This window comes from Xiphias gladius, chromosome 16 (assembly GCF_016859285.1).
Source record: "Xiphias gladius isolate SHS-SW01 ecotype Sanya breed wild chromosome 16, ASM1685928v1, whole genome shotgun sequence".
Taxonomy (NCBI): domain Eukaryota; kingdom Metazoa; phylum Chordata; class Actinopteri; order Istiophoriformes; family Xiphiidae; genus Xiphias; species Xiphias gladius.
Genome location: NC_053415.1, coordinates 485162 through 557250, shown reverse-complemented (window position 1 = coordinate 557250; position 72089 = coordinate 485162). Strand labels below are relative to the sequence as shown.

At 39.7% G+C, this 72089-nt stretch overlaps 2 protein-coding genes and 1 long non-coding RNA gene across 6 annotated transcripts; 2 read left to right on the top strand and 1 right to left on the bottom strand.

Moving 5' to 3' along the window:
* The first annotated feature begins 16301 nt into the window (after window positions 1-16301).
* Window positions 16302-29017, top strand: c16h2orf76 (chromosome 16 C2orf76 homolog). Of its 2 annotated transcripts, none has more exons than XM_040149065.1 (5): window positions 16302-16669; window positions 16777-16827; window positions 17388-17470; window positions 25905-25986; window positions 28661-29017. In XM_040149065.1, the coding sequence occupies exons 1-5, from the start codon at window positions 16540-16542 to the stop codon at window positions 28735-28737; spliced, it is 423 nt and encodes a 140-aa protein (XP_040004999.1). In that variant the 5' UTR covers window positions 16302-16539; the 3' UTR covers window positions 28738-29017. The 2 variants fall into 2 exon arrangements, with proteins under 2 accessions (XP_040004999.1, XP_040005000.1); XM_040149066.1 differs by having other exon boundaries at window positions 16306-16669; window positions 17388-17425.
* Window positions 29018-38167: 9150 nt separating this feature from the next.
* Window positions 38168-40271, bottom strand: LOC120801872. 2 transcript variants are annotated; one of them, XR_005709149.1, is made up of 3 exons: window positions 40135-40271; window positions 38947-39031; window positions 38168-38259 (listed from the first exon to the last, which is right to left on the bottom strand). It is a non-coding gene; the product is annotated as an uncharacterized LOC120801872 (long non-coding RNA). The 2 variants fall into 2 exon arrangements; XR_005709148.1 differs by having other exon boundaries at window positions 38947-39013; window positions 40135-40267.
* Window positions 40272-40717: 446 nt separating this feature from the next.
* Window positions 40718-47366, top strand: LOC120801871 (acyl-CoA-binding protein-like). 2 transcript variants are annotated; one of them, XM_040149186.1, is made up of 4 exons: window positions 40718-40839; window positions 43092-43209; window positions 43842-43904; window positions 47030-47366. In XM_040149186.1, exons 1-4 carry the CDS (start codon window positions 40795-40797, stop codon window positions 47101-47103), a joined length of 300 nt encoding a protein of 99 aa, XP_040005120.1. In that variant the 5' UTR covers window positions 40718-40794; the 3' UTR covers window positions 47104-47366. The 2 variants fall into 2 exon arrangements, with proteins under 2 accessions (XP_040005120.1, XP_040005121.1); XM_040149187.1 differs by having other exon boundaries at window positions 40744-40904.
* The last annotated feature ends 24723 nt before the right edge of the window (window positions 47367-72089 follow it).

Here is a 72089-nt window from a genome sequence, read left to right as displayed (position 1 = left end):
TGTTACAGATACTGGCGGAAAAAGGGCATAAGGCTTCTCTGACAAAGGTGCAGTATTGTCAGGAGAAGGTAGTTTATTTGGGTCAAACAATAACGCAAGGACACAGAAGTATTTCTGACAGTCATTTGGGAGCCATTCGAAAGGCTCCAAAGCCCAGAACAGTTAGAGAAATGATGATATTTCTTGGTATTGCTGGTTATTCTTCAGCATGGGTAGAGGATTATGCTGGCCTAACAGGGCCTTTGAGGGCTATGATTAAAGACACCGGGAATGCCCAACTTCATTGTAACCTTTCCTGGACACAGGATGGCCTTTTGGCATTTGAGACTATTAAGCAGAGGTTACAGGAGGCTCCAGCGCTGGTGCTTCCAGACTACTGTAAGAACTTTTTGTTGTATGTGTCTACTTCCACTAGGGATAAATATGCATGTGCAGTTCTTTGTCAGCCGACAGGTATGGGGACAAGTCCTCAACCCATTTCATACTATTCCACTGCCTATTCAGAAGTAGAGCTGGGGTTGCCATTGTGTTACAGAGCAATGGTGGGAGTTTCTTTAATGTATGAAAAAGCATCATCTGTTACGATGATCCGGTGACAATTATTACTCATCATAGTCTCAGGAATCTTTTGAACTATGGCAAATACACATTGACTATGCCTAGACTCAGAGACTATCATAGGCTCTGAGAGCAGGAAAATGTTACCCTAGCGAGGTGTGCCACAGTAAATCCAGCTGAGAATTTGCCAACTTCAGAGGATGGTGAACCACATGATTGTGTTCAAGAAGCAGAGAAATACTCGAGGCTCAGGTCAGATTTGCAAGCCCTCCCATTGCGTGAGCCAGACCCTGAGTTTTGGACTGATGGATCTTGCTATCGTGTCGGAAATAAATTGAGTGCTGGCTATGCAGTAGTAAGAGCCCAGGGAACTGGAATTGTTGTTGAAAGGCCGAAGTAATACCACAGCCTGCGTCTGCATAGCTTGCTGAACTTGTGGGGCTGACTGAAGTTTGTCTGTTGGCAGAGGGTAAACGAGTGGCGATATATACAGATTCTGCATGTGCACATAATGTGTTTCATTTGTTCGGATCGGTATGGAAGAACCGGGGCTTTAAAAAGACAGATGGTTCCCCAATACAACATCATGCTTTTGCATGCTATGATGAAGCCTAGAGAAATTACGATAGCTAAGTGCGCAGCACATAGAGCGCATTTGTCAAGAGTTACACAGGGTAATAAAGCAGCTGATGAAGCTGCAAAGGCAGTCACAGGAGCGGACAAATTGGGCAAAGTTCTTCTGGTTACTTGTGAGGTGGACTTGGAATAGAATCACGCTCAGATATGTGATCTTAATGCAAGAAGCAGCTTCTGAAATGGATAAACAGTTGTGGCTGGACCGAGGTGCTATCCAAGATTCCACTGAGCTGTGGCGAAATCATGAGGGGCTGATGGTTGCACCTCCAGATCTGCTAGGTCTTCTGATTCAGGAATCACATGGATTAGCTCATGTTGCAAGGGGCGAAGTTAGGAGAAAAATTACATAAGAGTATGGGTTTTGGGCTCCATACCTACTTGAGCAGATTGATTATGTCATAGGCAGGTGCATCTTCTGCCTGAAGAACAATGTTCGAAGGGGGTGTGACGGTTCCTCCTGGTCACATTCCAACTCCGAGAGGTCCCATTAGTGAATTAGTTGTGGACTTTGTTGACATGATAAAACCAGTGGGAGGTAAGAGATATATGCTAGTCGTTGTGGACAGATTTTCACGTGGGCCTGAGGCTTGTTCAACCAAACGGAAGGATGCTCAGTCTGTTGCTAAGTTTTTGTGTAGAGAGGTCATAAGTACATGGGGACTTCCAGATCGGATATCTTCAGACAATGGGAAAGCTATTGTCTGGATAAAACGGTGAGATTATTTTACAAAAACTGGGAATAAAACAGCGTCTAGGAGCAGTTTATCACCTGCAAAGCCAAGGAATTTGCGAAAAAATGAATGGCGTTTTGAAAAACCGAATTGTTAAAATTTGCCAACAAAAGGGTCTAAATTGGGTAGCGGCACTTCCGCTGGCGTTAATGGTGTGTTGCTCGAGTGAGCTGCGTGATCTGCATATGACACCCCATGAGTTGGTCATGGGCAGGCGGATGCCGACGCCTTGTTTGCGAAACAAGCGGAAAGGTTCCGAGTCTGGCCCTTTTGGAAGATGAAATGCGAGCATATGTAACATATACGGCTACTCTGAATAAAAAAATATCCGCGTATGTCTCTGACAGGCAAAGACAGGAAGAAGTGAAAGAGAGGCTTGATGAGCAAAAGAGGAACACAGTGCAACCTGGAGACAAGGTGTTCATGAAGATTTTTAGAAGGAAGTGGTTTAACGAACGCTGTGAAGGACCATTTGAAGTTGTTCGCAGTACTGGAACTGCGGTCCAGGTTAAAAGATGTTGAAGTCGCTATGACTTCCCCGAGTTTGTTGATGCGAGAGAAAACAAACCGTGGAGAAGAGTGAGGTTTAATACTATTATCCTTTATTTAGCGAAGATATCTTCGGAGAACACACACACTCACAGAAATTCCGCTCTTGTGCTAAGCCCCCTGTGTTGTGAGAGAGTTCCTCTAGTGAAGTCCTTCTTGTACTTTCTAATAAACAAGAACTAGTCTGAGTGGCTGACTTCGGTTGTGCAATCAGTGGAGTGCGGTTTTTGTGTCTGCTTATCTCACTGTCTGCACATGTTGTTTTGCCACCTACAGCGCATCCCGTACTTGCAACTTACTTCTCTATACGTTGCCCTGAAGTTGAACTTCTGCTTTTTTGTGTGTTGTCTCAGAACACAGTGCACTCTTCTGAGGGTTACATATTGATCTGGTTACTTTTCATTAGCATTTGTGCAAGCAAAGTATTTAATATACGATATTACACCGTAAGCACAGTATCCCACACACAGTATCCCACAATTTCCCCCTTTTGATCTCTTTAAAAGAGATCACCCATTACACCCAGTCATTCCTAACATTTACGTCGTCCTCCTCCCAATGCTGTTTCTTCAGGACTCTTCTGGTGTCACGGGTGGACTACCCTGACACCTTCTCCACCACCCGAGGATTATTCTGCGTCTTTCTGAGTGGCGGATTTCTCCGGATCAGCCGACCCAGGCTGATTCGTTGCTGTCAGATCCTCCTGGATCTGTTTCAGGGACCTCTGAGGCTCCTCTGCCGCTGCACACTGGTTCCAATGGTACCACGTCTCGCCTTTCCCCTCGATACTCACCGCATGTGAGGTTCGTTCCAACACCCTGTAGGGCCCGGTCCACCTTGAGTCCGACCAATTCCTCTTGATCACCTTCAGAAGGACCCACTCGACTTCTGGCGAGCTCTGTTTCTCTGGTGCGGCCGTCCGATCTGCTGACTGTCTGGAGAATACTGAAACGAGACCTTGCAGTTCATTAAAGTAGGCTTTGTTTGTTAGTGGTTGGATATCCTGTCGTGTGCATGGGAGTTTGGTATATGGCCCTGGGAACGCTCTTTCCGTTTGGAGTGAACCCTGTCTTGGTTTATTGAACATTGAATAGACATCAATGCTAGAGGAAGAGCGTCTACCCAGCTCATTTTATTCTGTGCACAGATCTTAGCCGATTTGCTCTTGACCGTTTGGTTCATCCTTTCCACTTTACCCTGGGACTGTGGATGATAGACTGTGCCAAATGAGTGTTTTAACCCCAACATAGACTCTAACTGTTGTAGGTCTGCCCCCTCCAAAGTTTATGTTGTTCAATACACAGAGAAAGTGCTGGCCCATACAGAATTCCTTCATGGGCTTCGTTGTCAGGGGATCTCCCCTGGGGAATCTCCCACACAGGAGATTAGTAATGAGAACAGATTTATCCCTGATGGGCTGGGGAGTTGGCTAGGAGGGCAGGACAGTGAGAAGCACCTTGGCATCATGAGACTGTTGCCATTCGTACATCACAAGCATCTGCTGGTGGGAACGGACAGCACCTCTGCTGTGCACATATAAATCATCATGGAGGAACAAGGTTGCTGTCTCCAGGTAGGAAAAGGATGTGCTGACATGGGCATGGCCTTGGCTGCCTTCTTTAAGGGCAATTCACATCCCAAGTGCAGCAAACAGAGTGGCCGACATCTTGTCCTGGACAGGGCCTCTCCTGATTGATTGATTCCTTTGATTGATTCCGCAAGTTCTCCACAGGGTCATGCAGTTCTGCTATTTGCACCACATTAGCCAGGGAGGCCATGGTTCCCAGAACAGAACCAGCTGGTGTGGGGTTACTGTTGGTAATTGTCATCCTAGGTGGACCTCCTGTCACAGGTAGAGGGGTATCCAAACGCAATGGCTCTTTGCCTGTGGGTGTGGCCTCTCCTGAGCCTGTGCGAGGGCATGAATGTCAACCCAGCTCTTGCTCTGTGCCACTTGTCCTTCGCTTTCTACCATCTCTGTTAGAACAAGGCAAGTCAGCCAGTACAATTAAAGCTGCCACAACAACGGAATCGCTGGAGATAGAGTAAGGGGGTGGTATCGACTAGATTACTGTGACTCAACGCCACCCAATTAAAAGAAAGCTCATCTACCACAAAAACACCCCCATCCCCACAGCAGAGAAGAGATACTATGGGTGAGGCCCCTCTCAAAAGGATTAAACTTGACAACATTTTCTGATCGGCCAGAGTTTTGTCAGACACACCCCTAACTCTGTGTGACCTCTGACCGCTTAGCTTGTTTTCTCTTTATTCTTTGAGGCAGCTGACACAGAATGAAGTGTCATATGTGATTTTTATATGGGTCCATTTTGCTGAGACAGACGTGAGCCAGGTGTGTAACATTTTTATCTTTAAGAACTCTATGCACCACTGTATATATAAATCAGTCTTAAACTAGATGTTGGTGTTACTGAAGTGTGGGCATTAATAGCTGACAGTCTATTGACTGGCCTGCCAAGTCTTGTTAGACCAACTGGCAGCTTTTCCAAGACCAAAGCCTACATCACATCCTTTTATACCAAAAACAGACTTCCTTCCTCCCGTGCAGCTATTTATTTACCTCTCAATTCACATCACCTTTCATTTCTCACTATTGTTTTCAGCTGTCTTCTTGCCTGACCCCTGGTCTGCCATTTACTCATTTCATGTGGGGCGTGATGACCTTCCATTGGGTTGGCACTTAGGTCACCCATCACTTGTATCTCAGTTGCACCTTGCAATCACCAAGCTAGGATTTTCCCTTTGTGCCTAAGTCTCTTACAAAAGCCCACATGAGCCTATGGCACATGCTAACTTGAAAGCTCTGTACCTTAAGACTGCTTTTCTTTTGGCTCTCTACTCTGCTAAAAGAGTTGGAGAACTGTGTGCTCTCCCTGTTTGTAGTAACTGTCTGCGATGAAGGACAGATGAAATGGGGGTGTCTCTCTGGCCCAACCCAGCATTTTTACCAAAGGTGCTTAGTCCGCAGTCAATAAACCAGGTTCTAGAGTTGGAACAACTCCGCCCTCCTTTTTCCTCACATAAAAAGCAGGAAGAGTTGCTCACCTTGTGCCCAGTCAGGGCATTGCGTGCCTATGTGGCTCATATTCAAACAACTGAGAAGGAGCCATTCTACGATGTTTATTTGCTCCACAAAGGCCAAACTGGGACTATACCTTACAAAGTAGCATTTGTCCTGCTGGTTGACACCATCTCCCAAGCTTATGTGGGATGGGGTTTCCAGTCCCTACAGGGATGTGGGCACACTCAACCAGTGTGGCTATTTCAAGGGCTGCTCTGAAAGAAATTATTTTGGGAGGCATACAGTATGTAATGTGACATCTTGGTCTATATCATGTATCTTTTCAAAGTTTCATAGGATTGATATGACCTGTTCAGCATCTGTCAGCACTGCTGACCTGATGTCTTCTGCCTAGCAAGGTGCTGGTGGTGTGGATTCTGATGTTTCTTGTGACTCTTTTAGTATGAGTGATCATATTAAGATCATAGTGACAGTTAGAGTGAGGTCAAAATAGATCGCAAGTTATGATTGTGACTACTGAGTGAGACCAAAGGATGACTGTCACTACCTTTGTCACTTGGAAATCCCTGAGGCATTCAAGATAAGAAGACAAGCTGGAAGCTGACCCTGTTTTGTAGTGCGGGAAGTTACGCTTCCTGGGGTCATGGACATGGCTTTGTTTACATATGGTCTCGAGAATTGGTGGAATGGAGGCTATCATTCATTTAGACTGTAGTGACAATAATTCTTTGGTCTCACAGATCCATAGTTACATTCATTAACTTAAGTTGTGTTCCAGCAACAAACCCACATGCAGCCATTAGGAAGTGAGGTCTATGCTCAGCAAGGAATCATTTTATGTGGAAGCACAAATAGGGAGTTTTGGACATAACTTATTATGTCCTGTAAATATGTATTAATTACAGCAAGTAATAAGTCTCTCAATGTATTTTACATATGAAGTGTAAGTATTGTATTAAAATGGGAATTTTACAGAAATATGTTTATGTTATTTCACCTACCCTCATTGAATAAATAGGGAACACAAAATATTAGAAACACCTGTCTGTATAATACAATTCAGCAGCACCACAAACTGCAGACCCCAAAATGACCATACAGCTGAATCTGGTAAAACAGTTCCAGCAAAAACTGAACTTTATCACCTTCTTGAAGGTAGAATTTATTGCATTAGTCTGCATTAGTTTTAGCTAGGTGTACCTAATAAACAGGCAACAAGGCAACTGAGTGTATAGTGCACTACATTTATTGTTCACCACTTTGTGTTCAAATTCTGAGTGTCAAATCTGATTATCCAATCTTTAGTGCCTGTTTAAGAAGGAACAACTCCCTCACTAACTACATGCATTTTTTGTTTGTATACTTTATTTAATTTATAGTCATACTATCAGTTGCTGAAGACACAGAATTGTACTTAGCATTAGCATTAGAATTAAGTTTATTTTCTAAAATATACTAAAAGACTAAAAAGTCATTCTGTTCTTAAAGTAATAACCTGTCAGAGTTATTACTCTGAGTCCTGTGTGGAGGCCATCTTGTGCTAGTGCTTAAAAGGGAAGCTCGCCTCAACAGCAGCACTCTTACAGTATGGTGTGTATGAGTAGGCGTGTTCTCAGATTTAATTAGATAGTGCATGTATGATGAAATTAAAGATAATTAAGATAAATACTGAGGCTTGTACAAATAATTTCTTGATTTTTAATGTACAGTAGCTATGCTAAAGTGCCGAACCTTGAATTAAGGCTTTGTTGTTATGAGCAGTAAATGGTGTATATTTGTTGTTAACCTTGTCAGCTCTCCATTCTGGAGTTCTGATGTGATAGGCCAGTTTGAATTGTTAAGGCAGGTTTCCATGCTATATATATCTATATATATATATGAGAATAATATGAGAGAGGGGGAGAGAATAGACTGGTTTGAAGAGCAGCATAAGCACTGTAATAAGCTGTTTAACCTTTCTCTATGGATTGTTTGAAAACATTAAGTTTTTCCTCCTTGTTTTTTCTTTCTTTCTTTCTTTTTTCTGGAAATTGAAAATACAAATAGCTGCCTACAGTACACCTCCCTGCCAGCTTTGTGTTTTTTCCTTTTCATGCTTTGCCATGCTACTTTGCACTTTACCTTACAACAGCCTACAACAGCCTACAGCAACCTCAAAAATATAATAATAGAATTGGTGTTCATGGCATACACACTACTTTCTGCTAACAGCCCCATAGTTCAATGCTTTGCAATTTATAGATGAAAAAATTACCGTTGTGCAACTCTAAAGGTGAAAACACATGGAGGCTGCAGCGCGTCATATGACACGCATCAAGTGTCGCCCCTAACACCAATAGGAAGCGTCGCGCTGCAGTGTGGCAACAGGACCAGGACCACACATAGAGCGGGATCATAGATCACTGGTCATAATGTACTAATAGTATGTCTACCATAAAAACGTTTCAACAATGTGCAAACATTGACTTAAAATCATATGTGGAATGCCACTACTTAAATTTGATTTCTCACCTGAAAAGCAAACTTCCAGAGCTATGGCTCGCAAGACAGTATATTTTTTGTTATTGTCTTTGTAATAACGTGATTGTGGGTCATATAGCTCTTTATATTTCTCAACCTATAACAAGTAGTATCTCCTCAACCATTGTACGCGCACGAGAGAGAGTGTAGTTTATTAGATGGTGTTGATGATGTGAAGAGGATGAAGGAGACTCCGCTGAGACTGTCTTGATTGCATATAAAGGTTTATTACAAAGTAGAGCATCAAGTCAAGCATCTGCAGATCTGCTTGTGAGAGGTATGAAGCCAATGAACCTCTCTGAAAATCAGTCTTGACCACGGATTCTTAAATAAGGCAATTGTTTTCCTAAAAACTGTCACAAACATATGGTTTCAGTCACAAAGCATTAACTTCCTTTTCCAAACTGTGAGGCACTCTCTGAGGACCTTTGACCTAGGGCCTCTATGTAAACACAGCTCTACATATGGAAACATACACCTCAAGAGCAACAGAGACAGCAAGAGGTACAACACAACCTTTTCTGTTAGGGAAAAAAAAATCATTTTTTCGGGGGCAACGAGGCTGGAAATATGACAGACTGTGTCAGTAAGAACAGTCCGTCGTGGGATATTATAGTACGGTTGCAGTGCATAAACCCCCCATTACAAAGATGAATGCACATTTCAGTGGTGCATAAACCATAGGCACTGGTCTACAGAGATGTGGAAAAAAGTGATATGGTCAGATGAGTCATCCTTCACCATGTTCTCGATAAGTGCATGTGTGGTGTACATCAAGGGAACAGTACAGGCCTGAATGCTTGACCCCTACAGTGAGGGGATCCAGTGGTTCTGATATGCTGTGGGGGTTATTTTGCTGGCATGTTTTGGGTCCAGTTATCCCCTTAGAGGGAAGGATCATTGCAAATGAATACAAAGTTGTTCTGAGTGATCACCTTTATCCTATGATAAAACATTTCTATCCTAATGGGAAAGGTCTCTTCCAGGATGACAATGCCCCCATACATCGGCCAAGAGGAGTCACTGAATGTTTCACGAGTATGAAAATGTTATGAATTCAATGCTATGGCCCATTAGGCACCTCTCCAACTACCGAAATTCTTTTTTTGAGTCAAAGGAAAAAAGTTTTATCAATTAATTGGTGCATCCACTGCAATGTGTGAAAAGTTATTGTCATTGAAGGAAAGTGTTCACTGACCTCTGCTGATCAATGTGACATTCACATAAGGCGCAGCTGGTCCACAAAGAGACACATGACGTACAGTATGTCAGTACCCCCCACTGAGTGAGGTTTACAACCTTTTTAGTATAAGCAAAATAATGTTCAAGTGCAGCTTTCAACCAACAACAGCACTTAAAAAGCTTGGGTCATGGGTGACGAATATCTGTTGCCAGTGCAGTTATCTCGCTGACTAAAGTATATCTTAACATTTTAGTACTGTCATATTGTTTGGATGATAAAGCATCATATGATGCTATCAATATGCGATTTTACTATGTTGCAAAGGAATTATGAAAGCCTTCTGCAAAAAAATGCAACTAAGTAATGCTGTGGGGATATCAGATGACCATCCAAGAAGTTTCTTCTGGCTACAGGACTTTGAGAGGATGAGAAATGAAGGTAGTACAAAAACATAGTTAGTGGCTAGGGAAGGGTTAAAACACAGTATACTGTAGGTAATCGCAGAGAACAGGAGGGGGAGGAATGGAGGTTTAACCTACTCAGACTCAGTAGAGTAACCAGACTGTCCCACAGTTGCGATCAACAATTTGTTTTTTGCAAACTGAAAGATGATGAGGAAGTGATTTAGTCACTTTTAAAACATTTAACTGCCATTATTTTGGTTGCTATTTATATAACACATAGCCAACACAAAAGGTGTCAGGTACTTTACATGTATCTAATGTTAGCTTTGTCACCAACCAAAATATGTCAAGCTATTCATTCCTTCACACTGTAGTAAAGGCAAGAGGTAAAACAGAACAGCAGACCTGAGGGATGCCTGACTGAATTTATAATAAATGAAACTACAGCTGATCATTAAACATTTCACCTAATCAGTCATTTGGCAGCAGTACATGAACTTCACTCAGCTGTGTCTAACTATATGTTTTCAAGATGACATCAGTATATATATATATTTAAAATAGTAACGCCTATTATCTGTGAGCAATTCTGTTCTTTTTTACAAACAAGATAAAAGAAATCAGTCTCCAGATCGATCATATCACTCATGCTGCCTCTGTAACCTACGACCCCTGTGCCACTCAATAATTTTAGGCCTGTTCATTGTGCACTTTAAAGGACACAGTTCCCAATCTCAAACCTTCATCAAGTCCTCTAGATGTTATATCTGCTTGATTTTTGAAGGAGGTTTTGAACAGTGTCGGCCCCGCAATTTTATCTATTGTAAATAGCTCTCTGTCTGCCGGCTGTGTTTTTCCTACTGTTTTAAGCATACAGTAGTACCCCCAATTCTCAAAAAGCCTAGTGTCAACCCTCTTGATTTTGATAAAACACAAATGTTGTACAGTTAGGTACATAAGTATTTGGACAATATGTAAACTGTATATTCAAAATAATATTACATTAACTGTTTAAGAATTAGCACCATTTTTATGGTCCCTCATTTTCAGAGACTCAAAAGTAATTGGATAAACCAACATAAATATAAATATAAGGATTATTTTAAATACTTTGATGAAAATCCTTTGTAGTCAATGATTGCGTGAAGTCTTGAACCCAAGGACATCATCAAATGCTGAGTTTCCTCCCTTGAGATGCTTTGCCAGGTCTTTACCGCAGCCGCCTTCAGGTGCTGCTTATTTATGGGTCTTTCTGCCTTCAGTTTTGACTTTAGTAATTGAAAAGCAGGCTCAGTTGGGTTGAGGTGAGGTGACTGACTTGGCCAGTGAAGAATATTTAATTTCTTTGCCTTGAGAAGCTCTTGGGTTGCTTTCCCAGTATGTCTTGGGTCATTATCCATCTGGACTGTGAAGCAGTTTTGCAGCATTTGGCTGAATCTGAGCAGAAAGTATAGACCTATACACTTCAGAATTCATCCTGCTACTTCTATCAGCAGTCACATCATCAATAAACACCAGTGACCCAGTTCCATTGGCAGCCATACATGCCCATGCCATAACACTGCCTCAACCATGTTTGACATATGATGTGGTGGCTTTGGATCATGGGCTGTTCCTTTCCCTCTCATAATCTTCTCTTCCAATCATTCTGGTACAAGTTAATCTTGGTTTGATCTGACCAAATAATCTTGTACCAGAACTGGGCGGGTTTTTTCGAAAAGTCTAATCTAGCCTTTCTGTTCTTCAGTGTTAACAGTGATTTGCACCTTGTGGTCCTAATGATGGCCTCCTTTATTTGCACCTACATCTCTCTGGATTCTTAGTCAAATTTCCAATTATTTTTGAACCTCTCATACACCTTGTTTTCAGCCGCAGGAGGTAGCTGTTTTGTTGAAAAAGCTCTAAAAATCACTTTCCACTACCCTCTCAGCACCAGAGAGGGGATAAAGACAAAGTTAACGACTAGTTGGAGGCAAAAAACATTAAATCAGGTTTCAAGCCTACCCAGTTATTTACTATGTGTACGTTTGTTTGCTTTTTTTATTTTTTTATTTATTGTATACACCACCTAGTACTTGGTAAAATGTAATGACTTCTCAAAACCACCTTGAAAATGAGATGATGTATCTCAAGATGCTCATCCAGTAAATAGTGAATTTGTTCCAATTATCTAAATTCTCCTTGTTACATTTTGTTATCCCAAATTATATGAATTCTCTGCCTGGTAAAGAGTTTTGGTGACTTTTTTGATTCTGCAGTAGGATCTTGGTTAGGTTGCCTTAACTTTCTCCATAATGCACACTCTTTTCTTCGGCTGGGACTTTTCCTTCCTCCCTGTGGCCTACCCTTATTACCTGCCACCAGTGTACCTGCTGGCCCTCACTGTGCCTTACATAGTCCTGCCTGACGTTAAGACTGGCAAAGATCCGCATATAACCAGAAGCCAGGGTCAAATGAAACGGATCCTTTGGTGATGTCTAGTTTTCAAGATAGTAAGGGGAAGAAATCTGGACATCGCAGATGTATCTTTTCTCTTTGTGAGAGTCTAAATCTATCACTGCTTCTGCACTTTGGTAGGCTATAGCTGGACATTCCTTCATGACTGCCACTTTTCTCCTCCACACTACCAAGAATAAGGGAGACACATAGAAAGAGGGTAAGAGAGAGAATATAGTAGTGATCAAACCTGTCCATGCTCCATGTGTAGCCTTAATTTTACTGTAATGTCTTTTAAAAGCAAGATTAAAGTCTTTTTAGAAAGTCTTTTCACAGCTAATAACAGTCTAGTAAGTCTAGAATTTCAGACAAAGAAATCACTGTCAAACTCATCAGATGTCAGGAGATGTCATGTCCTGCTGAATGCTGAAGTGAGACCGTAGAGTGACAGGATCTGGAATGCATCAGAAAAATAAAGTATGTTTGTTACAAAGAGAGCTCTAGACATGCAGTCTGGTCATTTAACTTTAACCTGTCTGTGCCTGGCATCACCAGCGGCATAAGGCATATATTTCATGAGTCTGGCTGCAAATGCACTTTTCATTATCAGTTAACTTGCCAATTATTCTCTGCATTATTGTTTAGTCTTTAAAATGACAGAAAATACAGAAAAATCTCCATAACAGTCTAAGGCAACATCTTCTTTTGTTTGATCAACAGTCTAAAAGAAATGTAGTTTATTAAGAAAACCAGCAAAGAAGCTGAAACCAGAGAATATTTGTCATTTTATGCTTAAAAATGTAATAAATGAGTAATCGATTATCAGAATTGTTGCTGATCCTTTATTTATTGATAAATCGATTAACCAACTATCCATTTCATCTCTATAATTCACACATAGAAAGGAGTATAACATTTTATTTTACAGGTTTTCTATTTCCTGATCATTGGTACTAATTACAAAGATAGGTTTTGAGACAGATACTTTAGTAAGTTTAATTAGTTGTTTTGAGTTGATTATTGATTTCCAGTTGGAATTTACCCAAGAAGACTCCTCCATTTAAGCCCAAGTAAAATATTATCAGTTATCATTTCAATTATTATAGAACACATTTATTCTTCATATACGTTGAAATAAATGCTTCTTTGTAGACAAAGAAAACATTTTTAAATAGCTGACCTGCTGTGCTCTGACAAAAAGTCTCAGCTTATAGCAGTTGAAATATATTATAACTGCACCATATGATCATTCTTTAATTTACCTATAATTTACCTATATAATATAACGTGGCACCCTGTTGCAGTTCATTGACAATGAACTGCAACCCTTGTTTGAGTCTGTCTAGGCACCTTTGGTACTTGTCATTGACCAATTCTGTTTCTCCCCCCTCATTTTCTGTTTTGTTGCTATCTAATAAAAGCATAAAAAGCATAAAAACTGCTCAATTTGCTGCAGATATTAAATGATATAAAGCATTTTTTAACCAAAAACGTAAGGTTTTGTCTTTATATTGCATAAAACAGTGCACAGTCATTGAGCTGAAATTTCCTCAGGAACCGAAATGACATTTGAAGTACAATTTCGATTCTAGGGTATTTACAGTACCTTTCATTTAACAATAACAAAACAGTTTAAGTATAAATTTAAAAATGCTGTGCAGTTTGAATGCTCACCGCAATCACTTCTGCCAGGATGCTCAATCCTTGGAATTAGAGTTTTTGTTTATGCAAAAGTTAAGAGGATCAACTTTAATAAAAATTTAATCCTGAACCTCATTTTTAAAAATTGTATTTGTAATTTTCTGTTCAGATGTTTCTGCAGTGAAGAAATTATCTTTGCTGATTTAAACTACACTTCAAAGTTCTAATCAGTAATATCATAAACTTCACTTTTTTCTAACTGGTATTAGCATTGTTTTTCTTTGTTCCTGAAATTGTTTCCCCCCGAGAATGGCCAACACTTCCGGACTTGCTTTGAATATTTTAAAACATGATAATATAAACAGAAATGCTAAATGATGTGTTATATGGGATATGCTGTATGACCATTGACCATTGATTAACTTTAACTATATATCTTATTTTTGCTGTGACAGTCTGACATATTTGTTTAATTCATTTGCCACTCCCTGGAGCCAACAGATATGACATAACTTCAGCCTGTACACATGCATGAAAATTGTAAGCAACATGAGGAATAGACAAGCAGTTAGCAAGAGTAATAACAGAGTAGCTTCCATGGTTTGATTGAAAAAGAAAAGAACATCACCTACACAAACCAAAACTTCATCAGTAAAAAATCCAATTCTAATTGATTTAAATGTCCAATGACTAAAAAAACTGGGAAACAAATGTCAGAAAAATCGACTTCCTTACTTATTAAACAGCTGTGGGATACAAAAACATAGACACATGTAAAACATGTTGCAATACTGTAGCCCTGCAATAAATCCTGTCTTTGTGAAGTTATAATGTTTTTTGTTGTGTCACTGAGACACTGAGAGTCATTCAACTTTGGTCATTTTGGAGGCTGGTTGTGGTGCTGCTCCTGCAAACAACTGAAGGAAAGCTGTGGTGCAGCCTGTATACATTTCCAATGCACAGCTATTTACAGTCAAGACTACGTATTTGGATAGTTCCACATTTTTGTTTTTCACGCTCTGAACTTCAGTATATTTAATTTGAAAAAAAATAATGGAGACTACATTAAAGTGCCTTTTTGACACATAGTCTTCAAAGCTTAGAAGTAGAAAAAAGTAATTGGAGAGATATACATGAAGTCAAATTGAAAGCTCTGAAAAACAGATCCTGAAGAACAAAAAATGTGTAATTGTCCATATACTTGTGGAATGATATTGTTTCGTAACTCATTCCTTTTTGTACCGAATTTGGTTGTGTTTCTGTATTTCGTGATGTTTTCTGTCAACACAGCAGGAGACCACGTCAGCTTCCAGTCCTGTCAGCCAAGAACAGAATCTGAGGCTGCAGTGGGTACAGGCTCACCAAAACTGGACAGTTGTAGACAGGAAAAACGTAGCTTGGTCTGATGAATCTGGATTTCTGCTGAGGCACGCAGATGTTAGGGTCAGAATTTGGAATCAACACTATGAATCAATGGATCCAACCTGCTCTGTGTCAACAGTCCAGACTGGTGGTAGTTGTGTAATGGTGTGGGAAATATGTTCCTGGCACACATTGGGCTCCTTAATTCCAATCTATCCTGCTTTGAATGTCACAGCCTATCTGAGTATTGTTACTGACCATCTGTATCCCTTTATGGCCACAATTTACAATTTTCTAATGGCTAATTCCAGCATGATAATACATATTTTCACAAAGAAAAAGTCGTCTCATACTGGTTTCATTAACATGACGATGACTTCAGCGTACTTCAATGGCCTCCCCACTCACCAGATCTGAATCCAATAGAAACACCTCTGGGATGTGGTAGAACGATAGCTTGGCAGCATGAATGTGAAGCTGACAAATCTGCAGTTATAATGTGATGCAATCATGTCAACATGGACTAGAATCTCAGAGGAATGTTTCCAACATCTTGTGGATATATATATATATATATATATATATATATATATATATATATATATATAGCATATTTATTTTTTATATTATTTTATAAACATATATATGTATATATATATATATATATACATATATATGCATATCTATATATATATATATATATATATATGTATGTATAGTAGTATGTACTGTACATATATTGTCCACCCCTGGGTAATAAATGAATACAACCGCTGCAGCAAACATTAATAATTAGCCTTTCTTCAAATGTTAGTGCACTTTTACATGTTTCAATTTTCTATATTTTTTTTTAAAGTTTTTTCATTAACTTAAAAAAAAAACGAAGAAAATTTAAATAATTGTAGTGTGTGCAAAAGTCTGGGTACCCTTAAACTTGGAAACCACTCCGAATTAGATTAACTCGTTAGGCCTGAATTAACTCGTTAAATTAACGTCCTCGTGACTCATCGAATGTTTACTGCGGGGGTTGTATTTACTTCTTTTAACTTAAAAACTCGCACTTGCTGTATTTTTTTTATACATGTTTATGCACATGAAGCTTTTCACAAGCAAATGTCATTTGATTTATTGGTGTTATTTGATTGATGAAACTGACTGGAAATACAGATGGGTGATATTAAATAGCGCCACAGTAGGTGGCGCTATTTATCTATTTACCTTCGGCGGTGGTTTGCGATCTGCCAATAAAACAACCCGAGCAATAACTACGACAGAAGAGAGGAGAAGTAGTGCTCGGTTATCGACTCATTGCGTCTTAATTTCTGAATATTCTCGACTAATCTGGCCTCATCAGATATCCGATGGTGTTGCCTCTGAACACATGCTAAGCACATCCATGTCAAAAGACCTAGCTGTTTGACAACGTTTCGCAGAGCTAATCAATCGGACTGGCAGAGTGGTGTCCAGCAACAGGACATGGACCGTGAAGCAGTAGTCACTGTTCGTCTGGTGAGGTCCTTCGAGCACAGAAACTTCAAACCAGTTGTGTTTCACGGAGTCAGTTTAGACCAAACGGTGCAGGACTTCATGCAGCTTGTGAGAGACGGTGAGCAAATAGAACAGGCTGCATAATATCATAACGTGTCACATGTTATTATCATTAAAAATTAGATAGAGGCCAAAAGTCATGACACACCATACACTTTCTTCCAGATATTGCAACGAGACCAGAGCTTCCTCCTCCTTTTAAGAAATACACTTACGGTACGTATGCCTTGATTTGCATTAGTGTTAGCTAGTGTGACGAATCCGTTTTTCCTAATAATATGCCATGTTTTCTTCGAACTTATGTTTTGTTGTCTTTGCAATTGATTGTCGAAACAACATATTGTGAGGTCTGCTTGTAGTGAAAAAAGATGAACCAGAGGACCGTCTGCAGAAGGCTGTCAAAGATGGTCTGAGAGTGAGATCATATGGGACCTTGTTGTGGCTGCAAACAAAGCTTTTCATTATCACCTCATATAGTAATCGTAAATGCTTTACAGTCATAGATATCAAAATATATATGACTGTAAAGCAGTCAGCAAACAGTTGCCCTTCATAAGCCACCTTAGCTCACAAATAATACCTAAATGAATTAAATTGTTTATTTGATTTACTTAAAATTCTCAATCAGCTTATAATGAAAAGCAGCTAAATGAGAGGACATGTAGTGTATCAGAAGTAATTATGAGTAATCCTCCAAATCTGAGAAGGTTGCAGTTTTATTTGTTCACCTGCCAAATGCATGCTCTGCATCTGATTCTGTTCTCTTGTATTTTCAGACACAATGAAAATTATCCACCAAGCACATGGAGCAAAGGTATTTATCATACTTTTGGGCCAGAAACGAGGTGTATGTCTGAAGGTAAAGTGTCCTCGAGCAATCCAATTTTGGAAACGCCAGGATTAAAAATTGTCTTTTGTGTCTAAAGCGTTTTTTAAACGTGTTTTAGTGGCATGCGACACAAAGTGGTGTGTCAGTGGTGTCCTGACAGATATCACACTTCTCAAGTTGTAAAAAATCAGCAGGCCTTTCTCAATACAGAGTATGCCAATTTTAGGCGCACATACCTAGTAATTTAAATTTGGATCAACTCAAGAGTCCAAACGCCACAGTACATGTGGTGATATATGTACATACAGTAAGAAAGTAGTAATACAGAAAGTATTCAGACCCTTTTCCTTTTATCACATTTTTCTAGGGTGCAGCCTAATGCTGAAATCAAAAAAAAGGATCTTTTTCCCTCATCAATCTACACTCAGTACCCCATAATGACAAAGAGAAAACAGGATTTTAGAATTCTTTGCAAATTTATTTAAAAGGAAAAATTGAAATATCACATTGGCATAAGTATTCAAACCCTTTGCTATGACACTTGAAATTTAGCTCAGGTGCCTCCCATTTCTTTTGATCATCTCTGAGACCTTGATTGGAGTCCACCTGCGGTTAATTCAATTGATTGTACATGATTTGGAAAGGCAAACACCTGTCTATATAAGGTCTCACAGCTGACAATGCATATCAGTGCAGAAACCAAGCCGTGAGGTTGAAGGAACTGCCTTCAGAGCGGGACAGGATCTGGAGAAGGCTACAAAAAATTTCTGCTGCATTGAAGGTTCCCAAGAGCACAGTGGCCTCCATAATTCTTCAGTGGAAGAAGTGTGGAACAACCTGGACAATTCCAAGCACTGGCCACCCAGTCAAACTGAGCAATCGGGGGGGGTGCCGAGTAAGAGAGGTGACCAAGGGACGGAAAGCTGAGCGGACTACAGGAATATCCTTAATGAAAACCTGGTCAATAGTGACCGGACCTTAGCCTGGGCCCAAGGTTGACCTCGCAACAGACAATGAGCCTAAGCACAGAGCCGAGACATTGCTGATGTGGCTTACGGACAACTATGTGAATGTCTTGAGTGGTCCAGCCAGAACCCTGACTTGAACTCAATTGAAAATCCCTGGAGAGACCTGAAAATGACTGTCCACTGAAAGTCTCCATCCAATCTGACAGAGTTTGAGAGGATCCACAGAGAAGAATGGCAGAAAATCCCCAACTCCAGGTGTGCAAAGCTTGCCGTATCATACCCAAGAAGACTCGAGGCTGTAAACTGCCAAAGGTGGTTGAACTAAGTCTGAGTAAAGGATCTGAGTACTTATGTCAATGTGATTTCAGTTTTTCCTTTTTTAATAATTTTGTTAAGAAAATCAAAAATTCTGTTTTTGGTTTGGCATTATGGAGTATTGAGTGTAGTTTAATGAGGCAATAAATGAATTTAAAGAATTTTAGCGTAAGGATACAACACAACAAAATGTGAAAAAAATTAAGGGGTCTGAAAACTTTATGAATGCACTGTACTGCCCCAAAGTCAACAGTTGCAGTGCTGTTTACTGTCAAATAAAAACATAAGTCTTAACTTTGAAAAACTAATGTGGTAGCAACAAATATTAAATTTCATCTGAGATGAAATTTCATTTTACAAAATGAATTATATCATCAAATGCTATGGAGACATCAGAGCCGGCGTAAATTACCATAAAGCTCCCTAAACTTAATAAAGTGACATAATAGCAGTCCTTGGAGGAATAATATTACAGCTTTGAGCCTGGCTGGTTTCGATATTCAGTGTTCAGCAGGTTATGCTCACTATGCTAGCTGTACAGGGAATAAATACTATGACTAGGACTGCTAGCTTGCTAGTAACAGCTGCCTACAAAGAGTGGTTATCTTCTCCTGTGATGTTATGACAAAAGCTAACAGTATTTTTTACAAAGGAACTGCAGGTGAATTGTGGCATCTGTCAGTGGAACACAACTGACATGCCTTTATAAGTTCCATTTGTTTTAGAGCATCTGAATACAATTAAGAATCTGCATGTGCCACTAAAACAAGTGTCATACCATTGCCATAGTTTTATCTCGGGGTCTAAAATGGCCATCTTAACACATACAAATGAAAGTGTGCTTACATAAAAGCACAAATTAGTGAACCAGTGGAGATGCACTTCAAAACACTTTCTTTATACTATATTTCTTTATACTAGAGATGCACCAATAAGGAAATTCAGGGTTGATAACAATAACGGATAATTATCTCTTTGTTAGGACTAATATCGATAAAATAAGCAACAATATTAATCTTACGATTGCTAAAATGGTGAGTAAAATGTATATTTTTATACTGACAGGTTTATTTTTGTAATACAACACCAATGTTTAGAGAACCTTCACCATCCTTAGAATAAAGAATGCATTAATGAATTGTAAACTTTTTTGTAATAACCTTAATTTATGTTTTTTAAAATTTGTAGACTAATTAATTCCACCTTATCTAATTTTTTAACAAGCATCTATAGGCGTCAACAACCATTAGACTTATTTATCATACGGTTTGATAAATTAACGGTTACCTAAAACTATTGAACGCCATTGTTTTAGAAAGGGTACGACTTGAGCCTTTTACATTAAACTGGCTAGCAGCTCTGTCGTATCATTCATCCTCTCCTCTGTCCTTTTCCCTCTGCTGCTGATGTGAAGAGAGACACCACTGGACAGAAGTTGGTAGAAAGGAAGGGCTGGTTGGTCTCAGCCTCAAAGTCAGCCTGAAAGGACTACAGCCTCAACGAGTTTCACTAATCTAAGGATATATGGCTAATTTAAATTAAAGGCGGTGCTCACTTCTCCCATATAATAGGGGTTGGTGTAGCGTCACCCATCATTCAAATTCCTGTTCTTGCTTTACAAAGAAAGCTAACAGCTTGTTCACCAGATTCTAGCAAAACTCGTATTTGTCACTTGTTAACAGACTACTCTTACAAACTAAGTTTACAGTGTTAGCTACTGTGAACAGCCACCAAGCCAGGTAGGACAAGCATTAGCCAGTATAGACATCAAGGAAATAACCAACACCACTATCTCTCTATCTGATCAGTTTAATAAATTCTATTCCCGCTTTTAGACCTCAGGCAGTGAAACATAGAGGAGGCTTTGACACACTGAGAACATAAATGAAGCCCCACTGACTGTCTCATCAGTTGATGTACACAAAGCCTGTGCTACAGAACTGGCTGATGTTTTCACCTCCATCTTTAACCTTTTATGTGCACAGGCCACAGTGTAAATCTGCTTTAAAACCACCACCACTATCCCAGTCCCCAAAAGAAGCCCAGTCACTTGACCAATCACGTTACAATCATAATGAAGTGCTTTCAGAGAGTGGTTCTGGGACACATCCATGGTAATACACTTGAGTCACTGGACCCCTGCAGAATGCGTATCACCCAAACAGATCCACTGAGGAAACTATCTCTGCAGCTCTGCACATAGCCCTCTTCTACCTGGAAAATAAAGATGCCTACATCAAGATGCTCTTCAATGAAAGTTTAGACTTTCAGTTTTAATTCAAGGGATTTAACATAAATAAAAAACGTTTAGAAATTATAGCCATTTTTAAACATAATCCTTCATTTTCAGAGGCCCAAAGTAATTGGACAAACCAACATAATTATAATTGTAAGGATTATTTTTAATATATGGGTGAAAATCCCTGAAGTCTGGAACCTATGGACATCACCAAATGCGGAGTTTCCTCCCTTGAGATGCTTTGCCAGGCCTTTATTGCAACTGCCTTTGGTTGCTGCTTGTTTGTAGGTCTTTCTGCCCTCAGTTTTGTCTTCAGTAAGTGAAAAGCAGGCTCAATTGGGTTGAAGTCAAGTAACTGACTTGGCCATTGAAGAATGTTCCATTTCTTTGCCTTGAGAAGCTCTTGGGTTGCTTTCGCATTTTGCATTATTATCCATCTGAAGCACTGTCCTATCAGTTCTGCAGCATTTGGCTAAATCTGAGCAAATATTAAGCCGTATACACTCCAGAATTCATCCTGCTACTTCTATAAGTAGTCATTGGCAGCCATACATGCCCATATCATAACCCTGCCTCCACTGTGTTTGTTAATCTTGGTTTCATCTGTCCAAAGAATCTTGTTCCAGAACTGGGCAGGCTTTTTTAAATTGTTTTCTGGTGAAGTCTAATCTGGCCTTTCTCTTCTTGAGTGTTGCCAGTGGTTTGCACCTTGTCGTAAACCCTCTGTTCTTGACCTGGCTAGATGTTGCGAAGGGTTTTTCTTCACCAACGAATGAAGTCTACGATCATCCGCATTAGTTGTCTTCTGTGGTCGTCCAGGCCTTTTGGTGTTTTCCTTCTTTTTTAAGAATTTACCAAATTGTTGATTTGGCCACTCTTAAAATTTCTGCCATCTGTCTGATAGGTTCGTATTGTTTTTTCAGCCTTTGTTTTTATCCTCAGGCCATCAGACTGATCTACAGATCCAATCCACTGCCCTTGCCCCCACTCTAACCCACCTCCACATACAGGAACTTCACTCTGCCCCCCCCCTTCACACACACATACACATGCACATACCAACACACTGCACACTCCTTATCAACTGTCTGTATATAGAATTCTTGCTCAGATATTTCATCCCTAATAGTACTCTGTATATTATATATTGTACAAAGTGTTTTTCTGATATTTTATTTTATTTTTATTTTTTATACCTCGTGCTTTCTTATTGATAAACAGTCAGTGAGAGTGGATGGCAAAGGAATAATTTCATTGTGCAGAGAAACTTGTTTTTAACTGTGCATGACAAACACTTTGACTGTGACTTAAGACGTGAAGGACATCTATAGAAAAAATTTAGTCCACTTCAAAATTATAAGTTTCTCTTATTTTAATATTTATTTATGTGTTTGAGTAAAATGAACATTTTTGTTTTAGTCTATAAACTACTGACATTTCTCCCAAATTACAAATAAAAATATTGTCCTTTTAGAGCATTTATTTGCAGAAAATGACAAATGGTAAAAATAACAAAAAAGATGCAGTGTTTTCAGATCTCAAATAATGCAAAGAAAACAAGTTCATTTTCATTTTTAAACAACACAATACTAATGTTTTAACTAAGGAAGTGTTCAGAAATCAATATTTGGTGGAATAACCCTGATTTTCAATCACAGCTTTCATGTGTCTTGGCATGCTCTCCTCCAGTCTTTCACATTGCTGTTGGGTGACTTTATGCCACTCCTGGCGCAAAAATTCAAGCAGCCCAGCTTTGTTTGATGGCTTGTGACCATCCATCTTCCTCTTGATCACATTCCAGAGTTTTTCAATGGGGTTCAGGTCTGGAGATTGGGCTGGCCAGGACAGGGACTTAATCTGGTGGTCCTTCATCCACACCTTGATTGACCTTGCTGTGTGTGGCATGGAGCATTGTCCTGCTAGAAAAACCTATCCTCAGAGTTGGGGAACATTGTCAGAGCAGAAGGAAGCAAGTTTTCTTCCAGGATAACCTTGTACGTGGCTTGATTTATGCGTCCTTCACAAAGACACATCTGCCCGATTCCAGCCTTGCTGAAGCGCCCCCATTTCATCACCGATCCTCCACCAAATTTGACAGAGGGTGCCAGACACTGTGGCTTGCAGGCCTCTCCAGTTGTCCGTCTCACCATTAGACGACCAGGTGTTGGGCAAAGCTGAAAATTGGACTCATCAGAGAAGATGACCTTACTCCAGTCCTCTATGGTCCAATCCTTATGGTCTTTTACAAACCTCAGCCTGGCTCTTCTTTGCTTCTCATTGATGAAGGGCTTTTTTCTAGCTTTACACGACTTGAGCCCTGCCCCTAGGAGCCTGTTTCACCCGTTCTCGCCGTGCACTTCACCCCAGCTGCCATTTGCCATTCTTTTTATAGGTAACTTTGTGTCATCCTATGGTTGCTGAGTGACATTCGTAGCTTTGTTGTCCGCAATGTCTGCTGCTTGACCTTGTTCCTATGAACTGCCATCTTAGAAATTTTAAGGATGGAAGCAACCTGACTCTCACTGTATCCCTCTGCAAGTAAAGCCAGAATTTAACCCTTCTTTTCCTCACTCAAAACTTCTTAGAGCCAACCCAGGTCATTTCTTATATAGGAATATCTTTTAAATTCCACCACTTTCAGAACACATCTGTCAACTGAGAAAGTAAAAAAAAAAAAAAACCTTTGACATGTGGGTTTGTTCCAGGTGGGGAAATACATCTCATTCAGATGATGTCTGCAACAGCTGGGGCTAAAGGCATCTTCCTTAGTTGTGATTCAGACTGCACATGAGAAAATTTCAGTGATGGGTGGCATCACTGGGGTAGAGTTGAGCAAGTCATGTCCACTGCCATGTCAGGGTGACCACTGATTGCACAACAGCAGTACACCACTGAAGAAATTTCCTTTCACAAGCAGTGTCAATGGGACCGGTTACATCTAGGAAAGTGGTAACCAATGTTGCAAGTAACAGGGGAGTTCTGGGCGGTGTATGGGACCTGCACCAGAGAGGTACCCAAATAAACTGGCTGGAACTGCTAGCCGCATCTCTGGCTTTACAGCACTTTTTGCCTTTAATAAAAAAACTGTCGTGTATTGGTCAGAACAAATAACACCACCTGGCTTTTATGGCTTATATGAACAGATAAGACGGCCTGCAGTCCCACCAACTGCACATGTTGGCTTGCAAACTGATCATGTGGAGCCACATTCCTCTGCAGTCACTGAGAGCCACTCATGTCACAGGAGTACAAAACTTAAGGCAATACCACTTGTCCCATGGGACAAGTAGTATATGCACTGAAAAGAGGTGGTGTGCTCCTTTCATGGGGCAAGTGGTATATGCACATGTGATAGACAGTTTGAACAACTGCATCAGGTGAACATGAAGACAGGATCGTTGAAGACAGTTTGTTGCTGGCTCTTGCATCAGCAAAAGGTGTCAGTGATATTCATGCACTGTTGGTACATGTGCAACTCGCCCAGTTCAAACAAGGTGATTCTAAGGTCACACTTAGGCCTAATCCTGCCTTTGTGTCCAAAACGTCTTCAATGGGATGTGTTCCCTTGGAGTTAGGGGCATTTTACCCTCCTCCGTTTACTTTTCTTGAGCATGAATGCCTGCTTACTCTGTCCAGTGAGAGCTTTACATGCCAATACTGAAAGGAGAAGAGCCTTTAGGAAGTCTGCTCAGTTGTTTTTTTTCATGGGCTAAGCTCCATATGTGCAAGCTCATTAGTAATCATTGCCGCTCCCATTGCATTGTGGGAGCAATTGATAGGGCCTTCACCAGCAAAGGATTACAACCCCCAGGGGAATGGCAGCTTCCTAAACAGCTTCCTGTTTAGGGGGTGTGACTATGGAAGAGAGATATGCATCAACAAGCTGGGCTTCACCTTTTAACCTTAACTAGGTTTTATGAGTTGGATGGCACTTTGTCACTCATGGTGCACAGCATCCTCAGCGTGGGCGCACATTGACATCAGACCTCCTACGTTGGCAGTCAAAGATATTAATGTAAAGATAAGCTCGTCTGGCAATACAGGAGTCTGCATATCCCCATAGTGAGACACCAAAACAAATGTTTGAAAGAGAACTTGAGGTTACTTATTCTGTAACCCCTATTCTCTGGTAAAATTAGTCAGGTGTCTAACCTTAACATCATCCTTGCATAAAGCCAGGAAGAGGTGGGCTTATCTTGTAAGACAAGTGACACTGCGTCAACCACTTTAATAAGGGAATAGTGAGCTCTGTCTTGACGTGCTGCTAGCTGGAATAATGATACAGCGCTGAGAGAGCGATCCCCAAAGTAAGACACTTAACTCATGTTATTGGAGCACAGGAGAAGTTTTCCACTTGTTCAAGCGCCATTAGCTCCTTTATGTCTGTGTAAAACATACCAGTGCTGTGGATGAAGAATGGGAAGTAAGTTACTGCAGGCATAGCAGCTGAACGCATCACATTTTTGCAAGCTTGTGTTCCGCTTGCAGAAATGTGATGAAATTCTGTCATCATCGCTGTTATCAATTCTGTTATCATCGCCTTAAATTCTGTTATCGGAACAGTAACAATAATTTTCTTACTCATCTGCCAATAATAATAATAATCGGCAATAGATATATCGTGCATCTCTAGTTTATACTGTTAAAGTTGGAGAAGCTACTGGCACAAGTCTTGTGAGTGGTCCGGCCAAGCCAAGATACAGGACTAGGGGTCTCCATGGAATGCCATGATGGAATGAGCTGGTAATCCTGGGTAAATTAACAACTGAACCAGTTGGTTTTTCAGTCTCAGAAAACATTAGATTTGCATTTGAGTTGGAAACAAAAAGTTTTTCAGTCAGGCTGTATGTTTCAAAAATGCATATAGTTTGGGAATTCTGTGATCCTTTGAAATCCAAAGTTGCCATTTAAGTGGAAACAACTTTTTTTTTCTTTTCGGCAGACTAATGAGTTGGTGATGAGTTTAGATGACGACGAAAAGCTCATTCTGCAAGATGGCCAAACCCTTACAACTGCTGGCGTTGGTAAGAGTTTGTCATTGCAGCCCATTAAACACTCACTGAAAATGGTGTATTTTATTCAGGGAACACTTGATTCTAAAATGAAACTTCAATCATGAAGGTTATAATGTTTAATTTTTTTTTATATTTAGTCAACTCTTTTTTTGACATAAATGGGATGGACAAATGTAAGGAACACCTCTCATCATAACACAGTATAGCTCAACAGCACCACAAACTATAGCTTCAAAAATGACCATTAAGTGGAATTAACATCTCTCTAAAATTGTTTCAACAGAAACTGAACATTAGAACAGTCATGAAGGAAGGATCTATTACAGGGCTGTTGTATTAGACCAGACACTTTCAAACTGTGAGGTGTGTCCAGCTCCCCAGGGGGGCTGGAGAGCAAGAAACATGAGGCAAAGATACACCGTGAGGTGAAAGGAACAGGTGCATGCCAGTGTTCTGGAAACAAGGGGAAGTTAGTTATTGTAGTTTGGCCCACTGATTTGACCCAGTTATCAATACAAGAAACACCAGGAGCAGCAGAGGCTATGACACACAGCCTATAGGGGCAGGAATTTCGCCAAAATTCGCATTCTTTCTCAGAGTCATAACTCAGTCAAATCTGAACTCATAGGCATGATAAACATGTTAGACTTTTGGAGGACATGATTCTCACTTATGTCCATCGTGAATAAACATCAAAGAAAAAACATGTTCTTTATATTATATAAATTCCCTGTGAAACATTACACTTTTATATTTTGTTCAGTATCAAAGTAATCCAGTGATAGTTGTCTGTACATCCAAGGGGACATTGCAAATAGGAACTGCTAATAGCTGATTTAACATTTAAACGTGAAAATTTGCCAAAATGTAAACAGTGTACTGTAGTTCCTATTTACATCCCCCGCAGAAAAACTCAAATTATGGGAACTACAGGAACTTAACTTTATGCATACAGAAAGTATTCAGACCCCTTCACTTTTTACACATTTTGTAATGTTGCAACCAAGGTTACCAAAGGCCCAGTGGCTTCCATAATACTTAAATGGAAGAGGTTTTGGAACAACTCCAGCCAGGACTCTTCCTAGAGTCCTGGCTGCTTGGCCAAACTGAACAAATAGAAAAGAAGGGCCTTAGAAGTGACCAAGAACCCATTTGTCACGCTAGCAGAGTTCCAGCGATCCTGTGTGGATATGGGAGAAACTTCGAGGAGGACAACCATCACTGAGCACACCACCAATCTGGGCTTTATGGCAGAGTGGCCAGACACAAGCCTCTTCTCAGTGAAAGACACATGAAAGCCTGCCTGGAGTTTGCAAAAAAAAAAAAAAAAAAAAGGACCTAAAGGATTATAGGACTGTGAGAAACGAGATTGTCTGGTCTGATGAAACCAAGATTGAACTGTTTGGCCTCTATTCTAAGCGTCATTTCTGGAGGAAACCAGGCACCGCCCATCACCTGCCTATTACCATCTCAATGGTGAAGCATAGTGGTGGAAACATCCAGTGGGTGTTTTTCAGCAGCAGGGACAGGGAGACTGGTCAGGGTTGAGGGAAAGCTGAGTGGAGCAAAGTATAGAGATATCCTTAATAAAAACCTGGTCCAGAGCACTCACCTTCCAAAATGACAAATACCCTAAGCACACAGGCAAGAAAAGCAGGAGTGACACTGACTTGAAACCAATCGAACATCTCTGGAGAGACCTGAAAATGGCTGTCCACCACCAGTACCCTGACAGAGCTTGAGAAGATGTGCAGAGAGGAATGGCAGAAACCAGGTGAAATCCAGGGGTGCAAAGCTTGTCACATCATACCTAAGAAGACTCGAGCCTGTAATCACTGCCAAAGGTGCTTCAACTAAGTACTGAGTGAAGCGTCAGAATACTTATGTCAGTGTGATATTTCAGTTTTTCCTTTTTAATACATTTGCAAAAATTTCTAAAATTCTTTTTGCTTTGTCATTATGGGGGGTTGAGTGTAGCTTGATGAGGGGAAAAATGACTTTAAACGATTTTAGTATAAGGCTGAATATTTTCCAAATGCACTGTACATTTCCTGTGTGATGAAAATCTGTGACCCCCAAGAACTGTGTACAGTTCCATTTCAACCTTTTTCCTGTGTACTAAGGTCAACTGGACCAGTTTATTAAGCCAAGGAAAAATGTCCATCAGCGTTCTTCAAATAGACTGACAAGCAGTCTGTCTTTACATTATCATTGTGGCCCAAGTAAATGTATGGCTTTTCAACCCAGTGTGACCATTTGGAATTATTTTGGGGTTTTTTTTTTTTTTTTTTTTAAACAAAAAAAATCAAAACAATTTATTTAACCTCTTTTACCATTTTTTTTAATCCTCCATAAATTTAAATTTTGAAAAAGTGTCTTATATCATATTTTGAGTATATCAAAACCTTAGACATTTGTCTGATGCACCATTTCATCGAATGGAAATGTTCTAGATGCATTTTTTTTTTCACATCTTCACAATTCAGCCTGACATACTGTATGCGTCTTTAATGATTATTTATAGAAAATAGTATTAATATTGTAGAAATATAAGATCAGAATTTCCTGTAATATACTGAGGCCAGTAATATAAGTCCAATAAAATTATTTCCACGTAGTAAGTCAATAATAAGAGTTTATAGGTTTATCACAATGTTAACATTTTTTTTGTATGTCATTTCAGCAAATGAAACAGAGGTGGCCTTCTTCAGGAAAGAAGACTACGGTCTCTATAAAGCAAATCCCAAAACTGCTTGGTGACCACAGTATTTTACTTTATAGCAGAGGAGATTCTTAAAGGACAGAGGTCAAAGGTCAAGCATGCCAGGACCAATAGTAGAACAAGAATGGTGCCATCATGTTCATACTGGAGAGTTTTATTTTGTGGGGTTGTTTTTAAAATTGAAGCTTATTATGCACCTCTCTGGTATGCCTTTTTTATTTCTTTTCTTTTTTTTTTTTCTTCTGATAATTGTGACCATGAACATTAATTTTCAGTGTTGTTTTAAAATATACTGAATAAAGTTTTCTGATAGCTGCAGTTTTTTGAATGTTGTTATTCGAAAGTATTAACTGAGTAATTTTACTGCACCACACTGGAATGTGGGCTTTAGTAATCTGCTGCAGTTAAATTTATATGGTTATGAGAAAAAACATACTCAGTTTGATTAATTTAGAGAAGGAACTAACTACATTTTTTTAACAAACCTGTAAATGTCCCTGACCCTCCTGTTTAATGGACAGAGAACATTCTTGATTCTCAAAGCCACTAACACAAAAGCAATACCTTTTTATTTGCAGTCTTCTAAAGACAATAACTGTCAAGTTATCTTTCAACTAAATATTCTGAGAGGCCGAAAGTGTCAGGTTTTTACACTTTATTGCATGAAAAAATTCAAACAGGCATCTGTAGAACATCCCCTTAATTCATTACAGTACAACTGAGAACATGAGTGCCACACATTCTAATAAAATCAAATAAATTAACAGGTAAAAGTAATTTGTGATCAAATTTGATAAAAATGAAAAAAAAAAGTGTCTTATGAAAGTGAATTTATTATGTGCCATGGATTGAAAAAAGAGAGCCACTTTGTTTTTAAATGCTTCAAAAATAGGAGATTTTTAAATATCTACATTTCTGTGATAGTATGTATCTTTCCCTTAATGCATGTTACATAAACATAAGGGACAAGAGTACATAAGTTCATAAGGCTGTCATGTAGAAAGAATATAAAGATATCGGTAAACGACAGATTCTAGGAAACTTGTCTAGTCTAAACTGCGTTAAGTCTAGGATAGTTTGCAGTATCCATATATGATGACACAAAGAAGACTAAAGGAGAAACTAATAATAGTAAAGGAACAGCTAATGCTGTCTCACTGTAAATAAGGCAGCTCCACCCTTTGTCACATTTTCATTCTCTGCTGCTGATTCTGCCTCAAGCATAAATGAGAGGCACACACCTGTCTAGTGGTCTCACAGCTGACATTGCATGTCAGACCAAAAACCATGCCATGAGGTTGAAGAAATGTCCAATCGGTTGAATTTACCACAGATGGACTCCAATCAAGGTGTAAAAACATCTCAAAGATGATCAAGAAATGGGAGGCACCTAAAAAAAAAATAGCAAAGTGTCTGAATACTTATGTCAATGTGATATTTCAATTTTTCCTTTTTATTAGATTTGCAAAAAAATCTAAAATTCAGTTTTTGCTTTGTCACTGAGGTATTGAGTGTAGATTGATTAGGGAAAAAAATAATCAACAATTTTTGCATAAGGCTGCAATATAACAAAATGTGAAAAAATTGAAGGGGCCTGAATACTTTCTGAATACACTGTATAGGAAGCCCCTCTGTAATGCCAGAGCAACCTATTACTCATCATTAATAGTGGAAATTAAAAACAATCCTAGTTATCTTTGATCAGGATATGTCCTTTAACTCCCACATAAAACAAACTTCAAGGACTGCCTTTTTTCAGTAACAGTTACATAACATTACAAAAATCAGGTACATCCTTTTTCAAAAAGATGCAGAAAAACTAGTCCATGCTTTTGTTATTTCACGGCTGGATTATTGTAATTCCTTGTTATCAGGCTGTCCCAACAAATCTTTAAATTCTCTCCAGTTGATCCAAAATGCTGCAGCATGACTACTGACAGGAACTAGGAAAAGAGATCTCATTTCTCATTTGCCTCACTGCATTGGCCACCAGTAAAATCACCTGAAAAACCCTTAATGTTGAGGCACAATCATCCCTTAAAGAGCTCATAGTACCCTATTACCCCAGTTGAACACTGTGCTCCCAGAATGCAGGCTTGGTTGTGGTTCCTTGTCTCCAAACATAGATTTGGAGACAGAGCCTCCAGTTATCAGGCTCTGCTACAGTGGAACCATCTCCCAGTTTGGGTCCGGAAGGCAGAAACCCTCTCCACGTTTAAGAGTAGGCTTAAAACCTTCTTTTTGATAAAAGTTTACAGTTGAGGCTGGCTCAGGTTTGTCTTGAACCAACCCCTAAGTTATGCTGCTATAGGGCTAGACTGGACTTCCAATGATGCACCAAGCTGCTCTCTCCTCCTCTTCCTCTCTATCCATATGCATTCATATCCCATCAGTGCTTAATACTAATTTCGCTTCTACTCTACCATAGTTTTGTGCTTTCTCGTCTCTCTCTCCCCTCTAAACCTGTCACTTTCTGCAGGTATTTCTCCCTCAGGAGCTACAGAGGTTGGATCTGTGACTGCGGGCCCCAGCATGATCCTGCTTTGTACCCACTTTTCTCAATTATTAGGGGTCCAAGCCTGAGGGGGCTGGGTGCCACACATGCAAAGCATGCGTGGCACCCCAATATCAGCAGTGTTTGGAACCTTATTGTAATTGCTCGGATTTTTATTCTTTTTTTACACTATAAAAGTTATGTAAGTGAAATTTTCAGGGGAGATATAGAATGGTTCACACATGTCAGGCATTCAAAATTACACATTTCCTCTAGAAAGCGACGCTATAATCAAAGTGCGTTTTGACCAGTAACTCCAACATAGTACATCGCATATTGAAAAACGTCCTGGGTTGTGAATCCAATCTGCATGACACTTTGCACGTAGAATCTAGGGAGGCTCATGATAAAAAGTTATTAAAAGAATATCGATATTCCAAATAAAGCCAAAGTTATAAAGGAACAACTTCCTATAGTAGTGCTACTTCCTGTAGTTTTCTTTGGCATTCTTTAGCCTATGAGCTGCAGTTTGGCATATACGTGAAGCAGCAAGCGCAGCGCGTCTGTACGAGAGCTGGTATGAGCAGCAGCTCAGGTGACTCAAGTATATAGATTTGTACAGGTTTGTAGTACTAAATAGTGCACACAGCTACACTTAACCCTGAGGCGAAAACATCTCAGTCAGTCACTACCTCCACTGCTGAAAGCAAGTTAAACTTTGTCACACAGTACTCAAGTGAGTTTGCAAAACTATTTAAGGCTGTGATGCCTTTATTATATGGCTGTAGTTTGATGACATGTAAAGGCGTTTTTCAGTGTCAGAGTGCAAAAATACAGCTATTTACCAGTGTAACTTCAATTTGAATCAAATTCGCAAAATACCAGTAGAAAAGATTTGTTTGTTCATTGTTGGCCAGCACTACTCTGTTTCGCCGGCTTCAGTGACTCAATGCAATCTCTCATTTAGCATTTTGTTCATCGGTCTTTATGAAAAAATGAAGTGTATTCCTGGGGGTTATTTTCCACAGTCTAAGACAAATTGTTATCTTCTACAGCCATTGCAGCATTTTTTGAGCACAGAAAAAACTACAACTTGCATGAAGAGACTGCAAGCATGGCAGGATGGGTACTTGCGTTGTCCTAACTTCATTTCATCCATATACATAAAACTCAACAACGCCCTCTTCTTTATTAATTTTTTCAAATTTCTGGTCATAATTTCTGAAGTCTAGTGCACATTTAGTACATGAACATTTAGCACTAATGGGAAATGGTGATCATTAAAGGCTACCAAAAAAAAAAACACAAATATTGAATAAACAATGATATTAGATAATTTTTTCAAAAAACTACCATCCATTTAGATGTATGGAGCAAGGCAGATGACATACTGTTGAGAAAGGCTCTGTTGCAAGGCAGGATTTTTAGTTATTAGCTTAGTTACAAGTCAAGAGGTTAAATGCCTGGGACTCCCCCATCAGTCATTTAGAACTAAAGAAGCCTGTGGGATGAGAGGTGAAACATCTTCGAGAACCTCAAGCATTCCAGTTGCCTACGTATAGCACTTATGAATCGCAGTGCTGTTATTTAGGCTATATTTACTTTAAAATGATGACTCAGAGAGAAAGATAGAAGCAGCAGAATATCTTTCTTATTTTTTTCTTCCACACAGCACACAGCCTTCTTCTGGGTAACAAACCACTAGGAGGATGTTGCATTTTCAGTCTGGGATGAATGCTCCTAATCTGCCCCCTAGTGAATACACCTTTTAATCCTCCAGATACAAAGATTATTTTTTTTTTAAAGATTTAAAAGTGCACAATCAATATATGACCAACGATGCTGACATCGCAACCATTGGTGAATGCATTGCATTGATGAAAAGCTATTGTATCAGTGGCTTAACAGGCAAGGGTATGTATACAGGCCAGTTGGTGTGCTGCAACTGAGCATAAAACCATACAAAACTATATGTGCATATTTACAAAAAAACTAAGTCCATATTTTTAAAAGAATAACAATATATACACACACACACAGCAGATTTGGTAATCTGCTGCAGTTAAATTTATATGGTTATGAGAAAAAACATACTCAGTTTGATTAATTTAGAGAAGGGACTAAATAAACTAAATAGACTAATAGACTAAATTTTTTTAACAAACCTGTAAATGTCCCTGACCCTCCTGTTTAATGGACAGTGAACCTATATATATATATATATATATATATATATATATATATATACATATATATATATATATATAGCCTAACTTACAACACCAAAGCAAAATGATTGTATGTGCGAGAATAAAAAAAACTATTTAACAATACTGTAAACCTGTTTGTGATCCTGATCTGATTCTAGATCACTCCATGAGGGTGCTGAGACAGAATTCATCCTCCTCCACAAGATCCCTATCCTCAGTACTCATCCCCTGTGGGGCAATGTTGTGTGCAGAGGAGGAGTTAGATCCTGCTGCAAGATATGAATTAAATGAATAGACAGCTAAAGTGCCAGAGAGTCGCAGAACCTTATCTGGCAGTTTGTGCTCATAGTATGCATCTCCAGCCAGCGTCAAACCATATCTAATATATAAAAGAGAGCTAAGGGTCTGAAGGGACATACAATTCCTGAGTTTATTTTTAATAACACCTATTTGACTGTACAGTCTGTTTATCTCATCATGTGAGAGTAGGAGGGAGAGGACAGAAACTGCAGCAGAAGTGAAGTTTTCATATGTGTTTATGCCAGCTGTGTCCCTGTAATCCCCTAAAATTTGGATAAATTTGTAGGTTTAATGATTTATTCTTAAAAAACATGATAAAAAAAGAACCCACTGATTTCTTCCCACAGTTTTAATGTGACCGAGAAAGTCAAATAATGTGTAACTCTTTGTAGATGGGTGCTTTTACTTTTCTTATTGATAACTGTTAAAATTTAAACATCCATCGTATTTATATTTCAGTATATAACAAACTCCTCTGATATTTCAAAATGCTCATTGTTACATACTGATCAACTTTGCCAACTCATAAGCTCATTATTAACACATACAGTCTATGAGTTATTATACTGCATAAAAGTCTAAGGAAGCCCCTTCATTCACATTGTATTTATAAGTGGGTACATGTATACACTACAAACTGTACTCAGATTTTACAGTAAAATCTTGACTATTGCACACTGCCTCATTATTATGAGAGTTACATACTTTGTGAGTTACATACTGTAATGAATTAAAGGCTAATGCTTAAGTGTTTTAAGGCTCTCCTGCACTACCATTGCACTCCAAGGTCAATGAATTTTCCTATGATTAAAGTCCAAAAATCATGCCAATCACCAGAAATTTGCACAGCAAGCGCACACACTTTTCTCAGGAGATGCTTCTATAGTAATGTTTTACAATATATTATTTTAAGCTGTTGACAATTCAAAATTTGTCATAACGGTCGTTGATAGGTTTGATTGATTTGATAGTCGCCATCAGTCCAAGATGTTGGAGGCATGGTTAAAGCTGCTGCGTGCTGATGTTGCAATGGAATGATCGATTAGCTTTCACTTCTTTGGACTGAGTGTGCTGCTCCGCCTCTCTGCTACTGTCTGAACAGAGTAGACGCAAAGAGAGGTATGCCCCTCACTCACAGGGCAATACTGTCAACTCTCTTCTATAGAAAATACGGAAGGTTTGTCCAAAGATCACTAGATTTGTGTTGGCAACAGTTGGCAGAGAATCTCTGTTGCTGAAACGTATAGAATTGTTAAGAATCGCCTCTCCGTTCGCCATTTCGAGTTTTTGTTTGTTTTTCTGTTTGTGTGAAAAATGTTAGTTTTGTCTGAGGTGATGCTCTCATGTTTTTCCACTATTTAAGTGTGTGTATAGGTGTCTTGATATAAATTTTGTGAGATGCATGGATGTATTATAAGCAGTAATTATACTACTTGCTTTATAAAAGTTTTTTTTAATGAAGTGGAAACCCATCGGTACATCACCCATTGGTTGTGGACTACCATTCCGACGCCTCGAGTCTGGTTCTGCGGCCGTCGCCATCTTGGTTTTTTGGGGGGGTTTTTTTTGGAGCCAGTAGTGACCATATGTGGACGAAAGGTTAAAGCTGGTGAGGAGCAAGGGGTGGACATGCACGCCCACTTCTACCGGCAACCTGATTATACCAGGTTCTGGCTGCACCATGCGAAGTCGCTCCAAACAAAGTTAGCTTCCATAATGAGGAAGCTAACTTTTAACATAATGTTAACTTTATAGCTAAGTGTTAAAAGTAATCTTAGTAGCTAATTGACATACATGTCCACATTTGGCAGGTATTAAGAGGAGTTACCTTGTAATGTTATTGTAGAAGAAAATCCCATGTATAAGTTAACGTTAAACTGTATGTAACTATGACTAAACATATTCTTACATTGTGTTTCAAAATTGGTTCTGCAAATCTAAGGTTACGTTACCTAACTTGTCAACAGTGACAGCAGGTTGTTAGTGTCATTAAGTATAGCTAACTATTAGCTATAACAAAATTTCCTGTAGGTTATAATTCATTAACCATAATGATACAGGTAACTGTTGGTATCTCGACATGCTATTCGTTCAAGAACCAACAAATCAGCAGATGGAAATTAGCTCATTTAACTAAATTAACGTTACACCAGAGTACATTGTTATTTCTTAATGTGTACTCTCCCGGTTAAATGAATGAAGTACAGTTCAACGTTATGTGAGTGTGAGTTAATATTAATGTTCTTTGGTTAAGTTTTTTTAGGCTACTTTTTGCAAGGCATCTATTGGAATAATTTGTTTCTATTTCAGAAAAAGTACAATTACTGAGTACTGGGAACCATCAATGCATGTGCACCCACACCATACCACTTAAGTATTAGTTACTTACCTATTACTATTTAATGTAAAACAGTACAGCAGACTTTTTACAACTAAGCTGAGCGAATAATGTAATTTCGGATAACTGTGGAGAGTGCTCTGTCTTTTGCCTTTTTCGCTATGGCCTACAATATGATACATTTCTCACTATTACAGTGTTTTTTCCATCCAGCTATGGTCTGCATAACTGGGGACAGCTTCAACCTTGTCGCAGCAATAAAAGAGGACCTGCACCACCTCCATCTGCAGTATCCAGATATGAAGATCATCTTCTTTGGAATCACCCAGATATTCAGATGGAAGGCTGGTGCCAATCCGGGGATGATTGACATGGCTCGCATTGTTGTTAACAGTGTTATGGTAACATACACCGATCAGCCACAACATTAAAACAAGTTACTGGTATTAATGTTGTGGCAGAATGGTGTATATATACAGTATATATCTATATAAATATACCGTATATACAGTGGGGTCCAAAAGTCTTAGACCAAGTAAAAAGTGGTGTCAAACTTTTGGACCCCACTGTATATAGATACAGATGGGTGAAAATTAATTAATTTAATTTAATTTTAACTCATCAAGCCATTCAGTGACCCGTCATGCCCTGTGTATAGGGACATTATCATCCTGTTTTTCCACTGAATTTTCTGGTTTTTCCTTTGTCACCCATCTGTATATACTGTATATATAAACTCTTCTGCCACAACATTAAAACTGGTAACTGATTTTGATGTTGTGGCTGATCGATGTTCACTTGTTGCTGAAAATTATGTTGCATAGTTGAGATTCAACTACCCCTTTTTATTATCAAAACTTGTCTAATGACAGGTAAGTTCACCTTTACCTTGATCCACAGCTGTATTTTTTCATTTTTTCATTTTGTTAAGTAGTTAAGTAGTTATTTAATTCATACATTTACATTATTTTATACTTCATTCTGGTGTTGTTGATGGATAATAAAATTGTTGAAATGAATGCAGTTTTTAATGTGCAATAAAAGCATTTATGAAGCTCTTGCCCTGTTTGTTGATAGTTTTCACGGTGCAAATGTTGTATGAGTTTAACAATAGCAACATGCACAATATTGTAATCACAGAAGAAAACACTGATGGAGGTTTTACCAGAATTTGCAATTAATTACAAGGCTATTTATATTTTAGTTTTAAACAATATAAATAAGATAAATGTTTATTAAATGTTGCTGTTCTTGAACATTGACAATGAAGGACCAAAAGAGAGATATCAAGAGTTTGTGCTTTCTTTGTGTCTTATGTACTTATCAGTTTTAATGACACTGACAACACTAATACACCAAAGTTTCCTGCTAGATTAATTACGAGGCATATGGTATACATGTGAATATATGGTCAATTCTTAAAAACCAGACAAGAGCGTTCTGTAGTCAATGGAAAATGCACTCAGTACTGTTTAATCATGGTAGGTTTTTTAAAAATTCAATAAAACAAAACTATGACTACAAATTGCAAAGGGTAATTAAACACGTTTCCAATACTATAACTGTAGTTATGAATAAAAAGTAATGTACGTGAGCTGCACCACACTGACATTTTGGAAGTCTCTGTCAAATGAAAAACATGCAAGGACATGCAATATCAATTACTTAACCTAACTGCCTTAAAATCTAACAGTCAAATCTTCAGTACAAACTAAAGTGTTTGTATGCCAAATACATACTCTTAAAGTTGTAACAGCAGTACATATCTATTACAGGAGTCACATTGTGTTCCCTGGTGCACTCCTGGTTGGCCAGTTCCAGCTGTTTCCTACTGAAGACCCTTTTGTTGTCAAACAGGGAAATACTTTCATCTGTGAAGGTGATGACTGTGCCAGAACTGTTCCATCACTTAATTACAGTTTAATATTTTCAACATTCTGTTTTTAAAAATGTTACAACTATCACCTATCTAACAACAGCAGAAATGAAGTAGAAGGCAAGAAATTGAACCTGTGAATCTTAAGGACGGAGAATAATGAACTTAAAAAAAGTTGTTCTGTCCTTTCATCAGAGGAAGCTGAACTGAAAGTGGTTTTCTGGTGTCATCATCACGACCCATTTTTTTCCACAACCAGATGAATGGCACCAAATACACTGCTCCATACATGAAGTCTTCCTTCTACTGGCACTGGTCATTCAGTTTTCACAGTGTGGATACCTTTCGATTTGCAGTAGAAGACAAACACTTTAGTTAAGACGTGGTGGATCACAATGAATCACATGAAGATACCAGCTTGTCAGGATAGGTGCATGAGTGTGTGCTTCACTTAAGGACTATCATTTATGAACTTACAGTATTAAATCACAAACTCCTACATTTCAAATGTTCTTCTATATACTGTTTATTGTACATAAGAACACACTTGTAATATTTTTCTGATATGATCATTGTGTGAATGAACAGCATTTCTAAATAGAGTTTCTAACGTGTGTATGAGTCATCTTAAAACAGTGTTCTACGCTAACGGGTCCACAAACTGAATATCCGACACACCAAAGTGCAAAAAAAGACATCAGAAGCATTAACAACAGCGGTTAAATTCAAAGTAACATTTGAAAGATTTCCTGTTTTGGGTTTTCCATGTGCTTTAGGGAAAGGACAGGAGTCACTTGATATTGTTAAAAATGAAAAGAGTGGCATCATGATCATGGACATCATAAAGGGTGACTGATGATTTCATTAAATGTTGCTGTCCACACATTGTGATAAATTGTTACTAAAATGTTACCCCTGGTTAGGATTTGTATTTAATCCACTTTCACCAGTATTGTATAAGTACCAATGTAAGTATTGGTACAGAAAATGTATTGTGTAATTAGTGCATACAGTATAAATGTATCCTACCTTCTTTTCTGTGAAGAACTGCTCCTCCTGCACAGATGTGACGTGTTTAGATGGGGTCCAGTTTGCACTAACAAGGTAACCACATCTCCAATGAAAATGAGAATTGTTTGTTTATATATTAAAGAAGGGACAAAGCACATTAATTAACACAAGCATGAGTCCATCATGTAAATGTGCCAGATTTAGCCATACAGGCTCATCTTCATTTGCAGTCCCTGACCGGTTGATGGCTTATAAAAAACAATAAGAGAAATACAAACATAAGCACAGAAAAAATAGTCAAACTATGCACGAATTATCAGGCAACAAGCAGCCATTCGCATATAAGGGCACATTAAAGCAGAAATAAAAACCCTTGAATCCAACATTCACAGCATAGGGGGAATCATGCAGCCTTGGCAACACCCAAGCTGTAGCATAGCGAAACGCAAAGTATTGCATAAACATCAATATGACAACACATCAAAAGTAACACACCACAATGAACACTTTACATCACGATGACATAACCATTAGCCTACTCCAGATTACGAGAGCGTTTTTGATTGTCCAGTAATCACAATATTTGGGTCAATGAAAAAGCTATGCCCTTCTATCTGTCTGCCAGTGCTGCTTGTGAACTGAGGATCTGTTCCCAAAATGTATTGTCTTATGTTATTCTTACCAAGCCAGCATTATTTTACGTCTGCACTGCATGGCTACATGAACACCTAGCTGTACAACGTCACGTTAATGATTTTCATGTGTTTATTCTTAGAGATATAGCAGGTATTCAGAACTACCTAATGACAACATAGAAAGTTAACGTTTCTGTTTTAACCACATTTAACCTGAACTGTCACGACGTCCTCAAGGTCAGTTTTCTTAACTCACATTGATGCAGCATAGTACACTAATGCACTGCACTTTAATGTGGTCACACGTGCCAGAAACACACAACAACGTCGTTATCGTAGCATTAGTTTAAGTTGTGACTGTATCGGGCTTTGGTTGAATAGTTACCACTACATTAACAGATGGGTTAACACTCCCACAGTTTGTAGTTAACACAGGTTACCAGTCCGGCGGTGCAAGGTACCGTTAGCATAGCAAACGCTGTGTTGTCAGTTAACACTTGCGCTAATTAGATATCTTGGCTACCAAGGTGAATCCATAATTCACATTAACTATGATATTAACAAAATTTACTTAGCAGATAAATTGACCAGCCGACTCCTTCAGTGACTTTACACAGCTCCATGGATACGCAATGCTCCATCCTGACATGCAGGTCGCAGTGCGTGACCGGAACTTTTCGATCACAAGGTAGCCACGCCCCAAAGCACACTCTAGTTTATCGTCTATTTTACTCTAAATGGGACCATAATTTACAAAATGAACATCATGCTGTATTGTAGAAGACTTTAAACTAGCGATTGAAACCATAAACTCTTTAGGAAAATGTTTATTGAGGTAATAAATCAAGTAAGAAGTAGGGTTATTTTCTCATAGATTCCTATAACTAGCCTAACCTGTCGGAGTTCTTTTTGCAACTAGTGGAGTCACCCTCTGCTGGTCATTAGAAAGAATGCAGGTTAAAGGCACTTCCGCATTGACTTGACTTTCAGTCTTTGTACATTTTTTATACAGTCTATGCTCTTAGTACATCCAAAACTAACTTTTATACAGCAATTATTTATCATTCATAATTCATTACAATCCTTATTTCTAGAGGCGTGATTGGTTACAATCTTCACGCCACCCAATGATTGACCGTGATTTTATGTAAAGTTTTCGATTTAGCCAACGGCATTGAGGGGAGGGCGTGTTCAAAGCACAGTGAGGTGGACCTGGAAGCGTTGCAGTTGCATGATGTTAGGGAAAGTGGACATTACTCCTTCAGCCATTATAGAGGTGTGTACCTTTTGAAGGGAGAGCTTGCTTTGTCGGACCCGAAACTAAATATGGCTGATCTCCAGGTGGGTTTGGAATTAGCAATATGCAAGCACTGAATAGCCCGTTCATATTCCGCTGTGTCCCGTTAAACGAGCAATAGAGGAAGCCGTTAGCTCGGTTTATAGGCTATGCTAACAACAAATGAAAGAGAGCCTCGGGTCTTGCTTTCTCAAATTGAGTGAGCACATGGCAACTGAAGAGGAGAGCATCGTTTCCTACTGATACTCTGATGCACGATACGGGCTACTGTGTAAGAGTGAGCTTAGTTTGTGAATTTACGTGGTGATGGGTGTGGGAAATGGAATTCATTGTCATCCTTCGTTCCGCGAGGTCACGTGCACTAAGTACAGTTTATGCCAAGTGTTAACAGGTTATGTCTTTGGTGTACCCTCGTCCTCAGTGTTGGTCGGTGGAATTTGAATGGGCGGTACTGAAGAGCTCAACTTTAGTAAGAAGGCAGCATGACTGCTGACCCATAGCTATGCATGCCTGCTCATATGTTGGAGGACTGAGTATTTATGTGAGGGGAACTTCTTAAACTGCCATGTCCTGCCTCGCAGCTAGACACGCAGCCACATCTGGCAGCTGACCAGCACGAGTTTGAAAGAGTATTAAAATGGTGCCGTCATTCAGACTTTTCTCCCTTACCTTTCACCTACAGCCATCCAGCAAGTGACACAGCCTGGTGGTGGGGAAAGACAAATATCCATTCTGTAAAGGTTGCCTACAATCTGACCTTTGCTCCTCCTTTATAATTCTACCACCTGTTGTGTTTTTGTGTCCCTGAGGTTTCTTCATAGATTTATTTATTTATTTTTTTTTTTTTTTTTTTATACATATGGAGACAAACAACAGCAGCACATTTTTGAACAGTGTGGCAAGTTTTCCTGTGTAGATTGTTCTGTTTCATTTGGTGTTTTTGATGCATTTATTCACATCATTATCTGTAGTGCTTTTCTGGCAATAAGCAGACCAATGAGATTATATAAAGCATGAATCCAAAAACCTGTAAAAGATCATTTTACTGGGACTTTTTAGTATCCAACCTGGTATTCCCCTGGCCCAGTTGGCACAGAGTGGCACAGCTAGTGGGGTTTTCTCCAGATTCACAGTCTCATTGGAAAGATTTGAGGGATATCTCATGCTGTGCTGAACACATGAACCCATGATCTTAGTCTTATCAAACTCTGGAGGTGAAGGAGTGAACGTTGATTTATTGTGGTAGAGTCTCATGTTAACAAAAGTTTAACTAATTGACAAACAAAAGGCATATGTAATGCAAGCTTAGGTAAGGGAGCTGTGCACAGCATGGATAACTGCCAATAGGTTAGCAGAGGTGGTTAAAGTTAAAAAATATCTTTATTCACTGCTAGTTTTTCCTTCACACACAAAATGTTCCTACTGCTCAAAATGTTGATGTATTGATTCAATATGATAAGAATGAACTTAATGGATCTAACTATTGTATCAATTTAGTTACAAGATGATTCCCTAACTGTAGCCTCACTCATTAAATATGAAGCATTTCTCATGTGTTATATTTAAAAACACTGTAATGTTTCAATAACATTAACCTGAAAGACTAAAAGGCTTATTTTCAGAAACTTCTGTTTCATAAAGCAAGTTTAGATCAGTCTGGTCGATGTGACAAGTCTAGCCTGGTGCTGGTCAGGCCAATTTTCACCATTTCTGGCTTCACCTCAGGTGTAACTAATGTTATAGTCAGACTGAAACTATGTTTTACCCCATCAGTCTGTTAGCACTGTCAACAGAAGTCAAAGTAATCACTTATACCACAATTTGACATACTGCAGTCCACAGTCATTGCCAGGTGAAAGTGTCAAGCTCAGTATTACAGTTGACTTATGTGATTGCCAATGCAGTTTATGCCTTGGAACAAATATATATTTTTACTGTAGTATTTTTGGGTCATTTGATTAAATTAAAGCAAAAAAGAAATTAGAGGCCAAAGTACGTGTATAATATGTGTACACAACAAGTGCAATTCTCTTGGTCCACCATGTTGAATAAACAACAAGACAAGAGAATAGCAAGCACTTAACTCAGCTTCAAGGAGTATGCTCATGTTATTCTAAAGTCTGGGGTGTTGCTTTGTAGGTGATCCTGACCTCTGACCGACTGTAGTCCATGGGAATCAACAAAGTATCACATTAGTATTGTTAGTAAAATTGTTGTCCTCTCCTCTGTAGGCTAAATTTGACACAGCAGCAGCTGAGGTAAAGCAACTGAAGGCGAAGCCAACAGATGATGAGATGCTGCAGGTCTACTCCCTGTTCAAGCAGGCCACCGTAGGTGAAGTCAACACAGGTGAGACAGCACTGATTGCCTCCTTTTCACAAACACGTATTCTCAATACAGTGTCACCACTTTCATATCTGCTGTTGATGTAACTTGACATTAGTCTAAAGAAATTGTTACCAAACTTATTTAAAACACAGCACCCCATTATAGTAATATCTTTTTTCCAAGTTCTGATTTAGTTTCTTTTGGTCAGCTATCAGTTGTTTATTTCTTTGACCTCAGTTTATAAATTGAGGAATCTTCTTTAACAAGGTCTTAAATATGGTTATTTTGGCATTTATTGCTTATTCCTTCAATTTTGAAACTTCAGTATAGATATCCAGTTTCTAATTTTGCCCTGATTTTTTTTTTTTTTTTTTTTTTTTTTAATTTATTTATTTATTGTGGTGAAACATTATTAGAAATCTGCTGTAAAAAAAATAAAAAACCTGCACCACCCGTGTCCTGTACCAACGGCACCCAGTTTAGGAAGCATTTAACTGAGGAGAGTAGCCACTTGGCTCCTGTTCCTACACTTTAACAAGAGGCTTTTTGGCCTCAAATGCATTACACCTCCAGTACAAATAGTGTCTGCCAACTTGTTTCATTTAGTTAAATCTCTTCACTTACATTTGTCTTTGTCTTTCTTCTCTCTGAAGGTCGTCCTGGGATGTTTGATTTCACTGGGAAAGCTAAATGGGATGCCTGGGAGAAGCAGAAAGGTATACATTCAGTCCTGTGGATGTTAAATATATTTTTTTCATCATCACTACTCGGGTGCCAGGCATACCTTTTTTTTTTTTTGAAGCGGTTTCCAGTATTTCTATGTATAGAGAGAGCTTATTGTACTTGTAGGATTTTGCCTCTTTTTAGTTACACTACACACATCTCCAGATTGACTGTCTGAATGGAAAGATTTCAGGGTTATTTCAAGTTGTGCTGAAGCTCTGTTGATATAGCCACAGCAAAACTCAACCATTTGTGTGCATGTTATCACATCAGTTTACACTTCAGTCACATCATGATGTCTTTGTTTCAAATCCACTGTGGTGGTGTACAGAGGCTAAATTACAAAAAAAGTGTTACTGTCCAAATACTTATGGCCCCAACTGTATAAGTATCAGATCACACTTCGTATTCACTTCTCCAAGGTCTCTGATAAGAAAAATATTGTTAGTGTGTTGTACTTTAGACTTTCAGCTTTAATTCAAGGGGTTTAACAAAAAATATTGTCTTAACCTTTTAGGAATGATAGCCATTTATATACATAGTCTCATTTTCTCACCCTCATTTTCAGAGGGTCAAATGTAATCGGACAAACTAACATAATTATAAATATAAGGTTAATATTTGGATGAAAATCCTTTGCACTCAATGACTGTCTGAAGTTTTGAACCCATGGACATCACCAAATGCTGAGTTTCCTCCCTTGACATGCTTTGCCAGGACCTTAATGCAGCCACCTTTCACAGTTTGTTTTGGGTCATTATCCATCTGTACTGTGAAGCACCATACTATCAGTTTTGCAGCATTTGGCTGAATCTGCTGGCTGAAAGCCCTATACACTTCAGAATTCATCCTGCTACTTCTATCAGCAGTCACATCATCAATAACCACCAGTGACCCACTTCCATTAGCAGCCATACATGCCCATGCCATAACACTGCCTCCACCATGTTTGACAGATGATGTGGTTGCTTTGATTCATGACCTGTTCCTCTCCTTCTCCATACTCTTCTCATCCCATCATTCTGATACAAGTTAATCTTGGTTTCATCTGTCCAGAATCTTGTTCCAGAACTGGACAGACTTTTTTAGATGAGTGTTACCAGTGGTCTACACCTTGTTATAAACCCTCTGTATTTACATTCATGAAGGCGTCTTCATGATTGTAGACTTTGACAATGATACGCCTACCTCCTCAAGAGTGCTCTTGACCTGGCTTGATGTTGTGAAGGGGTTTTTCTTCAAGTAAAGAAGTCTGCAATCATCAACTTTAGTTCTCTTCCTTGGTCTTCCAGGGCTTTTAGTGTTGCTGAGCTCACCAGTGCATTCTTTCTTTTTAAGGATGTACCAAATTTTTGATTTGGCAACTCCTAAAGTTTCTGCCATCTGTCTGATAGGTTTTTTTTTTTTTCAGTCTAATGATGGCCTCCTTCATTTGCATCAACACCTTTCTGGACCCCAAATTAAGAGTTCCCAGGAGCAGCTACCAAATGCAAATTCAATACCTGGAATCAACTCCAGAACTTTTATCTGCTTCATATGTCATGCAATGAAGGAACAGGCCACACCTGGCCATGAAACTGATTGGTGGTCAACGGTCCACTTCCTTTTGAGCCTCTAAAAATGAGGGACTATATATAAAAATGGTTTTAATTCCTATATGGTGCATATAGGAAACCCCTTGAATTAAAGCTAAATCAAGATGTGATTGCTCTTAGCAATCACATCTTGATTGATTCGTATTAAGTCTGTTGTGGTGTACAGAGGCAAAATTACAAACCTTTTCACTGTCCAAATACCTGACTCTATTTACTTAAATGTTGAATAAATGTGAATCTGACAGATTGACAAGTATAGCCTTCTAAATTTGGAGCACTTTATTTTTCATGACCTAATTGATAGAGTTTAGTAAATCTGTGTATTTTGACAACCCGGGTGTCAGAACAGACTATCTATGAATTTTACATTCACACACTCTAATTTGCATTGTGGGGTGTGGCTATGGTGAAGGAGAGTAGCACTGTGACACAAGCAGGCTGAGGTCGAAAAAACAAAATAGATTGCAATACAGAGAGAATCAGATTTTGATCAACTTTATTTATTATTATTTCAGCTGATACCGATCCAATGAAATATGCCTGAATCAGCCACCGATATCGATCCATAAGATGGGCTTGAGGCATCCCTTAGTTTATGGTGTTAGGGGATCAAATCACTATAGATTTTTATTAAACTTAAACAAACTGACAAGCATAATTGCCAATGCTGACTTTACCCCAGAAAGTTGTGAAAGAAGTGAAATGCAGGTGTGTTGCATTTGAGAAAGGAAAAAACTTGTAATTATAAGCAAATATTATATCAAGAGGAAGGGCTGGGGCCATATGGCAGAAAAATAAAAGTTTGGAGATGATTCACAATTTAAATGTATTTCTTTTGCTGCAAAGTGCAGCCAGACTAGAACTTGATTGAAACAACAATCATTTTTGCCTACATGCCCACATCGTTTCACCAGATAATGCCTCAGCAACAATTACAGAGCACAGATAAATGTAGTCGTTTTTGCAGTCTATCTCTCTCATTCAGTAGATGCTATCCCTAGATTTCCTACCACATAGCTAGAGCCAGCTAATCACCAGTAGTCACAACAAGTCCCATACATTTTGCCAGGTGCAAATAAAGTGAAATCATTCACATCACAGGACCGTTGTGACTTCAGACAGCTAATACAGCAGACATCTACGTTACTTTTTTACAGAAAATAACTTTTTTTTTTTGTCCTGGTTGAAATAACTCCATTTCCACAATGTTGACACTATACATTTCATGCAAAACTAAAAATTCAGATTTATGGGCTTAATATCACTTATCTCAGCCCAATCATCCTTTAAGTTTTTTGGTCTGGGTTTGACATTGAAGGCCCAAATTCACTGTCAAACCCAGTAATTAAGCTTCATTTGATAGACACCAGCAGGGCTCTGAGTAATCAGGACTACACAGTACATGCGACAAGGAGGAAGTCACTGTTTAAAGTAAGAAGCAGTGGTAATTTATTTATTTTTTTGTCTATATTGTGTTTACTTAAATGCATTTTGATTTTTTTTTTTTTTTTTTTCATTAACAGGCAAGAGCAAAGAGGATGCCATGAATGAGTATATCAACCTGGTGGGGCAGTTGAAGCAAAAATATGGATTCTAATGTCACATGATAACCATAAAATAGCTTGGCCAACTGCTGGATGGACTGAGAGCACTAGCATGAGACCACCACCACTTGTCCCCCATCATGATGCTGAGAAATGCCTTGGAGTGTGTCCTTTCACAACATGTGAATAACCATCGATTCACAATCCAAAACTGTCCTCCACCATCATATGAGTACCATCATATTTTAGTTAATGATTTCAAACACACATCTACACAGAATCCTGCCATTTCAAAATAAAATATTTTTTCTCAAAATGCTGTTTTCTGGTGTCCTGATTTTCTGAAGAGTCCTTGTTTCATACATAATTTATGTTCATTATGTCAAACTGAGACTGAGATTGAATGACACTGGAACTGGATGGTGGCTAGGTGAATAAATTCATATAGTAGGGTGTTTCAATAATTTGATCAGGGGCTGTATTCACAAACTATGTCACCACTACAAGTCCTCCCTAAATGAAACAAAAAGTTCCAAGCTAAAAGTTTCCTCTGCAGACCTTGTCACAAAGTTGCTTTGAAAAAGGCTCATGTCCAACCTTACACACTCAGACATTTACACGGACTCCCAAACAGGTTGTGGAGGCTAGTTGCTGTCATCTGGTGAAATCAAGTGTTTGAGAGCTCTCTGGTTAACTGTTTTCTTTTTGCACACTGCCCGTAGGTCTGCAACTCTACAGACTTGGCTTAAGGAAAAAACCTGTAATGCATTGCCTTGCCATGTTTAAATGTCAATGGCAGTGGAACTGCGCATTAAAAATCAAGAAAAATGAAACATTGAAGGAATCGACAAGGTGACATTTCCTTTTAATTACAAACACAGTGGCATGAAAAACCTTGGGCACCCCTGGTCAAAATTTGTCACTGTGAATAGTCAACCCAGTAAAAGCTGAACTGATTTACAAAAGGCATGAAGACCTATTTCTTTAATATTTTAATCAAGATTACTTTTTAATTCCATCTTTTAAAGATTTGATACAATAAAAAAGGAAAAGGTCTCAAACAAAAGTTTGGGCACTCTGCATGGTCAGTACTTGGTAACAACTCCTTTGCCAAGTATCACAGCTTGTAAACAATTTTTTAGCAGTTGAGAGTCGTTAAGTTCCTTTATGGGGGATTTTCTCCCATTTTTCCTGCAAAAGGCTTCTATTTCTTTGAGATTATCGAGCTATCTTGCACGACCGCTCTTTTGAGTTCTAACCACAGATAATCAATGTTGTTTAGGTTGGGGGACTGTGAGGGCCTTGGCAAAACCTTTAGCTTCCACCTCTTGAGCTAGTCCATTGTGGATTTTGAGGTGTGTTTAGGATCATTATCCTGTTGTAGAAGCCATCCTCTTTTCATGTAGTTCATGTTAGTCATATATTAATGCCAGACACTCCCTGAACTGGACACTGGACTCTACAGTCAATCATAACTGCCATCAGTGTCAAGGTAAACTCATTTAATTTGATTTATATCTTTCTAATGGTAATTGAATGTATTTATAAGATGACCATAAGTTTTGTGTTTAAAATAAAGCAATAAAGTTACTAGTAATTACAACTGACAAATAAATGACAAGTATAGGAATAAAACAGAGGTACTCAATAAAAGATAATCTGTTTCAAAGTACTACTTGAATAATGTACTTCATTACGTTAAACAACTAATGAGATTAGAGCAGTTAGTCTTACTGTTCATGTTCTTTTATCCTATCCATTACCATGTTTTTTTTTTTTACAAGACATGGGATAAAATATTTAAATGCTCCATAAAAATAGCTTATGGTGCAAATGACTATTGTTTTCAGTTTCAAATAATCAGTTCGATGTTCATTCAAAAAGATAAAGTATTCCTTAGGGTTACACTAATAACTGGCCAAATGGGAAAATATTTCATACATAACCGACAAAATGCTTGTGGTTGTATATTAATCAGGCTGTTTTAAATTATTATTAATTATATCAGTTATTTTTATTATCATTAACTTCTGATTATTTTCTCAATTAATCAATAAATTGTTCATTCTATAGAAAAAAATAAATAAATAAATAACACAATTCACAATTTCCCAGAGCCCAGGGGGACATCTTCAAAACCCAAAGATGTTCATTTTATAATGATATAAGTAGATTGGTAAATCTTAACATTGGAGAAGCTGCAACCAGATAATGTCAGACATTTTTTTGCTTGAGAAATCACTTCTTAGACGATTACTCTACTATCAAAATAGTTAATTATTTTCTATTGCACTCATTAGGCCAAAGCCTGATGAAGACACAGTGGTGTTGAAATGTTTAGTCTAATTTAATAACATTTCGGGAGCTAGAATCCAGTGGTTGAATAATTATTTTTCATTTACTGACTGCTATCTTTCTTTTGCCCTGCTAGGTCAATCTGATGACGAGGGGGTGGAGGTAGGAATGGGCTGTTGTCATGCTCTGGTCTCCCTGGCTGTGGTACATGCCATCTTTGGCTTGGAGTTCTAGGCGGTAACCTGGGTGAGCAAGGACCAGGAATCAGCCTGTCGATAGGTCCTGGGGTCAGCCCTGACACTAGTGGCAGCATCCATGTCTACGACAGCTGTGGATGTGTTTTTGGCTCTGCGTCAAGGGTGTTTGTCGCTATTGGGCATCATGCTTACTTTCTGGTGCCAGATCAACGCAGTCATAGGACTTTCTCCTGAATGGAATGGCAGCCATCACATCCATTACAGATACATGCTAGCTCAACTAAGTGGGTCAAGTAAAGGAGATTCCAGTGACCTCAAATGTATGGGGATGAGTTGAATTTATCTCTTAGTTGATGTGGATCCATTTTACAATGTCAGAAAATGTCACTTGTCACTCTTACATACCTCCTTTTCAGTTCCTGGGCAGTGTGGCGTAACAATTAGTCTACCAACAGGTTAAGCCCTCCCTTTGCAGAAAATGTTCAAAAATTCCTTTTGAGATGTGGGAGCATGGAGGTGAGTGTTCTGAAAGGTTGTTCTGAGGAGGATGCTTCTGAAAAATCAGAAAAGTTAGCAAATTTCTGTTGCTTGTACACTCTGATTTTAATAGTTGCTCAGTAGATAGGAAAAAAATAAGAAACATGTTGACGTGTAAGTTATGAATTGAGAGACCATCTTATTATTCTTCCATACCACTTATCTGACTGAGAATAGCCTTTCTTAGAAGTGAGTGCACCAGGATGTGTAAAAAAAAACACAAATAGTAATTGCTGGTGTTGAGACAGCAGAGCCATGTCTGTGTTCTGAAGTTTTTGGCAGTACTTATGGTGTACATAAACGCATTTCTACAGCTGACTGACTGGTATGATGGGGTTATTTTCAAATAAACCCTAACTCATTCCATTGTGACCTGCTTGCCTTGTTTTTCTTATCCATGCAGCTGTGGAAGACAGCAGAAAATTACCCCCGGAATTCTGTAGGAGGGCAGCAAACCAAAAAGTACTGCTTTGACTGAGCACACTGGTGTTGACAGTTATAAACTGATTCACTGAGTTGTGTTTTTAATAGGTTTGGACAACAATGGAGCTCTATGGCATGGAGAAGTAAGATTTATGAGGCTTTAAAGCCTCATATAGCTCTCACACAGTTTTAAACACAATACTTACTAGTGAGATACATTCATTTTTGGTTTGGGTTTTTCAATGGTTTTGTTGTCAATTAGAAAAATAAAGAAAACTGCTAACATTATCTTTTAAATATCTAAGTGGACAAGCAGTCTCTTGAGTTACTGCGTACTACATTTAGTGAACTACATTTTCCATGGGAAAATTAATCCCAAAGAGCTCTATTTTGGTTTCATCTGTCATAGAACATTATCCAAGAAAGACTACGGCTTATGTATGAAAGTTTTTGCAAACATTAGTCTTGCCATTTTGTGCTTTTCTTTCAATAGTGCTGTCCTCCTTTGCCTTTGCCCATGGAGAAGGCCAAAACTAAAACCTACTTGGTTTACTTTACTTTGGTGTATGGTTGGCTAAAACTAACATTCCAGATTGCTCCAGGTCAGCCTGAAGCTCTTTAAATGTCTTCCGTGGTGTTTTTCCACAATCTGCATCAACCTTCACAGACTTCTTTCATTGATTTTCTTTTTAGAACCACAACCTGGAAGCGTCTTAACAGTTTTATGACTGAAACTTTTTGATAACTTTGCAAACTGTTGGAACAGGGACTTCAAGATCCTTGGCAGTTGCCTTGTAGTCTTTGGAATTGTTCTGTTTTTTTATAATAGAATTCCTGATACTCTCAGACAGCTCTCTTGTCTACGCCCTTGTGAAAAAGAAACTGGGAACAATCAGTCCCTTTTATGCAGTAAAACCATCACTCATTAGTTAATTCAGGTCATGTGAGCACTGAAAATTAAGTACAGGTGAGTGTTATTTGTTTTTGTTTGAGGAACTAATTTTAAATTCATCAAAAGGGTGCCAATAATTGTGTCAAACGTATATTTTTTGTCTGTATTTTTTATTTCACTATATGAAAGCATTTTTTGTTGTTGTACAGTAACGTTGGACATTTAAATTCGTGTGTGTGTGTGTGTGTGTGTGTGTGTGTGTGTGTGTGTGTGTGTGTGTGTGTGTGTGTGTGTGTGTGTGTGTGTGTGTGTGTACGTGTGTGTGTGTCTCACTATATTAGCTTGTCACACATTCAGTAACATTTAGTGCACATTTACACAATAAGAACAGATATTAAAGTTCAATTGGTAAGAGCTTGATGATTAGTATCTCTACTATGTCCAGTAGATCTGTTCACCGTCAGTGTTACATGTCTGCACACCAAGCCTGTATTATTGCTACAGCAGGCAAGGCTTTGAGGCAATAATTTACAAATGTCCAGCTGAGACATTTTCTAATTTTCTTAGTTACTCTGATAGCATAGCTACAAAACCTAAAAAGCACTAAAAACAACACAGAACTTGAATAGGAGCAGCAGTTATTTCTGTCACCACTTCAGGTATGCATACATAACAGCACAAACTCTATGTATGACTGTGTTGCAATATCTATTAGCTCTTCAGGCTACACATCTAATGCACACATCAGTGCAGGAGCTTACATGCACGTCTAGCAATTCCATAGTTAAACATCAATGCAAAATACTGAGTAATAACACAAAGTGCACTAGAAAATATTTACAGCAGAAGTGATGGGTGTCTCATTCTTTGTGTGTGTGTGTGTGTGTGTGTGTGTGTGTGTGTGTGTGTGTGTGTGTGTGTGTGTGTGTGTGTGTGTGTGTGTGACACGCTATGCACCTATTTTGGGCAGTTCATATATCCAAACAGTGGACATTGGGGGAAAAGCAATAGACCAGTTTGTTGGTCTACACCAGCACCTTTCAGACAGCCAATTTGATTCCAGCCAGATAAACTTATCAGCAGGCTGATTTGACTACTACTTGGATGTAACAAGAATATGAGGACTACAAGAATATGCAGGACTGGCGAAGTAGACTGGATTGATATTAGATTTCATGACAAGGGCAAACGTTAAGAATACTCTGGAACTGGCCTATGCCTAAATGTAATTTGAACAGGGCTAGGAAACAACTGAGCAGGCCTGACTCACAAATTTTGTAACTTAATTTCAGAAGATAACAGAGCACAGTGAAAAGTTTTGCACCTGAGTTTTTTAGGTGGCATCCATCATATGCGAAAAGGTCTTGGTTTTTACAAAAGGCAGCAAAATTGTATGTATATGGTAATCTTCATTGCAGTAGTCTTTCAAGCACATGTGTGTCATGTTTCATTCTGTTTTTTCCCTTTAGTTTTTAACTTGTAAACCATTGTCATTAACTCTCCCTCGTTTCAGATTCACAATTCCTGCCCTCCTGTGTTTCCCACCGTTGTGAATGTCTGCCCTGCCCTAATGTGTTGCACCTGTGTCCAATTGTCTCCCCCTCTCCCGGTGTATTTAGTCCCTATGTTGCCTTCCCTCTGTGCCAGTTTGTCTTTGTTCCTCGGGACAAGCATTCCAGTTATCTCCTTGGGCTAAATCCTGGTGAGGGGATAGGGCCAGACACAGCACACTGCTTCCCTGTGTCAATGAGTGTATTAGTAAACATTTAAAGTCAGACACTAGTTTCTCTAATCGTCCCAGTCTAATGTCATTAGAGCCACTGTGAACAACTATTTTGCAGGCCGATGGGTGTTTCTGAGGGAATCACAGAATTACTGTCCATTACAAGTACTCAAAAGCTGTAAATCTTTGCATAGACTTATCGATGATCCAATAATAATGGTGGAGCGAGGGTGGGGAGTAGCAGTCCACTGATATGGCAGCCATTGTGCAGTCCGCCCTGATGATGTCAATTTCCTGTGCAAGAAGAGGTCTTCACTGAAGCAGAAGACGTCTCATATGATCAGAAACGGAGCTGTGGCAAACTTATCCAACCCAGAATAAATAATTAATTTTGTAAAAGAGAGACCCGACCCAAGGGGAACCCAAGTGTAGCCAGGCCCAACTCAGACAGACCAGTGGATAATTAGACCCATTCCAAAATGTGGTCGAGCCTAACAGAGAGAGACACAAACACCAGCAGCAGCATGATGCAATGGAAAAAAGCAGCAATATAATAATAATAATATCCTAAGAACAAATGTTAAGTCATAGAAACTAAAATGAATCATTTACATCCTTCAAAGACAAATTTACACAAATAATTCAATGTCCTATTTCCACCTCCTGCACCACCAATAAACCATTCTGTAGCCGACTGGGTGATACAAAAACATAGGACCCTTGTCAGAACAAAGCTCCGGTGGGCTACATTTACATTTTACGTTTCTAATTCTTATTCTCAACTCAAAACAACCTTCTTTCTCCTACAGTGACCGGCATACCACGTAATCAGAGCTGATGTTGTGTATGCTCAGGTCCCTTCAGATCCATTCAGGTATTGGACATACTGACATACAGACCCTAGACCCGCGGCAGTAAAATTAGACCCTACTTAGCCAAAGTAGACTTAAGCAGAATTTGGAGCCAGTCCGACTTGGGCTCCTGGTTGGGTCTTGGTTCCCTAGAACAGTGTTGACCTGTGAAGACCCCTGCTCTGTGAAAACCTTTAATAGATATTTAAATTATTTTTCAGGTCTGTCTTAAAACATTAGTAAGGTGCACATATGAACATTGAAACAGGTTTTTTTGCTGTAATCATTCCTGTGCCAGTAATGAATGTTAATCATTAATCTGCTCTGTGTAGCAGTACTATGGGTACAGGTTTCAAATTCACTGGTGATATTACCTGCACTTTTACAGAAAAAGCCTCCAATACCTCCAATAAGATTAAGGAAAATATAATAAAGGTATATACCTCCTATTTTGGTTTTGTCTTGTGTTTAATTTTATATACCCTTTTAGACCGTTATTACCAAACATGAACTACCTATGATGAACTAGTACAAGTATACTTTAAATCCAATAACCAAATTTAGTTATTTCATAGCCCGGTCACAACACAAAACAATATTACTTAAGGTCACCTAAAAAACAAATTTGATACAATACCCTATAAAATAAATGCAACTTGAAATAATACACAATATTAATAATTAGAAAATAATCATTAGTTCCTCTCAATAACTTTAAAAAGTCTCATGTTAAATCCCTGTCTTTCACCTCTAATTAGGCTCTAAAACCACCCGGGCATATCATGTCTAACATGCTACAACAACAATTGTTGTGGGCCCACACTCTCAGAAACTCTCACTCTGCAACCTAAAACCAAAATGTAAACAAAAACCCCTGTTGTAGGCCTGCATTGAGGCTTGGGAGCGTGAGGCCTAAAACTTTAATGGCTGTTGCACTTGTTCACACAAGCCATTTAACAAAAGAGAATGTGCAGGTTTATCTGTATGGGGTAAAGGATGGTGGGCAGTAAGCAGAAGAAACAGCAGCAACAGTCTACAGTAGCACACTAGCAGGATGGTCCAAAGGAGCTTTCCCAACCCAATCCCTTACACTCACAAATGTCTGTCTCCTGAATTAGATAAAACAAGTCTATATGCTATGTCATGACAATCAATAGCTCATCTTAACCACTTGTTTAAAATGCAAAGCTAATAGTATGAAAGCAAAGCTAATGGCTATGAGACTAATGCAAATGGCTACTCACAATTAACAGCATAACTCGTTTTTTCTTTTTCTTTTACACTATAACCTTTGGTCACAGTATATAAAACCATAAACAAACTCGTATTTCCATCTTGTAGATCACAAAAGCACAAACTGTAGGATAAGTGGTCGTCAGCCACTGGTTATAAACGTTATTCCTCTTGTACAATATTCACTGTTCACTCGATCAATAATTAGCTTCTGCCTTTATCCCATGCCCAGGACCTAGCATTTCACAACTAAGACCCCCCCCCTCTACCTGAGAATGGAATTGGACTTTAAGACAAGTAAAGAAAAACAAAGATTGATATATTATGCTGCCAACCAAGTTAGGCTGTTAGGTTGACTACATGTGCTGGCCTACGTACAAATGAAATAAACTATGCTCTATTGCATGAACTACAATCTTTGACTTTTTAAACCTATTTAAAACCTTTTTTTAAAGATTATGACTCATATTTAAACATTTTATCCACCAATATATTTTTAAACATATTAATATATTTTGAACTTCTTCCTTTTTTTTCTTTTTTAAAATTATTTATATCATAATTTCTAAATGAATTTTAGCCAGGGTTACGCCCTCCCCCTTCTGACCATCTACATGTGCTTATCTGACACCATTTTGTTTTTTGTTTTTCTTTTTTTTCTCCTATTTTGAAGGGTGCTTCCTTTTCTCATCATCAGGCAGCATCCTGGATGATTCACACCTTTTCACAGGTTCTCTGACATCTTCGTTTGGTGGATTGCAATTGAACTGAATGACCATCCCATGATTCATGATGGTAACAGGCTGCTTGGATGGGTTGCCAGGTTGGTCATAGGTCAAGCAAATGACTTGATTCACTTCTCTCTGGGACTTTTGGGTAATAGAAGCTTCTTCACTCCATGCAACACTTGTAGGGGCTGAGCTTTCTTCCCCTTCTAAATCCAGTTTCTCAACAGCTTTGTCACTTGTCTTTTCTGCATCAGATTCCAGTCTAGCTGGTAAAGTGCCTTTGGGGAATCCCTCACCATCTGTGATCTTCCAAGACTTCAGAGCTCTTGTTGTCATGGCCATCACTATCTCCAGAGTTTTGATAAGGTGCTGAGAGGTGTCTCCTGACCTCATCTAAATCAAAAGCTCAAAGCATTATGGAAAATTTCAAACTGTGTGTGTGATGACGCTGTAACACTGTCCAATGTTGAACTAATAGACATAATTCGTCTTTAACTTCGTCAGGTATGCTATGAACTTGTGACAGGGTTTCTAACAGGTCCTGTATCATCGGGAGGGTTGCATGTCCTAACCAGATAACCAATGGGCAAAAGATGGTCCTGCTGCAGAGTTTTTACTACATGAGGGCCATGTTCTGGTTTGACCTTGTACACTCGCAAAATCAGCAACTACTCCACCACAACATAAGTTATTGATTTCCATTGGTTTTGCAGTTTATTCTTGCCAGTTAGCCCAACGTTCCGAATAAGGATTCAGTCATCTTCTTACAGGCGCGGATCTCTTGAACAGAGCCTTATTTCTCAATTGACTCTATGTAGCTGCCTCCGATGCCAGCCTGTAGGCATTCTGCAACTCTCTTCAGGTAAATAAACATATGTCAGCCGGTAGCTTTGATTTCCTTCCAAACATCAGTCAATATGGAGGGTATCCAGTAGCATCATTTTTAGTACAGTTGGAGGCATGTACTTAGTAGACTCATATATGGCTCCAGGATTACTTCATTACATTGTTCAAAGAGCTTTTGGGTCCTTGGTAGGAAAGGCCTGTGCATAGTGCATATAGTCATCTGTCACTATTAACACGTTAGTAATAAATTTGGAATATAGATCTATCTGAAGGAAGTCAATACAGACTAGATCCAATGGACCATTGATAGTTATCTGATTCAAATGTTAGTGCTCTTTCTAGAGATACATCTTCCCTAGGTTTGAATGTAATGCTCAACCTCAGTTGTCACGCAACTAGTTGAATCTGTCTTTAATCAGTTTGGTGTTTCATTCGACTCCCCTGTGTTCACACTCATCATGCAGACACCTTAATACCACTGTCCAGTACCTGGGACATCTAGCAAGTGTTTGTGTTACCAGCTCTCAATGATTATGGTCATGTTCAAACCACTGTCCATGAGAGCATTGAAGGACAGGTTATTGGCTTTGATAGAGTAAATCATTGAAGGACCCATAAGACCCTCAGGCAGGCTGGTGTTGTCTTCAGGGACTTATACCTTGTGAACTTTAGCCACACACTGCTCTTCCAAAGTGTTATTTGGGTTCTCTTTTGTTCCATCTTGTGCTCCTCGCACCAAACGTATGACCTTTTTGATGAATCTCTGTTTGTTCTCTGGCAAATTGCACCTTGAAGCAATATGGCCATTTTCTCCACAACAGTAGCAAAAGTATTCATTAGACTCCTGGTGAAACTGCCTGGTGTGCACGCACCTGCTGACGACGTATGGGTGCTCCTAGGCTCTCTTGCAGCAGGCTCAGGAATGTAGGGGAATAATCTCTGCACTACCTTTCAACTGCAGTAACATGAGGTTGGAATTTGAGCCTCTAATAAGCTGCTCAAATCTAGCTTTGTTAGCTGTGCTAACTGAGAGGCCACCCCCTGCACTAATTTTGATGAGGAACATCTCTAATCTTTGCAGGAATTCTGACAGCCTCTCACCAGGCAGATGTCCGAGGGATCTGAAGGAAAAGAAGAGGTCTTCTCCTGACTCTGAGGTACCACTGGGCTAGCATCAGGATCAGTCATACGTACAGCCTGAATGATCTCTACGGTGGGGCCTTTGAGACTCTCATATATTCTTCTTCCATTCTCCTTCTCAGAGCACTCACCTTCATCTACCTTAAATTTTGCTACCTCTAACCAACTGTCTAGGCTTTTCTCTCCTGTGGGAGTGGGACTGACTCCAAGGAAAGTCCTCAGATGTCTATAAGCACTACGGTCTTGTGGTTTACCAGTTCGGCCCCATACATCACAAGCTGCACAAATGATTCAGGGCTGCTGATATTCATAATCTCTGGATATCACCCATTGTTTTTCCCCTCATTCTGAATAAGGTTGAGTAATTTCTCTATGAAATTATCCAACCTGGCAGTGTTTTCATGCTCTATATAGTGTTCCATGCGCTACCATCCATTATTGGCATACCTCTAAGGGGATTTTGGTATGATCTATCACTTCACGGCACTCGCACAAAACCATGAAGGAATGATGTTGAGAGTGAAACATTTTGCCCCTTACTCGAACTTTGCCCAAATCTTTGATAGTTTCTGCTGTGTCCTCTGTAACGGCTACTGTAATGTTTTCTGCGATCCATACAGAAAGAGGGCATGTTCTACGTCTACTCCCTCTCCTCAGCACCAGTTAACCAAATCGAGCTCTGATGGACTGTTAGTTTTGCTTGCCATAATTGCCATGTGCTAGATCTACTGTAACTTATTGCAACGAGTGGGTTTAGTTACTAATTGTTCACAGTTATATTCCATTAAATCTGTGAAAAGCTTCCAGCTGATCCAAAATGCTGAAGTGTGAGTACTGACAGGATCTAGAAAAAGAGATCCTATTTCTCCCATATTAGCTTCTCTGCACTGGCTCCCTGTAAAATCCAGTGTAGAATTCAAAATCATTTTCCTTAAAAACAAAGCCCTTAATGACCAAGCCTTATCGATCTTAAAGAGGTACTGCACACTTAAACATGTTTTTTGAGCTGTAAACTAAATTATTTGACTGTACTATGATGAAACACATCAATGCTGTTGTTGATATTGACATTTCTTTCCAAAGTTATAAAAATATTAATAAATAATAAAATAATCAATAAATAATAAAAGCATTTCATAGGTTGAAATTTGCTTAACATGCAATCTACCATTTTAAACAGTCCTGAACCTTGCAAGGCATATGCTGTCATAGAGTCAACAGTTTGGGACTTGTTTACATCATGAAATTATTGATATATATTTAAAAAAATTTTTTAATGCCCTCTAATGGGTAGCCCACCACCCCCAGCACCTGTCTTTGTGTGAGAGTTTACGCTGTTTTTTGCTAACCCTCTACTTTGTATTTTTCTATTTTGGCGCAGTGGTTAAGATTTGTACTTTTAACTGCTGTAGAAGCAGCACCAGACTGGATTCTTTCCCTTCAGACCCTCATAAGGCTCGGCAGTGGTTGCAGATGGCAGCAAGTCCCTCGATAGCAACACACTGCTATGTACAAACGGCATTTGTCATGAGAGTGCTATTCCAACTACATGCTTGGCTCTGAGATCTCTGGCTTCAGGCATTACCGGGGCTGGAGCCAACAGCTCAAATTGATACGGCTCAGGACCACACATGATCCTCCACCACACGAATGTCCGCTACAAGGGATTCTGGAGTAGAAAAGACCTCCGCATCCAAAGAGCCCTCTAGCGTAGGTGCCTTGTGGTCACTGAACAACTCCAGCCTCACACTTTTTACCATTTTGCAAAATTATGGTGTGGGTTAAGTTGCACTGTAAAGACCTCATAGTACCCTATTATCCCAATAGAAAACTCTGCTCTCAAAATGCAGGCTTACTTGTGGTTCCTAGAGTTTCCATGAGTAGAATGGGAGGCAAAGCCTTCAGCTATCAGCCTCCTCTCCTGTGGAGCTAGCTCCCATTTTGGATTCAGGAGACAAACATCCTATCTACATTTAAGATTAGGCTTAAAACTTTCCTCTTTGATTAAGGATATAGGTAGGGCTGGCTCAGGTGAGCCCTGAACCATCCCTTAGTTATGCTGCTATAGACTGATGCTGGTGGGGGAACTCCCATGAAAAACTTCTTCTCTCTCTCTCTCTCTCTCTCTCTCTCTCTCTCTCTCTCTCTGTCTGTCTCTCTCTCTCTCTGTGTTTCCGGTTGTGAGCGTGAGTGAGGGTGGACGTGCGAGTGGCGGGAGTTGTGAATTGTTTTGTGTGGGTTTCTGGATTATCTCTGCACCTTTTCCTCTGTACATGATCAGGTAAGCTTCCTTTTTCTAAATTGGTTCATTGATTTGTTTGCCGATCGACCGGTGGACTTGTCAGGAGGTCTTCGGGAGTGATGGCGTCCTCCGAGACGCCACCCCCGTCTCACCCCCGCAGGGAGTGCGGATAGTCCCGCCGGATAGCACCGTGACCGTAGAGGAAGTTCTGCTGGCCGCCGGTGAACAGGTGGGACCCGATCAGCTGTGTTTTGCCTCCAGAATGAACCGAGCGGTGGTTGTGTTCCTGAAGGACGAGCCTCAGGTGCATCGTCTGACCAAGAGCGGTGTGTTTATCAGGGAGAATTTCGTACAGGTCTCCCCGCTGTCGGTGCCCTCCATGCGGATCACCGTATCCGGTGTTCCGCCGTTCATCCCAAATGAATCGCTGGAGACCGAACTCCGCAGGTTCGGTAAATTCGCCAGCGGATTTAAGACAGTGAGTCTGGGATGTAAGGATCCCAAACTGAGGCACGTCCAGTCTCTGAGGCGGCAGGTGTTCATGTTCCTGGACTCGCCGACCCAGACGCTGGAGGTATCTTTCAGGGTGAAGCACGGCGATGGCCACTACCTGGTCTACGCCAGCTCAGGCCAGCAGGAGGAGACATGGAGTACGACTCTGAGTCAGACGCTGTATCTATTGGTGAGACTCCTAACAGGAACACAAACCTCTACTCTCTAGAGGAAATAAATCAGTTCCTGGATGAAACATTTGGAAAATCTGTTAAAGTGACTGATTATTTCAGAGACACTGACAAGTTCATTAGATCTGTTGGCATATTAAAAAAACTGGTTGGGTTTGACATTTTTGGACGAAAAGAAACGCTTCCGTCTAAAAAAACACGTCACAACTTTGAGGAAAGAAGCAAAAAGTAAAACTGTTAGAAGGACTAGAAGGTCGCTGACATGATCATGTAACACAAGGTGTTTTTTCCTCTTTACTGTTCCCTGCTTGTCTTACGTCTGATATTTTTCTCTGTCCCCTCAATGCGGAACCTCAGAATAGGGTCTCTAAACATCAATGGTGGGAGAGACAAGCACAAAAGAGCTCTAATATCTGAGGTCTCTGCTCAAAAAAAGATTGATGTGCTGTTTTTACAAGAGACACACACAACTCAGACAGACAAAGTAGATTGGGGTTTATGGTGGGAGGGTACATATGCCCTTAGCCATGGCACCAACTTCAGTGCAGGAGTAGCCGTTTTGTTAAAACCAACCACAAATACAACGGTTCTGTCTACTACTGAAGTAGTGAAGGGACGGTTGTTGATGGTCAGAGCAGAAATAGAGAAATCTGTGTTCTGCTTTGTCAACATATATGCCCCAAACCAGGGGGCCGAAAGAGTAGTCTTGTTCAACAAGCTACAAAACGAGCTAACGAAACACCATCACGACCAACTCATCATTGGTGGGGACTTCAACTGTACTGTCGACTTTACTGTGGACAGGACAAGCGAGGAACCCCACCCGCAGTCATCCCAGAACCTAAACAGCATTATAACACAACTAGATCTGCTGGACGCGTGGAGGGTCAAACATCCACAGTCCAGACAGTACACATGGGTGAGGGTCAGAGACGGCACGGTCAGTGCAGCCCGACTGGACAGAATCTATATCTCCCAAAGTCTCAGCTCCAGACTTGTTGAGAGCACAATTAGTCCAGTTGGGTTCACTGACCATCACTTAGTCAGCATAGATCTGTATATTTCACCGGGTGAAAGGGTTAAATCTTACCGGAGTTTTAACAACAAACTCCTTCTAGATAGGACTTTCTGTCACTGCTTTGAGCAATTTTGGCAACAGTGGAAAATTAAAAAAACTGACTTCAGTTCACTGAAACTGTGGTGGGAGATTGGCAAAACGCAAATTCGTGTTTTTTGCCAACAGTACACCTGCCATTCCACTGCTAAAATCACGTTAGCAGTGCAAGAACTTGAAGAGGGCTTGCATGGCAACCCAGATCCTGCTAAGGGCCAACTGTTGCAGGAAAAAAGGTTGGAGCTGAGCTCCTTACTGCAGGAGAGAATAAAAGGAGCCCTTGTCAGGTCCTGCTTCCTCCAGCTGAAGGACATGGATGCTCCAAGCTCCTTCTTTTTCAACCTGGAAAAATCGGTCGCCAAACGAAAGCAGATGACCTGCCTTAGGCTGCCAGGAGGCAGAGTGACCGCTAGTCTGGATGAGATGGGGAGCCATGCAATGGATTTCTACACCGACCTCTTTGGTGCAGGCCACTGGAACACGGAGGGTCGCGAGGAACTTCTGCAAGGGCTTCCTCAACTTAGCCCGGACGAGAAGGCTGGTCTGGATCGGGAGCTGACTCTGGAGGAGTTGACGGTCGCCATCAACCAGATGGCATTGGGACGGGCACCAGGGATCGATGGTCTCTCCAGTGACTTCTAAAAGCATTTCTGGAACACCATCGGACCCGATTTACATGGTGTTCTGTTAGAGTGCTTTAAAACAGGATCTCTCCCAGTCTCCTGTCAGAGGGCTGTGCTCTCCCTGCTACCCAAGAAGGGAGACCTGGCCCAACTTAAGAACTGGAGGCCAGTTGCCCTCCTCTGTACAGACTATAAGGTGCTTTCCAGAGCCTTATCAAACAGACTTAAGGACGTCCTGGAAATAATTGTAAATATAGACCAGACCTATTGTGTACCAGATAGGACAATCATGGACAACATTTTCCTCATACGAGATGTTATTGATGTTTGTAAATATTATAATGTAAATTGTGGGATAATGTCTTTAGATCAGGAAAAGGCTTTTGACAGGGTGGATCACTCCTACTTGTTTTCTGCACTTAGGGCTTTTGGTATTGGTGATGGTTTTCTGGCTTGGGTTGGTTTACTGTATAAAGGTGCACAATGTATGGTGAAGATGGGGACGGGGCTGAGCCGGCCAATCCCTGTACAGCGAGGGATAAGACAGGGTCGTCCTATCTCAGGTCAACTATATAGCTTAGCTATTGAGCCCCTGCTGTGCAGGCTGAGAGGTCGGCTCAGTGGTCTCTCACTGCCGGACCTCGATCGTCCTCCCACTGTTTCTGCTTATGCAGACGACATTTACATCTTTGTTTCCAGTCAAGAGGATGTTCAACATCTGCAGGACACCCTGACTCTTTATGAACAGGCCTCATCTGCACGGTTGAACTGGAAAAAAAGTGAAGCTCTGTTGGTGGGACAGTGGCGGGATCAAGCAGTGCCCAGTCTGCCTGGAGGACTCCATTGGGGGAAGGAGGGGCTGAAGGTGCTGGGAGTGTTCTTGGGCACTGAGGGCTTTCAGAGAAAGAACTGGGAGGGAGCTAGGGAGAAAGTGTGCGCTCGGTTGTCTAAATGGAAATGGCTGCTACCCCAGTTGTCATATAGGGGAAGGGTTCTTGTTGCCAATAACTTGGTCTCCTTGACTCTCTGGCACAAAGTTATCGCTCTGACGCCACCTGGTAGAGGAAATTCAGAAAGCCATCCTGGACTTCTTCTGGTCTGGTTACCACTGGGTCAGAGCAGCAGCCTTACATCTGCCTGCGGCTGAAGGGGGGCAGGGATTGATCAACATCCAGTCCTAAATGGCCTCATTTAGACTCCAGACCGCGCAAAGGCTGCTGTACAACTGTGGCCCAAGCTGGTTCGACACAGCTCGTCTGCTGCTGAGGAGAGCCGGTCGACTGGGCTACGACAAACAGCTTTTCCTCCTCCAACTGGAAACGGTGGACCTAACTGGACTGAAACCTTTTTACAGCTCTGTCCTGCAGGTGTGGCAGATCTTTAAGATCACACGTTGTACAAATGAAACTCCGGGTATGTGGTTGTTTGAAGAACCGTTGTTCTTCAACAACTTTATACAGACCCAGACGTTGCAGTCTGCCAGCTTGCGAGCCGGTCTCAGGGAGGCCGGCTGCACCAAACTAGGACATCTGATGAAGGTGACGGCAACATCGGTGGACGACCTGGGAAGGATGAGCAACATCACCTTTACCAGGCTGATTTACAGAGTGGTGAAGGAGGTCAGTGCTGCCCTGCCACAAAACCTGAGAGCATTCGCAGAGAACAGAGACCTGTGCAAACAATGGAGTGAAGGCTGCGAGTACAGCTTCCCCTCTCTGTCCGTCACCCCAGCTGTGGGAGAGTGGCAGGAAGGAGGAGGACAGCTGCTGACGTTCACAACCCCACACCTGGACCAGTTCCAGGCTGTAGGGAAAAAAGCAGCCTATCAAATCTGCGTGAAGGTTCTGAACCTGCGCTCTTTGGCGGGGATGAGGGAGTCGAGGTGGACTGAGTTTTTTGGTCCAGGCGCTTCCCCGAAAGGCAGCTGGCGGGCCCTGTACAAGGTGCCCATTGAAAAGCGGACAGCAGACCTCCAGTGGAGGGTTGTACACGGGGCAATAGCTACGAACAGATACAGAGCGCACCTGGATCCTGAGCTTGGGGAGGAGTGTGTCTTCTGCTCTCAGGCGGAGACCCTGGAGCATTTGTTTGTTCAGTGTCCTCGGCTGGTGACGCTGTTCGAGCTTTTAAAAAGGTGGTTTCAGGGTATCGGGGATAAATTTTCTTTTGAGTTGTTCATTTTTGGCCCCAGTTACAGTGCAAAAAAGAAGACGGCACATACACTGGTGAACTTTTTATCTGGTTCTGCCAAGCTGGCCATCTGGCTGACGTGCAGGAACCGGGTCCAGAACACTGGCGACGTGGAACCTGTGCCGGTTCTGCAGGGACTGTTGAAGGCCCGGCTGAGAGTGGAACACGCTTATTATATAATGATGGACAACGTGCAGGACTTCAGGCACATTTGGGCTGTGGGAGGGGTCTTATGTTCTGTCGGGGGGGAGGGAGAGCTGATTGTTAATTTCTGAGAGAAAATGTTTTTTTTGGTGACAGTTTTTTGCTTCTCTTTGTTTTGATATTTTTATTTCTGGTCTTTGGGTGATGATGTGGGTTTAATAAATGTTTTTAAAAAAGTCAAATCTCTCTCTCTCTCTCTCTCTCTCTCTCTCTCTCTCTCTCTCTCTCTCTCTCTCTCTCCCCATGCATTTATATCACACTACTGCGTGTCATTAACTTCATGTCTTCTCTACAGGTATCTCCAGAGCCGCATGATCCGGCTCTGTCCCTACTACTCAATACTCATCATTATTAATTTTCTATCATTATTATTGGTTGGTGCTGCTATTGTTGCTGCTGTTATTATTAATAACATAATGACACCTATAAATATCACTATTATTATTATTATTATTATAACAACCAGTCTGACAGAGCTTGAATACAACAGTCTCTACAGCTGTTCCTGGTCTCTCTCTCTTCTATCTCCCCATCTCTCCCCTCTTTCTCATCTCTCCCCCATTTCTCTCCTCTCAACCTAATCGGTCAAGGCAGACGGCCGCCCACTGTGAGTATGGTTCTGTCAGAGGTTTCCTCCTGTTAAAGGGAGTTTTTCCTCTCCACTGTCGCCAAGTGCTTGCTCATGGTGGAACTGTTTGGTTTCTCTGTATATATTGTAAGGTCTTCCTCTTACTCTATAATGTGCCAAGAGATTATGTACAGTATGTTATGATTTGGTGCAATTTAAATAAAACTGAATTGAATTGAATATTTTTGTTAAATCATAACAATTATTTTATCTCGTGCATTTATGCAACTTGTTTGGCTCTTTATGTGTTTATTGTCAGGGATGAAACACATTGATTAACATCATTATGGAAAGTGATGTAAGGTGCTAGCATTGGTTACTGGCCCACCTAACTGATCCTAAGAGTGCAACCATCAAGGTTGAGAGAACCAAAGTTTTTTTTGCTGATCAGCATAATCAAACCTATCCCAACATACTTATACTTTTAAAATATTAAAGGCTATTCCTGCAACTTGATGGAAGCAAGTGCAAAAATACAGAGTCACAAGTACAAGATTCAACATCATCATCAATAATACAGAATAAGCTACAAGTATTCGTAAATATCTAGGACAGCTGTATATGTGCATACTGCTTGTATTCTATGATGTTTTTAAGTATGTGGTATGTTTGCAATGAGGTTCACTGCCTAATATTTTGTTTCCTTAACTTCAATTACCAAGGTCAGCATACTGAATAATTGTGAGAAAAGATTGTCACAATTTAATTCCAAATGCAAACAGGAGAACTGTGGAAATTAGACTAGGTCAAAACCTATTATATGACTGGACCATCCTTAACATGTTTGCTTCTCTCCTATTATTTGTGCTCAAATATACAGTATTTTGATACAGCTGAATTCCCAATAAAGCTGTTCTCATTTTCATGTTTTTCTGTTTCTGTTTTCAGGCAATGGAATGGAATGTGATTTCAGCTATATTTACTTGATCATTCAGTGAGAAAGTTAGTAGCTCATTCACTGCTGTGTCAGCTGCTGTCCGATCAGTTGAATGTCTCATTGAACTGATCGGACAGCAGCATAGAGAGGTGTGCCTGCTAAGGTGTAGTTTATTTGATGGTGATGATGATGTGAAAAGGATGAAGGAGACTCCGCGGACACCGTCTTGATTGCATATAAAGGTTTATAACAAAGAAGTACGGCGTCAAATCAAGCACCTGCAGGTCTTCTTGTGAGAGGGTATGAAGCCAACGAACCACTCTGAAAATCAGCCTTTTCCACCGACTCTTACATAAGGCAGTTGTTTTCCTGAAAAGCGTCACTAACATATGGCTTTAATTCCAAAGCATTATCTCGCTTATCAAAGGCCTTGGGTCAGAGGCCTTAGGCCCTGATCTAATCACATAGCTTCAGCTCTACATATATAACCATACACCCCCATGAGCGCCCAACCTCGCACTCATGGGGGAATACTGGGAACTCTCTGCTACGGAGAGTAGCTAAGCTTTGTCCAAAAAGTTGCTAGATTTGTCGGTAGGTTCTTTGGTGAAGAAAAGTTGCTAAAGGGGTCTGAGAAACCTTAAACTAGCAACAAAGGTGCTAAGTTGGCAACACTGCCTGTAAACGCCCACCTGATGACATAACTGTTTGCACAGAGATTCATTTTGAAAGAGCGAGGAGGAAACTCCAGCACTCAGTCGACTGACCAGTGGTGTTATGTCAGTACTCAGTCACGCAGTATTCGACTGACCAATGGTGTAACTTCATCACTCACTCACTCTCTCACTCACGGACATTCAAGTTTATAGGACTGACCTCACTGTTGTGGTCCGGCCAAAAATAATTTATCATCTTGATTTTTTTGAAGCTTGAAACTTTGTTTCACAAAACATTGTTTTGTTAAACTGTAAAATATCATGTAGGAATTTACTGGAATTAACTTATCTTTTCACATTAATAAGTGAATATAAGGTCTTTATATGTCAATTCACCTTAAAATTTCTAGTTTTAATTAAGTTCCTCTGACTTGAGATCTTTGACTTGAAATGATGAGTTGAATGAATGTACTGCTGAGATTGAAAATTTTCCAGAGACTCCTTTTTTTTGTAGTTTGAATAAAATATTCCTGATGGAAATTGGCTGTGTGTCTTTAATACATGTTAAATTGGGTGGTGGTTGTTTCTTCTCATGATAGTGAATACAATAAGAATCATGATGGAGGCTAGTATCAAATTCAATCCTTACCCCCATACACTTACAATTTAAAAAAGTCACTAGGAGCCTTGCATATTGTCTTCATGCTGACTCTGGTAGAAAGTGGCTACAACTGCTGCAGTTGCAAGCTATTTATGTTAAATTAAGAACTTAAACTTCAAACTGAGAAAATATAAACAGAAAGCAAATCTGACTGTAATGTTTGTTAGCATGACTGACCAGTTGTTAATTCAACGTAATATAAGTTTACTCAAATTGTTTTGTCAAGTTCAGTCAACTTAACTCAGTTAGTATCATATTTTCAAATCTTATAAATTGACCTTGAACTAATGTTGCAGCCTAAATTCATTCAACTCACATTTTTAAGGCAGCAGGGGAACTTTTTTAAATGGGATCATCTTGAAATGATTTGCAGTGAAGTTATGGTAACTAAACATAGCACTTAACTTAATTTTAGATATCAAAGAAATAGCTGGATGAAACAATTTAATTTTTATGTGTAATCAACTTAAAATCTTTTGTTTATGCAGCTTATTATTAAGTATATGATAATTAATAATATTTTGAATGTAGAAGAAAAGCTCATTCACCTTACTTAACGTACTTAATTTATTCAACATAAATTCACCAGAAGTTGTTAAAAGTCAAAAGGTTAACACAAACTGTTGCACTAATTTTCATTGTTGAGCCAAATCATTTGTTTTTAGAGTGCAGTGAAATTGGAGTCGGACAGGCCATATCACAACATTGCTGTGGTAAAACCAGAAAACGAAATACAAAATACATTTAAATAACAGCAGAAGCTTACTGACTTTTACACCTTATATTTCATAAGCTAACTGATCCAAATACCGGAGGTTCAGATACCAATGATAGTTTAACTGGATAACTAAACTTAACTAGATAATAGACATTAGAAATGACCCTATATTAATTACATCAAAATTAAATAGGGTGCACATAATGACACTGGGTGTGTATCAGGAGACAATATTAACATTAAAAGAAATGCAATATTGTTTAAAATATTTGCTGATTCATATTTTTCTGTTGTTACACAAATCAGTAAATAGCCAACTGCCCCTGGCCTCCCCACACTGACACAATAGGTGCAGAGTTACCCATACGTTGCGGCTGTGTTTTGGATGGTTATTCTATAGTAAAATACTTCAGGATGAAGTTTTAACAGTTGCAGATTTTTCAGCCAGCTGGTGAAGATTTGGAGATCCCATTCTTTGTGGGTGTTGTTTGTGAAGTTTTGGAGTTTTTGTTTTTAGGGGATTTGATGCTGATTAAGTTTAGGAGAGCCGTTGTGCTTTTTATGATCTATTACCTCCTTTTTACGGCTGTTGTCACACGTTCAGTTTCTTTTTCTGATTACAGATATTGGTCCTCAGTAGTTGGTCAGTGCTTGTGCCCAGAAAATAAAACATTATCATAAGTTAAGCTTTAGTCTCCTGTTTCCTGTGAGTGCTTAAAGAAAGAGGCCCCCATTTAAGGATTAGTTACAGTTGATATATGTGAGAAATTTGTCATTTAAACTGATGGAGGATAAAAAATTAAAAGTCTGTTTATCAGTTGGCAGTTTGCATTGCATTGCCAGTTGATTCACTGCAAACTTGGTTGTAACATAAATTTCAGTGTCTGTGCATAGGGAGACCAAAGCCATCCCAAGTCAAATGGCTAAAGTCCAATCATGAGTCATCGGTTTTGAAGTTAAAATCAAGTTGCAAGTCAGGAATTGAGTCTGACTCGAGTCCTAGTCATGTCACTCCAGTCCACCTCTAAACCCTATCAATGGAAATAAAAAAATGAAAATAAAAAAATGGTGACAGTTGAGTGATTTTGAATCTCTTCTTGATGTCAGTCAAATGTCACAAAACACTGGTGCTAGGAGCACAACATAAGAAATCATACAACTGTTCTCGCAGGCTGGGTAGTGATGTTCATGTCCCAATCAGTGGAGTTCTCCTTGAACTTTCAAAACCTCCAGTTGTGACAAAGTAATGCGATATATAATAATGGACAGTAGCAGCTTGCATATGGGAATGAATAAGTAATTTTTTATTTTGGGAAATGGGAAAAATAAAGCCTTACCTCTCTCTTCAGGAAACAGTAGAGAACTGCTACAACAAACCACTGAAACAGCACACATAGAAACAAAATCCATTGCCATGACAATGATAGAAATGTTTCCGGGGAAAGCTGGGTGAGGATGCATGTACATTTTTAGCAACTTCCTGTTCTAGTCTCTGAGGTACAATGAGACTGCTGTGGCTACTGAGTGCTTATAAGCTCTGGCAGGTGTGGACAAGGAGTGGTAAAATGACAATACATTCATTCTCCCAGATTCTGCCATCTGATTTCAGAATTGCAGCTCCTGACATTCCAATAGCATGACATTAACTTATAGTAGAGAAACAACCAGCTGTGTTAGAAGAAAATTACATCTGGTGATTGCATAGTAACTTACAATAAGCTTTACTGTATTCAAGTTGAGGTGAAAGTCAGCTCAATGAAGTGCCAGATTTCTTTCGTCCTTTCTTTGAAGTGTGGAAGTAAGCAAAGAGGATGTAGTGTAAGCCAAAGAGCGACACCAGGAGAAATTATGACTTGGCAAGTTTCCTGTTGTTTAAAAAAAATACAAGTGTGTGAGTAATAGAAGGTAAAATACAATCGACTTATGAAAAGTTTTTGTTTGTAAAAACACTACTGGGTTAAACAGTTCATCTGTCTTGTGGCTTTGTAGAGAAATAGACATAATTCTTTCATACAAGACTGTACCGCTTCGCACTTTGGCTTCCATAAATCCTGTGGGTGACATCCATGCTTTGTCTGTGCATCCCTCTATCCAGTTCACTTTAGATGGTTTGAAGGTTACATTACACCTGAATGTATCCTTATTCACCTTAAGTTTTTCTCTGCAGCCTATAGTTCTGTGGCTTTTGATCTCCTGAGCTTGTGCCATCTGCCATTTGCATCCAGGAAGAAGAAGTTGCGTTACTTGTGGCCTTTACATTTTTTACATGTCTGCATAGGCCTTTCCTACATACACCGCACTCAGGGTCTACGTTTATGTTATTTGTCCATCAAGCCCTGTCTAAGCTGCAGCTATCTCACTGGATCATGGAGGTTTTTTCTCCCTCGCTTACAACAGCAATGACGGTGTGAGGGCACATTTGAACAGGGGCATGCCAACGTCATTGGCAATGTTTAAAGGAATATCCATGGGTAACATCTGTGCTGCAGACAGTTGGTCCTTACCCTACACTTTTGTTTGATTTTATCATTTGGATGTATCGGCCCCTTCGATGGTTCATTTTGTTCTTTTTACTGGGTCTATGATGCACAAGAGTGCTGGAGATCTGCATCTGGCACAATAGCTGCTCTGCGATGCATATATACAGTATACAGTATGTCCCGTACTATATGTGTCTTACTGAGTGAATCAACTAAAAGGCAATGAAATGTTATGTTACTAACTTTTGTTCCTTGAAGGAGAAGAATGAAGTACAATGCTTGTTAGCTGGACACAGAGTAACTATCAAACTGAGGGACAATTGTGGTAATCAAGCGGCAACCCACCGTGACGTCACCCATTGGTTTGTGAGCTGTCGTTTTGAAGCCTCGAGTGTGGCATTTTGGCTGGTGCCATCTTGGTTTTTTGGAGCCAGAAGTAACCAAATTTGAGAGGGTGGAGCTGGGGAGGAGCAATGGTTGGATCTGACTCAGAACCCAAGAAAACTATACACGCCCACCTATACCGGCACCGTGACTGCAGCAGAATCTCAGCTGCACAATGCTAAGTTGCTAACTTAGTTAGTTTCCATATTTCCAAGTTAACTTTATAGCTGTTAAAGTAATCTCAGTGGCTAATTGCATACATGTCCACATTTAGAAAATATTACACATATGAGGATTAACCATCTAATGTTATTGTGGCTGAAGTTAGCATGGGTGTAAGCTTACTGTGTGTGAACACTTTTGATAAAACCACAGACTGTATATAAAGGTAAATCATATTAAAACATATTTTAAAATTAGTTTTAAAAATCTAAGTTTACGTTAACTTAGTAAGTGTTAATAGGGACAGCAGATTGTCCATGTCGTTACGTTATGGTTAAAAAATGAGAACTTTATTCACTTCACTGTTGGCAGTTCCCATTACACCACAGAACACTATTGATTAAAGTGCATTCTACGGTATTCTCCCAGCTAAATGAATGAATTACTGGTCAACGCATGGTTCAGTGTTAGGAGTGTGCATTACTGTAAACAGTCTTTGGTTAAGTGTTTGTAGGCTATTTTATGCTACTCCTGTTCATTTCATTTTTGATG

Coding starts and splice junctions, on each gene's coding strand:
- c16h2orf76 (XM_040149065.1), top strand. CDS start 16,540: ATGGACCGTGAAGCAGTAGTCACTGTTCGTCTGGTGAGGTCCTTCGAG. Junction 16,828..17,387: donor TTTTAAGAAATACACTTACG/GTACGTATGCCT, acceptor TTGTATTTTCAG/ACACAATGAAAATTATCCAC. Junction 25,987..28,660: donor CCTTACAACTGCTGGCGTTG/GTAAGAGTTTGT, acceptor ATGTCATTTCAG/CAAATGAAACAGAGGTGGCC.
- LOC120801871 (XM_040149186.1), top strand. CDS start 40,795: ATGATGTTAGGGAAAGTGGACATTACTCCTTCAGCCATTATAGAG. Junction 43,210..43,841: donor CGTAGGTGAAGTCAACACAG/GTGAGACAGCAC, acceptor TTCTCTCTGAAG/GTCGTCCTGGGATGTTTGAT. Junction 43,905..47,029: donor TGCCTGGGAGAAGCAGAAAG/GTATACATTCAG, acceptor TTTCATTAACAG/GCAAGAGCAAAGAGGATGCC.